Source organism: Alnus glutinosa, chromosome 6, assembly GCF_958979055.1.
Source record: "Alnus glutinosa chromosome 6, dhAlnGlut1.1, whole genome shotgun sequence".
Classification (NCBI taxonomy): domain Eukaryota; kingdom Viridiplantae; phylum Streptophyta; class Magnoliopsida; order Fagales; family Betulaceae; genus Alnus; species Alnus glutinosa.
Genome location: NC_084891.1, coordinates 12,748,747 through 12,820,835, shown reverse-complemented (window position 1 = coordinate 12,820,835; position 72,089 = coordinate 12,748,747). Strand labels below are relative to the sequence as shown.

General features: G+C 39.2%; 2 protein-coding genes across 2 annotated transcripts; one reads left to right on the top strand and one right to left on the bottom strand.

Moving 5' to 3' along the window:
• Positions 1 to 35,149: 35,149 nt before the first annotated feature.
• LOC133870186 (carotenoid cleavage dioxygenase 8 homolog B, chloroplastic) lies at positions 35,150 to 40,801 on the top strand. The gene is made up of 6 exons (XM_062307252.1): positions 35,150 to 35,564; positions 36,722 to 37,465; positions 37,600 to 37,793; positions 39,496 to 39,685; positions 39,771 to 39,873; positions 40,293 to 40,801. The coding sequence occupies exons 1-6, from the start codon at positions 35,292 to 35,294 to the stop codon at positions 40,436 to 40,438; spliced, it is 1,650 nt and encodes a 549-aa protein (XP_062163236.1). The 5' UTR covers positions 35,150 to 35,291; the 3' UTR covers positions 40,439 to 40,801.
• A 26,619-nt stretch (positions 40,802 to 67,420) lies between these two features.
• On the bottom strand, positions 67,421 to 68,353 carry LOC133871537 (uncharacterized). The gene has a single exon (XM_062308970.1). It carries the CDS (start codon positions 68,351 to 68,353, stop codon positions 67,421 to 67,423), a length of 933 nt encoding a protein of 310 aa, XP_062164954.1.
• Between the last annotated feature and the right edge of the window lie 3,736 nt (positions 68,354 to 72,089).

Here is a 72,089-nt window from a genome sequence, read left to right as displayed (position 1 = left end):
GGGCCAACCCCTAAGATAGACTTCAGATTTAGCACAGCAACAGTACACTTGTAATGGCTTGAGAGACAGATCAGCTCCAATAATCATACAAAATAACTCTCTAAGCTCTGAAGGAATTCAATACCGAATTCTTGCAGTTCTCAATGCCCAGGGGCCTATATTTATAGGCTGAGGGTTCAAATGGGCGACTGCAGTAATATGTACGGACGCCGTCCGGACGGTGAACCTGAGCTGTCTGGACGGACAACTGTGCGACTAGAATTTTTGAGATTTTCTCTGAAAATCTTTCCTATTTGAGAACCGCGTCCTGACGGTCGCCTGTCCGCTGCAAGTAATTTCCATATAAGGCTTTGGCACGTCCGGACCAAGTGGGATGGTCGTCCGGACGGTTGATCTTCAACACGCAATTTCCATATTTACTGTGCACGCGTCCGGACCATGATAGGCAGTCGTCCGGACGGTTGAAGTCGAATCGGTAATTTCCTTAACTGTTGAACGCACGTCCGGACCAAGGCTGACAGACGTCCGGACAGTGATATTTGAATTACGATTCTTGCCTTATGTATGAGCGCGTCCGGACTGGAATCCATGTCGTCCGGACGTTTGAAGCAATCTTCCCTTAAATTGAACTTGGAAAGAATCTGAAGCTGATCAATCACTGATAGGCGTCCGGACGGGTTGCTGAGACGCCCGGACGGATGCAATGTTGGAACAGTAGCTTCTTGAAATAGTGAAGGTCCGGACGGAAAACTACGTCATCCGGACCGATGATGCTTGGTTTGTCTGGGCGTTCGGACGGTTTGGTACATCGTTCGGACGGATGGAACAGTGGACAGATGAGCGTTTGGACAGGATGACACGTCATCCGGACGTCTGTCAGGGAACCGAATTCTTCTGACTTGTAAGTAGTGCATAATTTTCTGACATTACTCTGAATAGTGGAATCCCTGTTAAAAGCATCTTTACGCAGAAGTGATTTTGTCCTAAACAGAATGAAGCCAATTACAACCTAACAGTGGAATATATGTATGCTTGCATAACCAAGCTATGAAGTCATTGATTTATACTTAGAGATGCATGTATGCTTGTGTTCCCCGAAGCTGTGGAATGCTTGTGTATGATCATAGCTGAGTCAACTTCTATATATGTATATGTGTATAACGTAGTAGACTTTCTAGTTCATGGGTACAGGTGTTTATTCTTATCAGCTGAAAACGTTTTAAATTAAAGGCATCATGTTAAAAGTAACTATTATTGTAAACGTACGGTATAAGTAAAAGGATTGGCTCATTCCAAAAACTTATTGAGTATTATACTACTAAGGTGGTGAAAACTCATTCCTTCACCTGTACGGACGTGGCTAACACCACGACTGTATAGATGATAATGCTGTGCCAAACTACTTGGGATACTACGAATAAAGCTCCTCGCTCGGGTCATAGAAGTGTCAGACTCGGATGGTCCATTTTGTAGTTGTTTTGTTAATGGCTAGTGTCGCTTGTGATATGTGTATTTGTAAGCCATTTTTTTGAGATGTAATTAATATTTTGATAAGCCTTAAACAAATAGATGTTAAATGGCTCTTTTGTGTAATTAACAGTTGATGTTGTATAGATGTGATTTCCGGTGTTAAGGTTTATGTTTTCCGCTGCATAGATTATGTACTGAGCTACATAGACGTCGACTCTGAATATCAAGTACATAGTATGGTATATGTACCATGTGTTGGCTTTGTGACAAATAGTCATGACAATATGATGATCCATTTTGTGTGTTGAATAAAAAAAAATAAAAAATGGGTCGTCACATCACAATTTTCCTATTGTTATAGAAGGAAAGGCTCTACTTAGCAAAGTTAGCGGTGTTTAGCATGCTGGGCTTCGATATAATTTTGGGAATGGATTGGCTATCAAAGTATGGAGCGAACATAGATTGCCGCAAGAAGGAAGTGTTATTCCAACTCCATCGCATAGAATAGTTCAAGTTTTGCAGGTCTTGTATACGAGCTACTCCGCCACTTATCTCTACCATTCAAGCAATAAAAAGTGTTAGAGAGGATGTACAATTGTATTTATCTCATGTTCAAGCTAAGCCTGAAGTCAAGTCAAAGTTAAAGGACACTCCATTAGTATGCCACTATCCGGATGTTTTTGCAGAAGTCAAGTGATTGCCTCCGGATCATTGAGTCCACCATTTATCTGGTACCAGGGACTCATCCTACTCACAAGGCACCATACCATGTGGCTCCTACAGAATTAAGAGAGTTAAAGGAACAATTTCAAGAGTTTCTAGACAGACGTTTCATCCACCCAAGTGTCACCGTGGGGAGCGTTGGTTTTTTTTGTGAAAAAGAAAGACAGGTCTATACGGCTATGAATAGATTATTGTGAGTTGAACCAGGTAACCAACAAGAATAAGTATCCCTTACCATGAATCAACGACTTGTTCGATCAACTCAAGGGAGCTTCGATATTCTTAAAGATTGATCTACTTTCGAGATACCATCAACTAAAGGTGCGAGAAGAAGATCTGCCAAAGACAGTGATCCGAACACAGTATGGCCACCATGAATTTTTGGTGATGCCATTCAGATTGACTAATGCACCGTGAGTATTCATGGACGTGATGAATCGGGTATTAGATTAGTACTTTAACTCTTTTTTGGTTATATTTATTGATGACATATTAGTCTACTCGGCTAATCACGTCGAACACGAAGTGCATTTGAAGACAATGGTGGAAGTGCTAAGGGAAAAGAAGTTGTTCGCCAAACTCATGAAGTGTGAGTTTTGGTTAGAAGAAGTTTCCTTCTTGGGTCAAGTTGTGAATAATAATGGACTTGCAATTGACCCAACAAAGGTAAAGGTTGTTGTCGAGTGGGAACAACCAACAAGTGTTCTTGAGATATGAAGTTTCTTGGGTCTAGCAGGTTTCTACCGAGGATTCATTGAGGGATTCTCTGCATTGTCAGGGCCACTAACCGCCTTCAAAAGGAAGAAAGCCCAATATGAATGGAGTGAAGAATGCAAAGCAATCTTCCAAGAATTAAAGCGAAGACTTGTAACTGCACCTGTGCTTACACTACCCATGGAATCTGTTGGGTATGTGGTTTATACAGATGCATCATGGAAGGGACTGGGATGTGTGCTTATGTAGCAAGGCAAGGTTGTGGCCTATGCCTCAAGGCAACTTAAAGATCATGAGAAGAACTACCCTACTCATGATTTGGAATTAGTAACTATTGTGTATGCCTTGAAGATATGGAGGCACTACCTCTATGGTGAAGAGTACAAAATCCACACTGATCACCAGAGTCTCAACCACATTTTCACGTAAAGAGACTTAAACACGAGGTAGCGAAGATGGCTTGAAGTGTTGAAGGATTATGACAGCAAGATGGTCTATCATCCTGCTAAAGGCAATGTAGAAGCTGATGCACTAAGCAGAAAATCTCATGATGGCGAGACCGACCCTGAAATGCTCATGCAGCAACTGGCACAACAGTTTGTAATTGCACAAATTGATGAAGAACTAACTGGTGGGCCACGAATCATGGTAGCCCTTGTTGTACAACCACAAAGCCTGGACAGAATCAGACAAGCACAAGAAGATGATCTTGAACTGCAAGATCTTATTGATAGAACCAGATGTGGAGAAGCATCTGGGTTCTATCTAACTAAAGGGGGAACATAGAAGACTAGCAGTGGGAGAACTGTTATTCCCAATGATGCTGAGTTGAGAAGCAAAGTTTTTGATGAAGCTCACCTAACACTGTATATTGTTCATCTTGGCAACAGTAAAATGTACCAGGATCTGAAGAAGAAATTTTGGTGGTGTGGCATGAAGCGTAATGTAGCTGAGTATGTTGCACAATGCCCTTCTAACTTGTGAAAGTTGAACACCAAAGGCCAGCTAGGCAACTTCAGCCTCTCGAAGTGTCAATGTGGAAATGTGATCAAATCGCTATGGATTTTGTTGTTGGTCTACCAAGATTACATATTCCATGGAAAAACTTGTAGAAATGTATGTGCGTGAAATTGAAAGGCTACATGGATTCCCTATTTCCATTGTGTCCGACCGTGACTCACGGTTCACATCGAAGTTTTGGAGAAGATTGTAGGATGCCATGGGAACAAATTTGAATGTTAGCGCAGTGTACCATTCGCAAACCAACGGCCAATCTGAGAGAACCATTCAAACCCTAGAGGATATGCTTAGTTGAGTTTGCTTATAATAACAGTTTTCAAGCAACTATTGGCATAGGACCGTACGAAGTTTCTATTGGCATAAATGTAGATTGCCAATGTATTGGGATGAAGTTGGTGAAAGACAGTTATTAGCCTAGAAATGGTGCATGACACGAAAAAGAAGGATCCACTCATCCGGAAGATAATGCTCATTGCTCAAAGACGAGAAATGTTAAGCAGATAAGCATCGCCGCAAGCTTGAGTTAGAGGTTGGTGAGCTTGTGTACCCTCAAGGTGTCGCCAATATGGGGTGTGATGTGTATTGGCACTAAGGGCAAGCTGAGTCCGAGGTATCTTGGACCATTCCAAGTGTTGAAGTGTGTGAGCCCTCTAGCATACAAGGTCCAATTGCCTCCTAGCCTAGCTAGAAATCACGACATGGTCCATGTCTTAAAGTTGCCAAAGTGTATTCAGGATCCTTCAGATGTATAGGCTATGAGCCTCTTGATATTCAAGCAAACTTGACATAAGAAGAGCCTACCATGCAAGTGTTTGATCACAAAGAGAAGCTAATGAGGACCAAGACCATACCACTAGTGACAATCTTATGGCAAAACCACAGTGTAGAAGAAGACTCATGGGAGCTTGCAAGAAATGTGGGATCGATATCCCCATTTGTTTAAGTAAACCCAAGTATGATCACTTTATCATACCATTTTCATGTTTTGCTTTAGATAAAATACATGCATGTAAGCTTGTTTAACGATATGAAGCTTAAATTTAGAGGACAAAATTATTATAAGGAGGGAGGGATGTAATGGCCAAGATGTTAATTAAGTGTTAAAAACATGAATTAGACTAATTAAGTGAATAATTAGGTAAAATAAGGAAGAAAAACGCTTAAAATTGAGTTTCTCGGTTGTGCATCCAAACGGACCAATTCTATGTCTAGACGGGATAGTTAGTAGGTTCATGATGTGAAAATTTTGATACACGCAAGCGCACGAGTTGTATGTAGCATAGTACATGCAAGTGCGAGGTCGAATCCGCAAAGAAGTGTATGTAAAGAAAAGAAAATCAATTTTTATTTAAATCACTTTTGTTTTAACCTAGAGCCAAAAATTTTGATTTCTTTTAAGGACTAAGAAATAAAAAAAATAAAAAAAATAAAAATGATTGAATACGCAAAGAAGAAAAACACTAAGGTATCGGAATTCACCAAATCAAATCAAACACCCTACTCTTGCATTTTATTCATAAATTCAATTAATTCTTAAGTAACAAAGCGAGAAATCATTCGAAGAATTCAACTCAAACAAATCACAACAATTATCCCTTTAGAGTTGAAATCATCTATTGTATCTGGAAATCACAATAGATACCCCAATCTCAAAGAAATCAAACATCCAATAAAATTATCATTCAAAAGAATATAATTATATAAATTGACAAGGAACTTGAATATGCATAAGAACATTGAATCTATGAATATCATGACAAGAGTATAGGTGTTATCATTGATGAGGCTTCATCCTCAACTTTAGTTGAGGATTTTAGCATCTCAAGACTAAAAACACCAAAAACTCATGAAATGAAAAGAAAGTGAGAAATTAAAATAATGAGAAAAGAAGAAGAACAGAAAATTAAATAACAATAAATAAAAAGACAACAATAAATTAAATTGACGAAAAAAAAGAAAAAGAATATAAAATTAAATAGCTTTAAAGAAAATTAAAGCAATGAATTAAAATAGCAAAAAAAAAAAGAAGAAAGAAGAATGGAAAATAAAATAACTTTAAATTAAAAGAAATTTGAACGAAGTAACTACTTACAAAAGAAAAGACAAGAGCTAAAAGAAATTGCTCTGAAGGAAATTGGCGCTCTAAGTGGTGCCTAGTATGGGGTATTTATAACAAAAGATTAGGTTAAACCCAACTTTTACAAAATGGCCCCTCTACCCCTCTAAACCCTAATAGGAGAAAAGAACGTTAGGGTTTAGGCCATATTTTCAAAAATGGCGCCTCTACCCCTAGAAAACCCTAATAGGATTGTCAGCAGTTGTTAGAGAATTGGAATTCGCACATGCCACGTCAGCCCTGATTGTCTCTTGATCGATCGACAATGCGCTTGATCGAAAATCTTGATCGATCGATCGACATCGATGCTCGAGTCCTTGTCCGCCTTTCAGGTGCATGATTCTCCAAAGATACTGCCACGTCAGCCCTAACACCCATGCTTTGAATGGCTCTAACGACTTCTTCTCCTGTTTCTTTGCAAGTTCAACAAAAAATAATGCATTTTATCTCAAAGCCCTGGAAAACACTTAAACACCAAAACTAAACAAGGAATCAAAAAAATAACAAAGCTAAAGGTTTAACAAATGCAAATTAAAGGGTCCAAATATACAATATTTGGCACTCATTAGTTCACTTCTCAACACTTGTTCGGACGGGAAAATTTTATGTCCAGGCGGGCTTGGCTGAAAGTTGCTTTTTTAGTGCATGTCCGGACAGCCCACTAACATGTCCAAACAGGCCTCGATAGAAATTGCTGGAAGTAAATTTTTAGCTCATTTCTTCCCCATCTCTCTCCTCCTAAACGAATTCTCTCCATCCTCTCTCCTAGGGTTTGATAATAAACCCTAGATTTTGATATATTGAAGCTTCCATACTCAAATTTGACACCGAAAACGTGATCCTTGCTACAAGATATACATTTTCACCGATCGTTTTAAGGTAACTCCGAAAATCCTAACTTTGCTAGATTTTGAGTAAATCCTTAGATGTTTGAGCTTAATATCTCAAATCTCTTTAGGTATTTAGGGTTCTTGAACTATTCTAGCAATCTCCAATTATTGGGTTTCACTTTTATTTTTTTATTTTTTTTTTTCAGAAAAGACGAGATCACATGTCCAATAGTGATTCCGGCCTAAATTTATTAGATAAAAGCCTCACTTTTGGTGGAGGAATACCATGATAACATCCAAAATTCACAGGATTTACAAAGAACCACCATCCCATGAAAGACAGACCACAACATACTTCATTCTAAAGCAAGGTAAACCACAGTTATCTACCCGTAATATCCCTTTGAGTTCCTTAGGAATATTATTCAAATTATATTCATACGTAATCCCCGCACTACCACGTTTACTTAGCCAGTCCGCAGCTTGGTTACCCTCTCTAGAAATACGGTTAAACCGAGTATTCAGGCCATTGATGAGAAAGAAAATTTCCTCCCAAAAATCCTCCAAGTACCAAACCCGACAACTACCTTTCTCGAACCATGTCACAATCAGGGATGAGTCAAGTTCAACAACAATATTACGTAAACCCATCGCCTTGCATTTTCGCAAACCAATTAGAACCCCCAATAATTCAGCTTTATTATTATAACCAATACCAAAATACTCCGAAAATGCAACGATCAGGTTACCTTTATTGTCTCTAATCAGCACCCCCGCATCTGATTCCCCCGGATTCACCAAACTACTACCATCCGTATTTAATTTGAACCAACCCAGCTCTGGCTTCTCCCAAGATACTACAACGAAGTTGCTTTTCGAAAAAGAAACAACCGGTAAATTTAATTCTTTAAGAATTGCTTGATCACGATGATGCAAATTACCGGTATCCCTGAGCCTCAAACTAACCTAATGAATCCAGTATTTAACCTTCCGCCACAAAACATTAAAGCATACCTTTTGTCCCTCCATACGAGCCAAACACCTCCATATCCATAGATTCCAAATAATGATACAGGGAATCAACCCAATTAAATTACCAACCTTTGAGGATTTTTTGGTTCTTCGAAACCAAGCTTCAACAGTAACCAACCAAGACCGAGTAGCCACATAAGGAATACCCAGGAAACTAGAGCATATTTGCCAAAGCTTAGCTGCAATCTTGCCACTATAAAGCACATGATCCAGGGCCGACCCCTAAGATAGAATTCACAAGAACAAGCAGCACACACCGGCAACGGCTTGAGAGTTAGCGGATCTTCGATTCTCCCTAAACACCCTCTCAAAGCTAAGGGAATTCAATACCAAATTCGGTACATAATGAATGCCTAGAGCCCTCTTCATATAGGCTTTACAAATCCTATTTCAACTCAAATAAGGAGGCCTACACCAACAAAGATTCAGAATCTCGGCGCGCATCCAGACGTTTCTCTTGGCTCACAAGATAGTTAAATTGTATAATTTTTTGTTAGCTTTCCAATGATACCAATTTTATCCCAATCCGATATTTGAGCAGAAAGTTATGATCAAAATACTGAAGGGCGTCTGAACGGCTTGTCCGAGCGTCCGGACGGTCAACTGCAACCGCCTTTCCAAAATAGCGCAATTCTTCCCATAACAGATCCACGTCCTGACGGCTTGGCCAAGCGTCCGGACGGTCTTCGCTGTATCTCCTTTTCACGCTCGTAAAGGAAACCCAAAATATTCTAGAATGCTGGACATCGTCCGGACGTGTTGCCACGTCATCCAGACGTCTTGTAGAAACTTCCCAAACAGTGTCAACTAGTGAAATCCAACTTTGTGTAGAAATTGGAGAAGCTTGACCTAGCATCCGGACGGTGTTGCTCTGATGTCCGGCCGTCTTCAACGCTGAAGCTTCTAGACACTGCGGGGTGTCCGAACGCCTTCAAAGGCCCGTCCGGACGGTTGTACAAGAACCGGCTGTTCTAACTTAGAAATTGCATGGAATCTTCATGGACATCTTCTTAAAAACTTGTGACGATACATATGGCATGAAAAGCAACCGTTACATAAAGTGTTTTTGTCATCCAGAATGTAGCCAACATGAAATACTAACAAACTCCCCCTTTGGCCATTCTGGGACAAAAAATACTTGACTGGTTTGGAAATGCATTCCTGGTCCAAAAACAAAAAATACTCCCCCTTTCTATCAAAAAAGGACAAAGGGTAAATAGAGTATAAAGAAAAACCATAACCAAAACAAAAATAAGAGAAAATAACAAGGTTAGGTCTTCAACAAGAAATCAGCACACACATGTATCTAAACCTGAGAAAACAGTCAGATAGCTCTTCAAAAATACGCAAACATATAAGAAAGAGTCCAGTAATCAATGAGCATAAATTTGCTTGCAGACATAAATTTTTCAATAGTCAACCAAACTCATGCAATGCGTGTGTGTGTGAAGACTTTCTCAATAAGGCATGAAGTTCACTGATATGACTCAAATCACCCAGATTTTCTAAATAAGAGAGAAAATCAATGTTAGATCAGTCAAAGGACAAACCTTATTTTACTAGGGCCTAGCCACCCTCATCTGATACACTCCTCCTAAGCTGCAGCACTTTTCTTTTACTTCGTCCTTTAGTGACTATCTATTTCCGCAATGATTTGATCACTGACTGTTTCTATAGGGACAAGTTCAAGAATAGATTTATAGCACAAAAGCAGTGGATCTTTTTATTTATCCATATTTATTCAGATTTGAATAATTTTTATCACTCGGTGCTGCAACCTAGAAAGAATGCCAAAATTTATGGGTTCTAGGTTCAACTAGCGACTTGGTCAATTTGACCATCTTAGCAAAAAAAAAAAAAAAATCTCTCACTTTTAGAATTTCCAAAAGCTAAAAGTCAGAGAGAAAAAAAAATATACCTTAGGGTAGCCTTGGATAGTGTACATTTTTCATCGCATGAGAAAAACAACTATCTAGTAAAGATGCAACAGGAAAACTCAGTACATATTAGATTTAGAATCTTTACCATATGAATGTACACTCTATCAAGGCACAGAGAACTATCAAAACAGATAAATATACATGAGATAGCTGAAAACTTTAGAAGAAACCTTGCATCAAATCCCTTTTTTTTTTATTAAAAACAAATCAACATGCATAAAAGGAAAAGAAAAGACAATCAGTCCAAGCATGTAGGGTAAGGACAAACCTGACCTCAGGGAGAGAGGTTTACCTGTACCAAGACAGAAAAGCAGTTGCCCAACGTGCTTTGTCTGTCATCCCTATGAAATACCTTTAGAAATTTCTCAAGACAACAAGAGAAACTATATAGGGATAAAAAAAATGGTTCCATAGTATGCACAAGATATGACAACATAAAAGATGCAATGCAAGTGTACCTGACATGCACTAGGATTTAGAAACCTCATTCCTAGGCATGTGTGACCTCAACTACTAGGTGGGTCTGCTCCACCTAGGGAAGTGAGTGTCCCTATCCTATCCTCCATCCTTTGGCTGCAGATCCATATATCTGATCAAGCTCTGCATAAAGCTGCCAGCAATGGGTAATTCTTCATAGGATGGATCCTTTTTAGACTTCTGTGGCTTTTCCTCATGATGCTGAGATTTGTTCTTTTTTGGGAACCAGGCCTGTTTTACAGAAACAAACCTCTGCTGTTGTCGCTGATGCCTTGGAGCATGATATCTTGCATGAGGTCCAGACTTTCTAGGTGGGTATTTCTGAGGCTGAGGACCCCTGGGTCTGACATGACTATTAACTCCACATTGGTGACATATGGGAGTTTTGTGCAGTGATGGAGCATACCTTGATAATTTCCTTTGAGCCTGATGCTTCCTAGGAGGTCTGGTGCTAGCAGAATCTTTCTTTGGCAACTCCTTCTTCACTTTAGACCTTTGAACAAGTATTTGGGGGCACTTGGGTCGGATGTGACCGCTCAACCCACAGTGATAGCAAATAGGGACAGACTTTTGAGTGGGTTGTCTCCTATGTGGTGGAACATATTTTGTCTTGGAATGTTCTTCAACATCTTTCTCCTATGTGGTGGAACATATTTTGGCTTGGCCAAGCGTCCAGGTGGTTGCTGTTGTATCTCCTTTCCGAGCTCGTAAAGGAAACCCAAAATATTCTGGAATGCTGGACATCGTCAGGACGTGTTGCCACATCGTCTGGACGTCTTGCAAAACTTCCCAAACAGTGTCGACTGCTGAAATCCAACTTCATGTAGAAATTGGAGAAGCTTGACCTAGCGTCCGGACGGTGTTGCTCTGACGTCTAGACGTCTTCAACGCTGAAGTTTCTAGACACTGCTGGGTGTCCGAACGCCTTCAAAGGCCCGTCCAGACGGTTGCACAGGAACCCACTGTTCTGACTTTGAAATTGCATGGAATCTTTATGGACATCTTCCTAGAAACTTGTGACCATACATATGGCATGAAATGAGACACTGCCCATATTACTTGAAGACTCTAGATAGAACTGATAATCCTGTTAAAAAGCAACCGTTATATAAAGTTTTTTTGTCATCCAGAATGTGGCCAACATAAAATACTAACAAGTTGGTGTAAAGCCCCACAGTGTTAGCAACAGAAAAAAAAAAAAAAAAAAAAAAAAGACAACAAATGTATGGCAAGAATTACATGATGTGTGACATGATTTACGTTTTAAGATGTTTTCATAGATAGATGTACCAGTATGCCTATATGTTTGGATGGAACAAACCATATGTATACCGTTACAGCTAGATTGCATAGATGATTTAAACGGAATTTCATACTAGATTTACCGATATGCCTATGTGTTTGAATGGAACAGAGTGTAATATCAAATATATTAATTAGATATTTAAAATGGAAATTGGATTAAATAAATAATTAGAGTTAGTAAAATGGCAACAAAACGCCATGAAAACGCTTAGAAACGTGTAAAATCAAGTTTCAAGAGAAGCTAAATGTCCAAATGGACATTCTGGTTGGTGTGTCCTAACTTGTGTCTGGGCATGTTTCGGGACAAACTTGGCAGTAAGTCTGTGTCCGGACTTGTCTCCGGACATGTTTTGGGACACACTTGGCAGTAAGTCTGTGTCCGGACATTGTGCGATATAAAAGCGAAAATGAGTCTTTTCGGCTCATTTTATCCTGAAACATCCACTCCTCACACAATTTTCTCTTGGGTTTTCATCTAAAACCCTTGATCCATGAAGATCTAATCCTCCAACCTCAAATCTAATCTCGGAAACGTGTTGTACGAAGCCCAATATACATTTCTATCGATTGGTTTGAGGTAATTTCGTAAATCCTTGTCTTTCATATTTTGGGTTGATTCTTGGAAGATTGAGTTTAATCTTCCAATTTTCTTTAGGTTTTGCACATTTTGGAGCTTCCTAAACGTTCTCCATGCTCCGGGTTGCACTTGGGTGAATTTTGGTATGTTTCCAAAACCCTAGCTTTTTAAGTATTTGTTAAAATTATGATTCTAAGTGCCTAACCCTAAGATTATCTTTTGGGTTAGTATTTTGTGCTGTTGGGTAATTGATTGGAACTCTAGATATTCTATGTGTTTTCCATGGGTCAAGCTCTTGAGCAATTTAAGAGCTACATGAGAGTTTAATGTTAGAAAATACTAAATGTTGTACAATGTATTGATTTCAATGGTGCATAGCAAGGCATTGTCTAGGAATCCATAAGTTGAGCCTAATATCCGCGCAGCCAAGGTGATTAGTATTTTGCTCACTCAGAATGATACTATGTTTTACGTATTTTATAGAAATGAAATGATATGTTGATTTTATATTGAACCGGCAATATGTTGACTATGTGTTTTTGATATTTTCAATAATTTCAAGTATGTTGAGATATGACAATGATATTTACCTGATTTGAGATATGAACATGAAAGCATTATTTGAAGTGTGATTCGATGAAGTTTTATGTGCTTTTAAATGATGATTATGAAAGAATGATTTGAGTTATGTTTGATGTGTTTTAAATGTATGCTGGGGTTGAGATATAAATTATTTGAATTGATATTTGTGGGTGTGATAAGTGTTGAATATTTACATTCAAAGCCCCTTAAGTAACTTATGTTAACCTTAGTTTGTGTTGTAAATATAATGTTTTATTATGTTTTATTGTTTTATCTTATTTTTAGGCCCTAATTGAAAACAAGAGCAAAATCATCGAAATTAGGTCAAGGAATGAGGGAAATCGACTGAAGAAATTAAGATCAATCACTCCTAAGTGGAAGCCAATCGAGCAGATAAAGTGGTCGATCAAGCAACACCAATCCTTTCAGATTGTCAGAGATTTGCAAATGTGTTGTGCTGTGGAAATCAAAATCAAAATATCTGCCAATGATGACATTTGCCTGTGCGATGGAAATTGAAGGATGTCATCTTGATATTTTGAAACTAACCTGTGCAGTTGGAATCTCTATTGGAATTGAAATGATTGCATTTTGATATTTTTAAAGGATTTGTGTGGCCAAGAAAAAGAATGTCATTATTATTTGTTTGTGGGGCTAGAATTCAGGTGTTGATATTTTGTATTTTGCTTCTTCTATTTAAAGAGAGCCAGACTTGAGAGAGGAATGATGCATGAGTTTAGTGCATCTTTTATATTTTGTTTTCCAATGGGCTAGTTTCTTTGATGCAACTTGTCTTTTAATTTTTTTTTTTTTTTTTCCAAAGGCTTCCTTTCTTTGTTTTTGTAGTAGCTTTTAGTTTTATTTCATTAGTTTAGTTTTATTTTCTAGTAGCCTTAGTTTCATTTGATGCACCTTCTTAGTGTAATTTGCAAAAAATGTGTAACTTAATTTATTTTTATGTTCTTTCATTTATAAGACTATTTCCATATTACCCGTTGTTTTCCACTTTTCTGTAAGACATGGGCTTCTCTTCTTCTATAAGAGATTTCCACTTCATTAATAAGCAACTAAATTTTCGTAGGGTTTTGATGGAATTCTTTCCAAGTGCCATGGCTTGATTATGTTCTCTTGGGATTTTATGTGTATGTGTAATGATTATATAGCCTAGAGGATTGCAAAACCTTTTGTTAATTGATCTTAAATTTTATATTTATTCATGGAGAAAAAGTTTATCTTGTCTATGAGAAATCTTTTATTCTTGAATAAAATCAAATGTTTCCTTTTTCTATGATTGAGGGAATGATGGCTATATAATGATGCTTTTTGACATAAGTTCATGAATGCTTATTAGGGTCATTTTATAGGGCATGCTAGGGAACACAAATCACTCCACACCTTCGTAGTTTAAATGCATTTCATTGTAGTGTAGTTTTACGTGGTGAATGATTGGTGCGAAACTAAGATGCCATATCAATATTTCCTAACCAAAGTAATTTCATGTCGAGGTCGTCGTATGGTTGACAACCATTACGCACTCATATTACGCATATAAATGAAAATCCATGTGAGACACAATCAGCCATTGGTATGCGGTTGGGATGAAATCAAATCACTCTATTTTCCTTTATCTCCATTTTAATTACCATTAGTTTATGTTATTTTAGTTTTAAAATTAAAAAAAAAAAAAGAAAAAAAAAATTCTAAGTTGAATTGGATCAAATCTTGAGTATTTCATAAATCAAAACGACCACCACAGTCCTTGAGGTTCAACACCCTCTCTATAGTACAAGGATTCGTGCTATTGTGAGTGGTTGTAAATTTAAAATCCATGTGTTATCGGAACCAACAAGTTTCGGCCACATCAATTGATGCAGTTTTCCGGTTTGGTGATGTGTTGACTTGTGATTCGCTTCGTTCTTCGTAATCTGAATAAAGAACAAACATTGCGTTATGGGAAGCCCGACATTCCCACTTACGATGCCTAAGTCAGCAAGCTGTCTCAGAGAGTGCTAATAAAATTCTAGAGAGTATATCATACGTAGGAAAATCTTCCCTTTTTACCTGGGAATAGTTGCATATATATTGAGATATTGAGCCACGAACGTGTTTATGTCATTTAGGGGATCCCGAATTTCTCGGGATCTATAATCCTTGTAAGGAATTGATGTCCCGCAGTTTTTTCCCAGATTTCTTGGGGCCAGCAGTCTTCTCTCTTGATCTTTCGGGACCCATGATCCGCTCTGTAATTGATTGACAATTACTTGGGACTCTGGATCTTCAGAGAGAGTTGCGTAACTAGGAAGATAGCACCCTGTTGATCCTGGATCTTTCGGAATCCAAGATTGCCATAAATGTCAGCTGTAAATTCGTATTCGACTGGGCCTTTTCAGGTCAGTGAAACTGACTGGGTCCCGGGCTCAGTTTTAGAGGGTTGGTTTCGGCTCACTCGGGCATTGGGGAATAATAATTTCCCCAACAGTTACTCTCCAATTCTCTTATTTGAATTATGCATCTAAGAGAATTAATTACTAGTATTTCCGTTTGAAAATAGAATGACTTCTAATTTGTTCTGTGTGTGTACACAATGTGTAACAAAATTTTTTAAATGCAGAATTTAAAAACACAAATATTTTGTTAACGAAGTGGAAACTCAATAAAGAGAAAAACCACTCCAGGGCAGCCAAACCCAGGAAATTCACTATCATAAGACAAAGTTAGTAGATAGACAGTAACACTCGCATACCCGATGCAGCGATTGTATGTAGCACTCTGACACGTAACCCAATGTGGACGCCTCCCAACCAATCTCGTACTTGAAAGGGTCTTCTATGGATTTTTTTACCTTAGGGCTCCTCCCTAAGATAGATTTCAATAACGAGCACAACAATAGCACACAATAGCAATGACTTGAGAACTAGTGGATCTTCACAATTTTTTCCTAAAATACTCTCTAAGCTATAAAGAATTCAATACTGAATTCTATAAATAATACATGCCTAGAGGCCTCTAGATATAGGTTCAACAGACCTAAATTGAGTTTGGAAAGGATTTCCCTAGGTGGCGACCGGATGGTAGCTGAAAGCGTCAGGACGGACAACTTTGGAACCGGCTTTCCATAACGCGCTTCATTCAATACCATATCAGGGACGCGTCCGGAGGGTGTTGTCCTAGCGTCCGGACGATTGCACTTTTGTTGCACGTAATTTTCATAAAAAGGATTGGTGTCCGGACGGAGTTGCCTTGACATCAGGGCGGATGTAATTCTTCTCAACATCTTGCCTTATTAAGGATAGCGTTCGGATGGTGTAGACCTGGCGTCCGAATGATTGTAGCTGTCTTCCCATATCTGTATCTGGGAAGGAAATCTTTTTACTTGTTGAACACTAATGAGCATCCGGATGCGTTGCTGAGACGTCCAGACGAATACAATCTTGAATAGTTCGAAACTCCTAGACACTGATGGGATTCCAGACGCATGACGGGGCCATCCAGATGGAAACTTAGGATTCTACTTCTCTGAGTTGGAATCTGCCTAGACTCTTTTTCGAACTTCTTGGAACACATTATTGAAACGAAGACTCTGAAATAAACGGCATCCCTGATAAAATGGCAAGATTACATAAAAGTAATTTTGTCAAACAGAATGCAGCCAATCACATACAAATACCATTGATTTTGAATTCTTTTGATTCCAGATCAACATGACAGTTGCTTTCCCTGAGAATGGGGCATTTTTGAGTTTTAACCGTATACTAGGCTATTTTTTAGAAGAATAGTCAGTTACCTAAATTATTTTCGGGAGAATCCATAACCGGAAAAGCCACAACTTATCACACAATAATCAAGTGACCCCCCACTTGGATGAATATTTGGTTTGTCTAGGTGAATGTCGAGGAGGGTGACAGACAGACTATTTCGAGCTGGTCTCTTCCGAGCTACCCTCCTGAATAACTTAGATAAATACTTCGGATTTGAAAAATTAAAATGACTTCTAATATAAACAAGTGTGTGCAAAAATGTGTGCAACAAAATATCAAAATTCGGAGTTAAAGGAGACAGATATTTTGTTGACGAAGTGGAAACTAAGTTAAGAGAGAAACCACTTCGGGACAGCCAAACCTAGGATATCCACTATTCAGAATACAAGACTAGTTACAAAGTAGTAGCACTCACATACTCCTCATGCAGTGGTCGTACCTTGCACTCTAACGTGTAACCCAACAAAAACGCCTCCCAACCAAGTCTCCTACTTGAAGGGGTCTTCAATGGAATCCTTGACCCTAGGGCCAACCCCTAAGATAGACTTTAGATCAACGCAGCAACAGCACACACAGCACTGATTTAAGAGAGACTAACTCAGCATAATAACTCTAAAATATAACTCTCTAAGCACTAAGGAATTCAATACCGAATTCTTCCAGTTCTCAAGCCTAGGGACCTCTATTTATAGGTTACAGGTTCAAATGAGCGTCTGGCTTGATAAACCTAGGCCCCGTCCGGACGGTGGACGTAAGGCGTCCAAATGGACAACTGTGCGATAGGCTTTCCAAAATTTCGCTGAAATTCTTTCCTGATTTAAGCCGCGTTCGGATGGTGTTGCCCTGTCGTTCGGACGGTCTCACTTCAGCTGCACGCAATTTCCATATCAAGGCTTCCAGCGTCCGGACCAAGGGAATGGTCGTCTGGATAGTTGATCTGATGCACGCAATTTCCATATAAGTAGCTCTCTCACCCAGACCATGAAGGCTATCGTCCGGACGTCTGAATTTTGAATGCGTGACTTGCCTTATGGATGAGCGGGTTCGGACTGTTGCAGCGATCTTCCCATATCTGTGTTTCGGAAGGAAATCCCATAGCTGGTTAAACATTGAGTGTTGTCCGGACGTGCTGCTGAAACGTTCGGACGGATGCAGGCTAGAGCAATTCGAAGCTTCTCAACGCAGAGGAAGGTCCGGACGAAAATTTCTCGTCGTCCGGACGGATGATGCTTTGGACAGATGAGCTTCTGGACGACTGCAAGGGATCCGATTTCTCTAGCTTGTAGACGGTGCAGAATCTTCTAGAAGAACTCTAAATAGCTGAATCCCTATTTAAATAGCATCATTACATAGAAGTGATTTTGTCTAACAGAATGTAACCAATTACAAACTATCAAACTCCCCCTTTGGCCATTCTGAGACAAAAATCACTTGATTAGTTAAAAATACAATCCCGGTCCAAATAAAAATTACTCTCCCTTTTTGTCACAAAGGGACAAAGGGTAAAACAGAGAAGGACCAGGGTAAACAGAGTAATAAAGTCCAAGAGTTTTAAACAACAGAAGAACTGAATAAAAACATCTTGATGAAAAGAGGAGAGAAGAGCAACAAGATTAGTTCATTTACAAGTAGTAGCACACGTATGTATCCAAGTCTGAGAAATTAGTCACAGAGCAAGTTAGAATTAAGCAAACATAGAGTTGATAGACAAGTAGGAGATAGACAAAGATTTCCCTGCAAATATAATAATCAAAATAACTTGCCCAACTCATGCAATGTGTGTGTGTGTGTGAAGGCTTTCTCAACAGGTATGAATTTAATAGATATGACAAGCAACCAGATTTTGTAAACAAGAGAAAAAATCAGTGAAAGATCAGTCAAAAGTCAAACCTTATTAATTACTAGGGCCTAGCCACCCTCATCTGATACACTGCCCCTAAGATGCAGCACCTAATTGTTTTACTTGTACCATGAAGGACAAGATAAAGTTTTACTTCCACCATGAAGGACAAGGTATATTGCTAATTTAGCAGAAAAGCAGTGAAAATAAGCATATCGCACAAAACTTAGAAGAATAACTGCTTGATTCTTTTTTGTGCTGCAACCTAGAGAGAATGCTAGAATTTTTAGGCTCTAGGTTCAACTAGCATATTGGTCAATTTGGCCATCTTATTAAAAACATCTCTCTTATTTAGAATTTCCAGAAGCAAAAAGTCAGAGAGGAAAAGATGTACCATAGGGGAGCCTTGGATGGTGCATGAAGTCATCACATGAGAAAAGCAACTATCAATCATAAAAAGTGTGAGCAGGAAAACTTTGCATATGTTAGACTTATGTTCCCAACCACATGTAAGAATAATTCATCAAAGCAAAATGAACTAATAGACCAGAAAAGATACATGAGATAGCAGACAAACCTTTAAAAGAACCGTCCTGCTACAAAAACTCTCCAATTTTTTATTTTTTTTTAAACATCATGCTATTAGAGGACAAGACTTAAGAAACACAAAAAAAAAAAAAAAAAAAAAAAAAAAAAAAATCTTATCCTAGCATGGAAAAGCATGTCTAGGTCATGTCACAAACACCAATGGCTTTCCAAAGGGACTCAAACCTGCTACCATCTAGAGGTTTTGTAAGAATAACTGCCAATTGGTTTTCAGTGGGAATGAAAGAGAGAGAGACTACCTCAGATTCCACAAAATCACGCAAGAAGTGATGCCTGATGTCCATGTGCTTGGTCCGCGAGTGCTGAACGGGATTCTTGGAGATATTTATAGCACTAGTATTATCATAGTTGATAATCATGGTATCCTAAGAGAATCCATAGTCGCCTAGTAGCATCTTCATCCACAGTAATTGGGTACAACAGCTTCCCGCAGCAATATATTCAGCCTCAGCAGTGGAGAGAGAAATAGAGGCTTGTTTCTTACTCATCCAAGCTATGAGATTGTTTCCCACATAGAAGCAACCTCTCGAGGTGCTTTTCCTATCATCAGCATTTCCATCCCAGTTTGCATCAGTGTATCCTGCAACAACAAGATTTGTTTCCCTGGAATACCATATGCCATAAAAAAGAGTATCATTTACATACTTGATGATACGCTTGACTGTAGTGAGGTGAGATTCCTTAGGATTTGCCTGAAAGCGAGCACAAACTCCCACACTAAAGGCAATATCTGATCGGCTGGTTGTAAGATATAGCAGACTCCTTATCATACTCCTGTATAGAGATGGATCAACTGGTTTCCCTGCAAGGTCACTACTAATCTTGACACTGGTGCTCATGGGAGTTCGGGCACGACTCTTCCCATCTAGGCCAAAATGTTTAACCAGATCCTTAGCATACTTGGATTGGGAGATGAAAATGCCTTCAATAGTTTGTTTGACTTGAAGACCAAGAAATTAGTTCAGCTCACCAATCATGCTCATCTCGAATTCCAGCTTCATCTCCTCTGAAAATTCATGAGTACCTTGATTTCTGATGAATAAGGTTTGATCAGCCTGTCCCCTAGTAAATCCCTTGGCCAAAAGATATGTGGTGAGATGCTCGTACCATGCCCGAGGAGCCTGCTTAAGACCATATAGAGCTTTCTTCAGCTTTAACACATGATGGGGATGATCAGGATCTCGAAATCCTTTCAGCTATTCTACATAAACCACTTCTTGAAGAATACCGTTCGGAAACGCACTCTTTACATCCATTTGATACAACTTGAAACCAAGATGGCAAGCGATAGAGAGGAGGATTCTGATGGATTCTAACTTGGTAACTGGGGAAAAGGTTTCATCAAAGTCTATTCCCTTAATCTGAGTATATCCCTGGGCGACAAGACGTGCTTTATTCTGGACCACTGTACCATGCTCATTTGTCTTGTTCTAGAAAATCTGCTTGGTGCCAATGACATTATGTTCAGCAGGTCGGGGAACCAGAGTCCAAACATCATTTCTGGTAAACTGATGGAGCTCATTATGCATGGCCGACACCGAGCTTTCATCTTGTAGGGTTTCGTCAACTTTCTTCGGCTCTGTTTGAGCAAGGTAGCAGCTGTAGAAAACTTGATTAGCTACTTCACTGGTTGACTGAATGACTCTGTTTCTTAGCTGACGCCCTTCTTCAACGGTCCCAAGAATCTGCTGAGGACGATGATTCAGCTTCACCCACGACTATTTAGGTGGATTTTCAGGAGTATCCTCATCTTCAAAAGCACTGGCAATGGTATCCAAAGTTGTGGGAGCAGAAGGAGATTCAGTTGGAGACACACTTGAAGAAGTCTTGACAATGTCAACTGAAGTCACTGGAAGATCAGTTGAATTGAGCTGATTTTCCTCCCCATTGCTTGGTGCCTCAACTTCTTCATCATCAATAACAACATTGATAGATTCCCTCACAGTCTCTGTTCTTTTATTGAAAACCTTATAAGCACGACTGTTTGTGGAATACCCCAAGAATATGCCTTCATCACTTTTGGGATCAAACTTCCCAAGACTCTACCTGTCACGACGGATGTAGCATTTACTTCCAAAAGTTTTGAAATACTTAACTGTGGGCTTTTTACCTCGCCAAATCTCATAGGGAGTCTTGTTTTTATCAGGCCTTAGGTAGACTCTGTTGATAATATGGCATGCAATGTTAACAACTTCTCCCCAAAAATGTTGAGCGAGATTCTTTGAGTAGATCATCACACGAGCCATCTCCTTAATCACCCTGTTCTTTCGTTCTAGTACTCCATTCTGCTAAGGAGTGATAGGGGAAGAAAATTCCTGCTTGATTCCATATGAAAGGCATAATTCTTCAAATTTGGTATTTTTGAATTCCCTTCCACGATCACTGTAGATTCTCATAATCTGGCAGTTTTACTCAACCTGAATCTTCTTAAATAAATGTTGAGCTGCATCAAAAGCATCAGATTTTTCCCGAAGAGGAATAGCCCATGTATATCAAGAGAAATCATCCACAATTACCAGTATATACCTTCTCCCACCTAGACTAGCAGTTCTAGGGGGACCCATGAGATCCATATGCAGCAATTCTAAATTTATGGAAGCTAGAATACATGAGGTCTTTTTATAAGCTGCTCGAGTCTGTTTCCCTAGTTGGCAAGAACCGCAGATTCCTTTCCCAGACTTCTCCATTTTGGGCAGATCTTTGACAATATCTTTGCTAGCAAACTTCAACATATCTATGAAATTCAGATGCCCCAACCATTGATGCCACAATTCACTGTCGTCTATTGTTGTCTTATTGCAGAAAATTTGAGGATCTACAGTGAGACCAGGAAGACCATAACAGTTGTCAGCAGTTCTTTCTCCCCCCAAAAGCCACTTGCCACTGCTGTCAAAGACATTACATTCCTTTTTGGAGAATTGCACCACCAAATCATTGTCACAAAATTGCCTGATGCTGAGGAGATTTTCCTTGAGCCCCTCCACACACAAAGCTTCATAAGATATGCTCTAAGACCTGGAATGTCGATGATTCCCTTTCCAATAACCTTGGATTGGCTTCCATCTCCATAGGAGATCCTTCCTCCTTTGCCCATCTAAACTTCTTTCAGTAGGGTCTTATCACCTGTCATGTGTTTAGAACAGTCATTATCCAAATACCACAAACAAGTATCAAGAATTTTTAGGGCAGTATGAGCAACTAAACACAGATTATCATCCTTTTTAACCCAAACATGTTTGGAAGTTTCCTTTTTATGATTAACCAAGACAGATCTTTGTTCATTAGGGGTGAGGTATGCTAACTTCTCACTAATAAGCTTAACTTGATCTCTTAATTTCTTGACTTGTTCTTCAAAACCTGGTTCATCTTTTCTAGGCACATGTGATTTATTCCAAGGTTTTTGTCAACGAATCTGGAAGCAATTTGGGCGAATATGACCACTAATGCCACAATGATGGCATGTCGGTATAGAATGATTGCCCTTTTATCTCCATAATTAAACTGAGTATGATTATGAGACATGCTAGGTTTAACGAATATAGTTCTATGAACAAACATAGCATGAGAAATAGAAGCAACTTTATCAATACTCAAATCAGACATGATATAGGCAATAGAAGTCAAATAGAATAACACTCAAGAATTTAATCTTCTCAGAGTGTACCAAGCTCTAATACCAATTGAAAAATTAAAATGACTTCTAATATAAACAAGTGTGTGCAAAAATGTGTGTAACAAAATATTAAAATGCGAAATTAAAGAAGACATATATTTTGTTGACGAAGTGGAAACTCAGTTAAAAGAAAAACCACTCCAGGGCAGCCAAACCCAGGATATCCACTATTCAGAAGACATGACAAGTTACAAAGTAGTAGCACTCACATACCCCTCATGCAGTGGTCATACCTTGCACTCTAACGTGTAACCCAACACGAATGCCTCCCAACCTAGTCTCCTACTTGAAAGGGTCTTCAATGGAATCATTTACCCTTGGGCCAACCCCTAAGATAGACTTCAGGTCAGCGTAGTAACAGCACACACATCAACGGCTAAAGAGAGACTAACTCAGCACAATAACTTTAAAATATAACTCTTTAATCCCTAAGGAATTCAATAACCAATTCTTGCATTTCTCAAGCCTAGGGACCTCTATTTATAAGCTACAAGTTCAAATGAGCGTCTGACTTGATAAACCTAGGCCCCGTTAGGACGGTGCACATAAGGCGTCCAGACAGACAACTATACGATCGGCTTTCCAAAATTTCGCTGAAATTCTTTCCTGATTTAAGCCGCGTCCGGACGGTGTTACCCTGTCATCCGGATAGTCGTACTTCAGCTGTACGCAATTTCCATGTCAAGGCTTCGCGGGCCGGACCAAGGGAATGGTCGTCCGGACGGTTGATCTGATGCACGCAATTTCCATATAAGTAGCTCGCGTGTCTGGACCTTGAAGGCTATCGTCTAGACGTCTGAATTTTGAATGCGTGACTCACCTTATGGATGAGCGCGTCCGAACGGGAATCCACATCGTCCAGACGGTTGCAGCGATCTTCCCATTTCTGTGTTTTGGAAGAAAATCCCATAGCTGGTTGAACACTGAGTGTCATCCGGACATGTTGCTGAAACGTCCAGACAGATGCAAGCTGGAGCAGTTCAAAGCTTCTCGACATAAAGGAAGGTCCGGACGGAAAGTTCTCTTCGTCCTGACGGATGATGCTTTGGACAGATGAGCGTCCGGACGGTATATCATGACGTCCAGACGGCTGCAAGGGATCCAATTTCTCAGGCTTGTAGACACGCAGAATCTTCTAGAAGAACTCTGAATAGCTGAATCCCTGTTTAAATAGCATCATTACATAGAAGTGATTTTGTCCAACAGAATGTAGCCAATTACAAACTAATAGGATTTATCTGGGTATTCTCGGGGGAGGTGACAGGTCGAATTTCAACTTGTCTTTGAACTTCAAATTTTCAAATTCCAGGAATTAATGCCTGATAGCTATTGCCTTTTCATGAGTAATAATGACATTCGGTGCCTTGAATCTCGCTTGGCGATTGGTTTGATGGCGCTAATTTAGTTCTCGAGACACGTATTGAAAAGCTGGCAGCATGATGCTTGTCACTTTGTTTCCCAGGAGTGCATGTGATAACTGTCGTCAGTTGGGCTCCCAATCGCTTGTAACCAGCTGGCCTAGGTACTAACGTGCCTATATAAACCCCTTTTCTCTTCTTCATTCTTCACTTGTCACTTTCTTCTCTTGCACTTGTTCTTTTCTCTATTTTCTTTGTCCCCCAACTTTTACCGTAACCTCTCAAGAATGCCTTCCGATATCGAGTCCAATCACCACTCTAAGCATGGTGAGAAACCCAAGATCCAAGGAGATTAAATCCAGACTGAGGGGGCCCAACTAGAGGAAGCTCCATCTACGGATGTTCAGGCCGAAGGGGCTCCGACTCTGATACCTCGCGAGAATCTTCAGATTGCAGTTTTATTTGAGAGGAATGAGGGTGTGCTTCGCCACAATTACGAGATTGGCCCTTCTGTCCATCTCCACTTTCAAGATCTAGCCACACGAACAATTTTTTGGCAGGGATATTACTCTTTTTGAGAGAATGTTCATGGTCGAACTTCGGCTCCCATTCCTAAAAATCACCTGGGAACTCTATTATTTCTAATCATTGCACCAAACCAGGTTATGCCGAACGCTTGGAGGTACTTTTCACCTCCTACGTCATGTGGAAGATTGTGCATGGAACTCCGATGAGCATCCCTCATTTCTTCAACATCTGTTGATCGAAGATGAACCGAGATAGGATAGTGGAGCTTCAGGTTTGTCAAAACCCCCTCTTTATCTGGATGAAGGAGGGTTATTTCACAACAAGCAATGGAAGTAGCAGGTGTTCCGTGTCTCAGGGGAATTGGAGTGCCTTAGTTCCAAAGAGCTTCCTGAGGATTGGAGGATCCCTCAGGAATGGAGGCCTCTAGCTGATGATCTGAGGGATGCTCCGTAGTTGAATCATGCCAGCCGGGCGGAGGTGGTCAAGATCCTTACTTATTCTCGGCACAAACGAAACTGATGGCATCGATTTCAACAAGGTTGTTACAGATGCGGCTTTGAGGGAGCATTTCGATTATCAGATTCCAAAGAATAAAGTTTTGCTCAGTAGAAAGGGCAAACCCTTGAGGAAGAAGAATTATGTACCTGAGACTCCCACGCAAGGAGGCACCTAGAAGAAGTCTTCCAAAACAAATAGCACATTTCCCGAGGTAGTACCTGAGATTTAAGATAAAGACATTCCAGAATCTTCTCCAATTTGGACCCTATCCGACCTGAAACAGTGTTGCCCAGTTTTTGCTTGGCGGAAGAGAATGTACTTGAGGGGGAAAGAATTCCAACCCCTCCTCCAGAAGCCAGGGAAAACACCAATCTAAGGAGAACTATGACCCCTCATCATGAGATTGAGGGAGATGCTTCTGAGCCCGGTCAACCGTCTATCACCCCTAGTTGGATGAAGTCTCTAGCACAGAAGTGCAAGAATACTGAGACATCCGGAGGGATTGCTAAGAGACCTCGGATCGTGGATCTCATTGATCATATGCACAGTTGCCTTGAAGAGGTGTCCGAAGTGTTTAGCCACCTGGAATACGAACTCCAAGCCACTGTTGCTAGGGATTCCTAGGGGCCGAACATGTTTTGGGTGGAGAAGATGTGGGAGAAATGGACATCTATCCTTCTCAGAGGATCGAATACGGTTATGAGAGTGCCGAGAACAACTGCCCTCGAACTCGTAGTTTAGAGCGTGCTTCGACTCCTCTGCCTCCCACTATCGAGACAGAGTCAGTCCGGCTTGAAGACCCTTCAAGTTTTACGTCAGCTCGGCCATAGGCAAATAGTCAAGCCGAAGACCAAAGACCTTGCAAAGTCAGAGTGGAACAAACGACCCAAGATGAGGAGGAGAGGTCGGTTCAATCCGAGGAGCGGTATCTGGCCCAATCTGATTCGGTCGCCAGTGGGAATAGTGCTTCCCAAACTAGGCTCCCACTTCGATTTTACACGGAGGGCTTAATAGGATGCCCCATGGAAGCCGTTATGGCGGTAAATCCTAATGGCTTTATGCTGAATGTCGGGAGAAGTACCTTGGAGAAGTTTGCCGAACTTGTACTCCATTTCCAACTCTCGGTATGGATTTTACTTCTTTTCCTGCATTTGCGTGTTTGCCTTTTCTAACCTCCTTCTTCCTTTTTTCAACTTATGATAAAGCTAGCTGCGGCATGGCGAAACTTCCAAGATCATAGGAACAACAACAACCTTGACAAGATGTCCCAGATGCAAGCTCGAATAGGGGAGCTTAAAAATGGAATTAAGGCCTAGGATGAATCAATCGCGGCCCACAATCGGGAGATCGAGGTGAGCCAGAGACGGTGTGAGGTGTTGGGGACTTGCCAAGCAACAATGTAGTTGAGGTTTAGTTAGCTTTTCCTTGCCTAGATTGAGCTCCGTTGCAAGCTCGGATTGAGGAGCTTGAAAATGGAATTAAGGCCTGGGATGAATCAATTGCAGCCTGCGATAGGGAGATCTAGGTGAGCAGGAGATGGTGTTAGACGTTGGAAGCTCGGGCCTTCGAATCTAAAGTGACTCTAGATCAAGTCCTTGGTGAGCTCACTGATGTGAGTTTTAAATTACTTACAAGCACACGAGTCGTTTGCAATATAGTGTGTGCAAGTGTGAGGTCGAATCCGCAGGGAATTGCATTGCAAAAATCAATTTCTAATTCAATTAATCTTATTTTAACCTAGTGCCGAATTTTTGGGATTTTTATAAAGCAAAATAATAAACTAAATTAAAATTGAATAAAAACAATTAAAAAATAACACTAAGGTTTTAGAATCCACCACGCCATATCAAACAACACATTCTTGTATTTTATTCATACACCCGATAAACAATTATGCCTTATTGATTGTTCAAAGTCCCAAAAAAAAAAATGCATATTAAATCATTTAATGAATCGAACCATTAAATAAATCACAACGAATACCCAATTGAAAGTAAATCATCCAATGTATCTATTTTGACAAACAAATCACAATAGATATCCTCTTTTAATCAAATGATTTGATGTATCCATCAGTTGAAACACATCGAATATCCAATTTTAGATAAGTAATTATTCAATCAAAAGACACACATCAATCAATTGAATTTGGACTTGAACGATATTTTGATAAAAAGAAAAATGGGATTATATTAATAAAATAACTAGAACGTGTGTTATCAATGAAGAGGTTTCATCTTCAACCTTAGTTAAAGATTTTAGCCTCTCATGACTAAAAACAACACACTAGCTTCATTTGAAAACATAAAGAAACAAATTAAAATGACTAAGAAAGAAAGAAGAACAGAAACTAAATGACTTCAAATAAATTATAGTGATAAATTAAAATGACGAAGAAAGAAAGAAGAACAAAAGCTAAATAACTTTAAATAAATTAAAGAAATAAATTAAAATGACAAAGAAAGAAATAAGAATAGAAACTAAATAACTTTAAATTAAAGGAAATGTGAAAGAAGTATAAACTTACAAAAGAAAAGAACAAGACAAGAGCTAAAAAAATGCTCTGAAGAAAATTGATATGTACAATGATCAATGAAAAATTGAAATTGACTTCTAAGTGTGTGTGTGCACAAAGTGTTAACAAAATAATAACAGTGCAGAAATTAAATAACACAAGAACTTTTGTTAACAAAGTGGAAAACTCAATATGAGAAAAACTACTCCGGGGCATCCAAACCCAGGATATCCACTATTCATAAGACAAGACTAGATACAAAGTAGTAGCACTCACATACCCCTGATACAGTGGTCGTACCATGCTCTCTAACGTGTAACCCAACACGAACGCCTCTAAACCAAGTCTCCTACCTGAAGGGGTCTTCAATGGAATCCTTTACCTTAGGGCCAACCCTTAAGATAGACTTCAGATTAAGCGCAACAACAGCACACACAACAACGGCTTCAGAGAGATCAACTCAGCTCAATAATCTCACAATATAGCTCTCTAAGCACTACTGGAATTCAATACTGAATTCTTGCTGTTCTCAAGCCTAGGGACCTCTATTTATAGGATGACAGTTCAAATGAGCATCTGGCTTGATAAAACAGAGCGCCATCCGGACGGACAACTATGTGATCAATTGTCCAAGAGTTTTGCTGAAATTCTTTCCTGAAATTAGCCGCGTCCCGATGGTTGTGCCCTATCGTCCGGAAGGTCGCACATCAGCTGCAAGTAATTTCCATATAGAGGCTTCGCACATCCGAACTAGGAGGATGGTCTTCCGGACGGCTAATCTGATGCACGCAATTTCCATATCTGATGCTCGCACGTCTGGACCATGATGATTGGCATTCGGACCTCTGGATTTGAATTGTGATATGCCTTATGGATGAGCGCGTCCGGACTGGAATCCACGTGTCCGGACGGTTGCAGCGATCTTCCCATATCTGTGTTTTGGAAGGAAATCCTAAAGCTTTGGTCGAACACTGAGTGTCGTCTGGACGGGCTACTAAATCGTCCAGACGGATGCAAGCTGGATCAGTTCGAAGCTTTATGACACAGAGGAAGTTTCGGATGGGAATCCACGTCGTCCAAATGGATGATGCTTTGGATAGATGGGCGTCCGGACGGTATGACACGTCTTCTGAACGGCTGGCAGGGAACCGGTCTGACTAGTAAAATGTACAGAATCTTCTGGAAGCACTCTGAATAGCGGAATCCCTGTTAAAAAGCATCTTTACAAAGAAGTGATTTTGTCCAACAGAATATGGTCAATTACAAACTAACAATCAATATGAAAAAGTAATGCCTAGCATGGGATATTTATAGCAAAAAATTATGTTAAAACCCAATTTTTACAAAATGGCACCTCTACCCCTTAAAACCCTAATAGGAGAAAAGGATGCTAGGGTTTAAGGTGTTAGCAGTCGTCAGAGCATTGAAAATCGCGCCTGCCATGTCAGCCCTGATAGTCGCTCGAGCGACTATCTGGGTCGCTCGAGCAACATTGTACTCGAGCGACTAACTGGGTCACTCGAGCGACATCGTGCTCGAGCTCCCTGGTGCTTGATTCTCCAAAAGTGCTGCCATGTCAACCCTAACGCCCGTGCTTGAATGGCTCTAAAGACTTCTTCTCCTACTTCTTTGCAAAACCCACAAAAATCCTTCAATTTTATCTCAAAGTCCTGCAAAATACTGAAAGATCAAAACTAACCAAAAATGTTAGAAAATAACAAAGCTAAAGGTTTAACAAGTTTAAATTAAGGGATCCAAATATACAATATTTGGCACTCATCACTCACTAAGGCCGACCAAGCAAGAGGTCTCTTGGATGCCGAGCTCAATGCTTCTCGGGCCAAGAAGGCAACACTTTTCGAAAGTCTGACCCTGGCAAAAAGGGAAAAAGGAAAAGCCATAGCCAAAAAGGATCTGGCCCTAGCAGAGAAAGTGGCTGCTTTTGAGCTGCAAAAGGGTGTTGAGGACCGGTATGAGAAGCTCTACAAGAAGAACCACCATTATAAGTCCAAGGCGAAAAGGTTGCTGAAGCAAGTTTCCTTCTTTCCGTCGATTCGAGACATAGGTTGGGCCTTGGGTTTCAACTGGGTTTCAACAATTTCAGGACTTTGAATCTTAATCCCAACCGGTTCGACATCAATCCCAAGATTGTGACTTCCACCCTTCTGATGGCTTTTGACCAAGCACTTCTGGAGCTCAATGGTTTGGGAGTTCCAGATTTCTCGAATATCTCCACTTGGACTAACGCTCTGAGACCCCATGGTGGTCCAAATATTCTTTCGGATACCGAATCTGAGCACTCTTCAGATGTTGCAGAGTCAGACTACGGCCGAGAGTCAAGATGCCACTAAGGACGGAGATTCGGTCGGGAGCGCACTTCTGTAATTTTTGTTTATGAATTTTTGAGAAATTTCAGAACTTTTTTATTCGATCACTTTGTCTATTTTGTCAATGAAATGACCCTTGGTTTAAATATTTTGTTATTTTCTATAATTTTTTGAGCTACCCCAGAATGACCCAGACAAATAGTTGAATTCATCTGAGTTATTTTTCAAGGGAGGTAAGTATCTTGTTTCCAAGCTACCCTCCAAATAGCTTACGCAAATTCGGTTGCCTAGGTTGTTACCGGGGAGGATAACTATCGATTTTTTGAGCTACACTCCTAATAACTTAGGCAAATCCGATTGCCTAAGTTATTACCAAGGAGGATAACTACCCAGCTTCTTGATCCGAGGTTACTGAGCACATTTTGGGCAATCCACTTGCGTTGGGGAAGAAGACTATGCATTTGCAACATTCAATAAAAAAGCCATTTGTTATGATAACTTCGGTCTACATGGATGTCACATCATAGTGTGAGTAAATCTCTTATTCAGCCGTTGAACTGCAACTAGCTCTCTTTTATTCAATCTTTATTTTTCACGCGTCTTACTTGCCTTCTCACGGTTGAGCTACTCAAGAAGTCCCACAGGCAAGTGTTGTAGGAATGTCGGGTTGCCGTTTGGTCGCCCTTCACCATGCTGACCCCTTCATTAGTCAGAAACTTCATACATAGGTGGGGTGTTGAAGTAATAGCCTTCAATTCATTCAACACTTTTCATCTGATTATAGCATTGTAGTCTGAGGGTCGATCCACCACTAGGAACTTTACCATCACGGTCCGCTATTTTGGGAATGTTCCTGCCATGACCAGTAGCTCGATGGAACCAACCAGCAACACCTGTTGACCTAGAAAACCTACTAGAGGGTACCTAGCCAGGATCATCATTCCCCAATCTATCTTCATTAGCTTGAAAGCTAACATGTACAAGATATCAGCTGAGCTTCCAGTATTGACCAAGATCCGCTGTTTCTTATGGTTGGCAATGGGCAACATTGCCACTAGTGCATCGGTATGTTGGAGAGATACTCCAGCATAATCGTCATCCGAAAACCCAATCACCAGGGGCTCGCATTTTATTGACTTAGAAGGTTTTTGTATCGAATGTACCTCGAAGTCCTTCGTATGCCTTGCATAGGCCTTCCGGGCCGAGCTAGACTCTCATCTCTGCCGAATCCTCCTGCTATTGTCTGAATTACTGGGAGTGGATTCTCTTCATGACCATGCCATGCTAGGCTTCTGCTCCCTTCGCGTCTTTCACGACCGTCACCTTGGGGAGTTGGCTCATGTGTTCTATTGCAACACCTCTCTTGGCCATCATCTCGGTGCCTGTGATCTTGGTCTTGATCCTTTCTCTCTCGAGGTTGACGATCCTGAGGTGGGTCCGGCTGGTTCCTCTGATCCGCGAGGAACCAGACAAGATTTCCTTTTTTCGATGAATATCTCAATGAGAGCCCTCAAGGCTATGCAAGTTTCTGTGTGTTGGCCATTGGAGTCATGGAATGCACAGTATCTATCCATAAATCAGGGGTCAGGGATTCCAGTTACTGGTCTCAGCTTTTGTATGCCAGATCTCTTTTCCCTTCCATTAGTACTTCCATAATCGAGGCGTTAAGGGGAGTCCAATTATAATCTTTAAATGACCTTTTGGGCAGTTTAAGGGCCCTAAAGCTTTCGTCCTCCCAATCTCCTTCTTCTTGGGCTCGGGAGCAAATGCTTGGAACTAGGTTAAGATTTAATTAGTTTAGACATATATTTTGTTTTCAAAAATACAATTTCCTGTAGGATCGACCTCGCACTTGCAATCCATTAACTGCAAACGATTCATGCACTTGCGAGTACAATTAAATTCACATCAAGTTTTTGGTGAATAAAAGAAAACATAAATAAAATAAAATAAAATAAAACAAAAGAAAAAAGGTACTGAGGTTTTGGAAACCACACCCACCAAATCACAACAACATGCTCTCCATGTTCATCAATATTAATCCGAAGTTCTCACAATTAAAATCTTAAGTATGTTTTACTATGCTTCAAATATTTAATCAAAATCATCCAATGTATCCATTCTTTACACAAATCACAAAAGAAATCCAATTTAAATTAAATCATCAAGTGTATCCGTAAATCACAACAAGATATCCGATTTAAATCAAAACATCAATTGTATCCGCAGAATAAATCACAAGGGATATCCAATTGTTTTATAAATAAAATCCAAGCAATCAACTATGTAAAATTATTTCAAATCATCAAATGTATCCTTGAATCACAAAAGATATCCAAGAATCATTCCACACATTGAAAAGAAGTAAAACATTGGAAAAATTAAACCAAATAAAATTGGATAATAAAGACTTACATGGAAGTATTCTTGTTCTTCATTTATGAGGCTTCATCCTCAACCTTAGTTGAGAAATTAGCTACACATGATTATGAAAAATATAACCCAACCTAAAGAAAAACTAAACTAAAAAGAAGAAAAATATATTTGGTCTCTAGCTTCCCTCTTCCTTTTCTTGAGGCTTAGCAATCTATTTATAGGGAGATAAAAAACCCTAGAAGCCCTAAAAATCCCAAAAAAATCATACTTCAATCTCCTAGTCAAATTTGGAAGCAATCCTAGTACGTATCGGAATATGATTCATCCAGATTTGCGTTCTTAAATTGTAGGATACTTTTCGCATAGCAGACCTTTGAATTAGGAAAATCCTATTTCACAAGGATTTGTAATACTTTGAGTTAGCTTTTCAACGCCACTAGTTTCACCCTAATTCGATACTTGAACAGAAAGTTATAATCAAAATACTATGAAATGTGCAAAATCTGAAATTTAATCCAATCCGATTTTGACTCCAATTAGAGAAATTTCGATTTAATCCTTTCATTGATTTGGTTAATCATAACCACATCATCTAGGTCATCTCAAAGTGTGCTTTCTTCCAAATTTTGCATTTTTCACCTTAAAGCTGCTGTTTTCCATTAACAACCTACAAAACACTAAAAACACAAAACGTTAGATTAAGACACAACTAAAGAATTAACTAATATAAACTAAGGGGTTTAAATATACAATATTTTGCACTCATCATACCACTTCCCAGAAGTGCCCGGAGTGTCTCCTCCTGGTTTATGTACTCCTCTACTTTGTCCATAAATTCGTCTAGACTTTTCGGGGGTTTATGAGCCAAGTCCGCCATTAGGGGTCTTTCTTTCCTGATTCCTTGGTACAGGGCACCATATATGAAGTCTTCTAATGCGGCTTCTATGCTGACCTTTTCCTGGTTGAACCGATAGAGATAGTCCTTTAATGACTCGTCATAGCCCTGATGTAGGGACATCAGAGATCCAGTAGGCTTCTTCCTAATTCTTCCGGCCAATAATTGTGTCAAGAACATTCTTCCTAAAGTTTTAAAGTTGGTGACAGACTTTGGGCGGGGCTTCCTGAACCAGTCCCGGGAGTTGCCTGTCAAAGTGAGGGGAAAGGCTCGGCATGCCACTGCGTCGGGAGTCCGGTGAAGATCAGTGTGAGCTTGAAAATTCTCCAAATGCTTGGTTAGATCTTCAAGTCCTGTTTAGATTTGAATGTCAGGGACTTTGAACTTCACAGGTAGGAGGAAGTTGGCGACCTCTTCGATGAAGGGATAGGCTATTTTCTACTTGAGGTTGTCCACCAGGGAGGCCTTTCCCTTCTCATTTCGCTAAGCCGTCTCAGTTAAGAGGTCACATGTTTGCTTTAGCTTGAGGATCACGGACTTCATTGTTTTTTCTGCCTCGGTCTGGGGAGGATTCTTGGGCATGTCCTCTCGCTCCTCTCTCTCACCGTATCCTTCTTCTCGCTTGCTCTCCTCATGTCGCCCAATCTGGCCGTTACGCAACTCTCTAATCTCAGGGCCAACAGTCGTTGCCCGAGATTGCTCATGGATGCGGGCCTGTAGAATGGCGTTCATGTTCGCCAGTTCTTCAATATTTTTCGCCATCTAGGCAATCTTCTCATTCTAGAGGGCAATTTGTGAATCAGTTGAGATACCCTCATTTTGAACGCTTTTGTCCCGGCCATTTCAGGACCTTCTCTTGTTCTCTGTTCTCGTGGTCACCATTGCAGATTTGTGTGTACGAAACGATGAAGTCGTTCCCACAACCAGTGCTAAACTGTTAATGCAGTTTTATGGTTTGTTGACTTGTTGACTTGTGATTCACTTCGTTCTTTGTAATCAGGAAAAGTAACAAACATTACGTCTGGGGAAGCCCGACAATCCTAGTCCAATACCTAAGTTAGTAGGCGTTCTCAGAGAGTGCCTTTCTTTTTTATTTTATTTTATTTTTTTATAGCTGGGATTAGCCGCATATATATATATATATATATATATATATATATATAGAGAGAGAGAGAGAGAGAGAGAGAGAGAGAGAGAGAGATTGAGCCACAAACGTGTTTATGTCATTTAGGGGATCCTAGATTTCTAGGATCCATAATCCTTCTAAGGAATTGATCTCCCGCCATTCCTTCCTGGATTTCTCAGGGTTAGCTATCTTCTCTCCAGATCTTTCGAGACCCGTGATCCGCTCTGTAATCAATCGCTAATTACTCAGGACTCTGAATCTTCCAAGAGAATTTCCTAATTAGGGAGATAGCGCCTTGTCGATCCTGGATCTTCCGGAATCGTAGATTGCCATAAATATCGGCTGTAATTTTATATTCGACCGGGCCTTTTTGGGTCAATCAAACCGACTGGGTTCGGGGCTCAGTTCCGGAGGCTCGGTTTTGGCTCACTCGGGCTTAGGGGAATAATAATTTCCCCCACAACTGTAGTTAAATGAAAAGAAAAAAAAAGGGGGGCGCGGGGGGGGGGGGGGGGGGTAAAAATTTGGACCAAGTTGAACCCAACTTCAATATTAAGCAAGTCAGGTATGAGCGGTTCTGAGTAAACTCCCAATCAAAAGTGGAAACCCGTTAATTTATATGAAAAAGGTTAACTTGGTTGGAACCGATGCGAAATAAACGATGTGTACAGAAATGATGTTAACCTACACCAGGTGTGAGGTACGTGTGTGTATATATATATCTATATGTGTGTGTGTATAAAAGTATTTCATGTCTAGCTCTGACGCAAAATATCCGTCCAATTGGGATGGAGTTACCAACACATTCCCTAAAATCTTCTTACGACTTTGATAACGTAAGCTACGTCCACTAGTGAAATTGAATTCTAACCATCAAGATTCCGACATGTTAGCATACTTCATTCCAAGTTCTCTGTTAACACCTTTTGGCTCGTCCTATAAATATATCCTTTAAACCCTCTCTTGTTACTTGTCCTCGACAAAACAAAACCCTCTGAACATCTGATGGCTTCCATGGGGTGTTTGGGTATACGAAACTCCATTTTGCCAGCCGCTGTGGCGCTTACGGATATGTCTGGTCGAATAAACCAAAGGGTTACTCTGAAGCGCAATGTTCGGGGCTTGACAGTCACGAATGTTGCAACTCCGTCGCCGGCAATCGCTCCATCACGGGAAACAGAAAGTGTGGTCAATCGGAATCATGTTGCATGGACAAGTGTGAGGCAGGAGAGCTGGGAAGGAGAGTTGATTGTAGAAGGAGAAATACCATTGTGGCTGGTATGTGAATATATAATAATTAATTTCTTTATAGTCATCATCATCATGTGCATCTACAGGACATTGAAATTTCTTTATCAAACCCTTGGGCTATGCCGAGTGGTGGAATTCAATCGAAAGGCTTACTTTCAATACATGCACATGTATGACACCATTGGCCTACCTTCACATGCAATCCTTCAAGCATGACATCTCCGCATACAACTGGAGTTATTTTTTTGATTTTTTTATACCTGTTTTCTTCTTTTCTATTTCTTTCTTTGGGTTTTTTTTTTTTTTTTTTTTTTTTTTTTTTTTAAAGTATACCAGCTGTGTTCTTCAATCGGCATAATATATATGAAATATGCGGCGGCACATGTCAACAGGCTAAGTACGGTGCTTCGACAATGATAAAAAGTTTAATATATATATTCAATTTTTTAGTGTCAAAAATATTTTTATGCGGATTGATGTGCGGAACTGCAATTTGAGAAAAAAAAAAAAAAAAACAAAAAAATCTCTTTGTTTGGTTAATCGGCGTCAGATTCCTAGCTTCCAAACGAAAAAGGACACAAGAACGTGATAGGTAGGTTTGTCCTTGAACGGAGCTACCAATTCGATGACAGTACCTTCCCCATATATAACATCAGAAACGGGAGGAGATCATATATACTACGTACCTATATTCTATATTTGATTCATATATGCCATAGAATCTTCCACAAATGAAAATTATTATTGGGCGCCATGCTCATTCTCCTCTATTTTCATTTATTAATTAATGGAGATGTCAGGAGGATGACCTGTTTAAGTATTCGTGCCATTCCGAATTTATTTTTTAATATGGCACTTAAATATATATTTTATTTATATAAATGCCTAAATATGATAAAAATTAAACTTTACATAACAGACTTGACAATAATAAGTTAGGAGTAATTGTAGAAGTTGCAGTTTTATCTTACAATACTGACGTGTCAATTCTATTCATTTATTAAAATTTACTTTTTATTTTTGAACAAAAACTGATAAAAGAGATTATTGAAATTGCCAAATTAACATTGTGGGATAGTTATACAATAGGGATGTGCATGATATGTAGTATCACTCATAATTTATGATTATTTTCCCTCAGTTAACGGATGAATTAAAAATAATAGCCCCCAATTCACATGCAGAGGGGAACGTACCTAAGAAATGGTCCAGGCTTGTGGGGCATTGGGAACTACGAGTTCCGTCACCTCTTTGACGGTTACGCCACCCTAGTGAAGCTCCGCTTTGAGAATGGCCGATTAGTGGCTGGGCACCGTCAAATCGAATCAGAAGCGTACAAGGCGGCAAAGAAGAACAAAAGATTATGTTACCGTGAGTTCTCTGAGGTTCCTAAGGCGGAAAATTTCCTAGCATATGTTGGAGAGCTTGCAAGCTTGTTCTCCGGTGCGTCACTAACCGATAATGCTAACACTGGGGTGGTCAAGCTGGGTGATGGCCGTGTGGTTTGCCTAACGGAGACACAAAAAGGCTCAATAGTGATCGATCCGGACACATTGGACACAAAAGGGAAATTTGAGTATAGTGACACATTAGGTGGTCTAATACACTCTGCGCACCCTATTGTGACGGATAAGGAGTTCTTGACTTTGTTGCCGGACTTGGTGAATCCGGGATACTTGGCGGTGAGGATGAAGCCGGGGACGAATGAGCGGAAGGTTATCGGGCGGGTGAATTGCCGGAATGGCCCAGCACCGGGCTGGGTCCATTCTTTTCCAGTGACTGAGCACTATATTGTTGTGCCTGAGATGCCCCTAAGGTATTGTGCCCAAAATTTGCTCAAGGCTGAGCCCACACCCCTATACAAGTTTGAATGGCACCCTGATTCTAAAGCGTTCGTGCATGTCATGTGTAAGGCCAGTGGCAAAATTGTAAGTTCACCGCTCCTTTCCACTAAGTTAAGAAGAACTGATAGCAAATTAATACAAATACATTACAATATATATATATGTGTGTGTGTGTGTATAAAATATGACTTTTAATACATGCCCATGAGGTTTTGAAGGTGGCCAGCGTGGAAGTGCCTTTATTCGTTACATTCCACTTCATCAATGCTTACGAAGCGGAAGACAAAGATGGGAGAGTCACAGCAATTGTTGCCGATTGTTGTGAACACAATGCAGACACAACGATTCTGGAGAAGCTCAGATTGCAAAATCTCCGATCATTCAGTGGGGAAGATGTATTACCAGATGCTAGGTATGTCATACTATACGTATACACCCATTTTTTATTCTTCGTCGATGAATCCATAATCTACATGTACATCTGAAAATATGCATGCACTTTCTAATATATCACTACAAAAATACATTTTTTTTTTATTTTATTTACTAACATTTAGTGACGTGTAAGACAGTCTGACACGTCACTAAACTTTAATGACGTTTCATTAGTGATGTGCCTCCAACGTAACCTTACTGATCACTGCATCACTAATAGGAATTTAGTAACGTGTTAACGTTTGACAAGTCACTAAATTCAGTGACGTGCAAATATTTGCTTTGTTCTATCAGCTCTAAGTCCTTACATATCCTCACATGGCATCATTTTAAGAAATAATAATCATAAGTTTTCTATTTTTTTTTTTTTTAAAAAAAAAAAGAGAAACAAAACGAAAAACAAAAAAGCAAAGAAAAGAAAAGGAACAAGAAAAAAAGAAAGAAATGCCCTCTTAATGAAAAGGCGTGTATCATGCAGGAACGGGTCAATAAAAATTGAGGCCTAAAAAAATTAAAATGGAGCCTTTTTTTAATTATCAAATGTTAATATAATATTTTTTTAATGAAATATTAAAATATTAATTTAAATTATTAAATAAATAATATGAATAATCTATTTTATGTTTATTGTAAGATAAACAATTATACGGAAAATTTAATTAGTTGTATACTAAAATCAATTACACAATATCAGAATTTATAACAACAACCAACTAAAATTAAATCAGCGACCACTGATAATAAGTATAACATATAAAATATTAAAAAAAGTAAAGAATCGTAAAATGAAAAAACAAAAGACTATAAGTGATCAAAGAAAATAAAAGAAAAAATAAATATAAAAAAAAATTGGGTCGTCCGTTAATTTTAATTTCTTAAAGATTTTAATTAAACATGTTACACTAACTTTTTTTTTTTTTTCTTTTTTTGTACTTTTTAAACAAATTTAATATAAAGAGCTTTTTAAGAGCCTTAATATGGTCCAGTCCCTAAGCAACTAGCTATAGTACACGAAACTTTTGCCTTTGTCGCACGCTGGTACAAAACATTCCTGTCGGCCATTTATACGATGCCAATTATAATTAGATGATGATATTAACCTAGATGATATGTGTCATGACAGAACAATCATGACTATGCGATATTAGATGAACGATGATAATATAATCAAGTGACGCGGTCAAAATTGGTCTTAAGTTCCTCCAAAGTGCTTGACAGCATCGATCATATATATATATATATATATATTGGACATGGACTTAAATAAGTATGTTAAACTTGAAAAAAAAAATAGTTTAGTTTATATTTTCCTTTTGGTCATCGTTCAAACTATATAATTATTTGGCTTCCCAAAAACACATGGACCTAAAAAAACAAATCAATAAAAGAAATACAAATTGGACCTTCCTGGACACCCATAGATGTGTCCCACATTGAGTAATTTTATAAGTTACTTTTTTTTTTTTTTTTTTTTTTTTTTTTTTTTTTGTGTCTTTTAAGAATGGTACGATTTTTAAAATTATTATTTAATTAAAACTTAATAGTAATTAATCACAAATTCAATAATAATTTTAAAAATTACATAACTTTTTAGAGCGACAAAAAAAAGACTTCCTACCCTTTCTCGTCCCGCACCTCATCTTGGCTTTTAAATAAATCTTACAAGTTTATGATCACAGGGTCGGACGGTTCATTATACCCTTGAATGGGAGTCCGTATGGGAAGTTAGAGGCAGCACTGGACCCGGATGAACATGGGAGGGGCCTGGACATGTGTAGCATAAACCCTAACTATCTGGGCCTCAAATACAGATATGCTTTTGCTTGCGGAGCCCATCGTCCATGCAATTTCCCCAACACCCTCAGTAAGGTATAGTAAAGTTTATCCCAATGAATTGGTTGGAGTTGAATATATATGTTAATGGATCTTTCAACAAGCAATGCTTTTGTTGCAGCTTGATTTAGTAGAGAAGAAGGCGAAGAACTGGTACGAGGAGGGTGCTGTGCCCTCAGAACCCTTCTTTGTGCCTCGGCCAGGGGCAACACAGGAAGACGATGGTAAGTCAGTTTTAGGTCTTGTTGCTTATTGTCAGATACTTAGCTTCACTATTAAGATGGAGACTCATATTCTGATAAAAGTATTTAATTCTCGTTTGAAGCGGGGCTTTTTGAGTACTGATAAGTGTTTAACAGACTTTTTGGAAGCATGGCTTTTTTACTGTTTAGTATTGCTTTGAAAAATAGAACTTTTGCCTATAGAAAGAGCAAGGTTCTTAGAAAAAATCTCATTTTTAAGAAAAAGTTTTTTAACAAAAAAAAAAAAAAAGGCTTTCTAAGTTTTCACTAAACGAACCTATTTTTGCTTGGCACGGTTTTTTTATGTACTAAAATGACATTTTAAGCATCCTAAAGCAATCTACACTAATTCTCGATCCCTTTTGTCGTACTTTAATCCTGATGTTCTTATGTAATTGCAGGTGTTGTGATCTCCATGATTAGTCAGAAAACTGGAAGCGGATATGCATTATTGTTAGATGGATCTAGCTTCAAAGAAATTGCCAGAGCAGAGTTCCCATATGGCCTTCCCTATGGGTTGCATGGATGCTGGGTGCCAAAAAAGTGAAAATGTTAAGAGCTCCAGGATCATTCCTTCATCCTAGTTACTATAAGTGTTGTCTCCATTTAAACTACTCCAAAAATGAATCTATGTGGTCCATTCTGGCTCACGGATGCATAATATTATAACTAGTGTCCCGATTGTATGCTTATAGCTAGTGGTTACCGGTTAGGTTGGTGTCCTAATTATAGTATTTGAAGGATGCTTGAAATCTCAGGGATCAAGCCTTGTATTACTTGAAGTAATTTAATCATGTAAATTGTGTTTTGTTTGTAAAACTAGATCTTGGTTAGGATTTTAAACTTGTGTAAATAGTAAAGTTGTTATCTACCAGCCAAACTTTTGGCAAAAGCATGGTTTGTAAGGAAATATACCTAGTACCCTATTCAAGCGTTTGGATATCTTGTTTAATTTGGTTGCAGTTCAGAGGAGGGAATCCACATACTCAAGGTAATGTGGATTTCCTCCTAATCTCCTTTTCCTAATGTTGGGAATAATCACACTCAAGCACACCGATCTGAAAAGGATCGATCCTCAAGGCCATCACCTACCCATGTAGAATTGCGGGCTTCAAGAAAGACAACAAGACTCCCGATAGGCCTATCCTGAGAGATAGATACCCAAACTAATCGTCCCTGAAAAAGGCTAGTACTGAGAATACGCAACAGGCAGTACATCTAGATTTAAGTCCACAGAATGTAGACATCCTAGGACCAAGATTCAACCCATCCAGCCAAGGCTTGGGGCAAGAATGTCCCGAGAACATAGGTATCAATCTCATCCCTGGAAATATGAATTAGAACCTTTCTCCAAGTTAAATTGGGGTAGGAGTCACAATCCGAGTCCGATTAGAACATCTTAAAGAATCTAGTAAACATTTCTACTCCCAGTTGAAGTGGATTGGACTCCCAATCCAAATCTAAACCTTAAAGATCTAGGACCAAATCGAATCCCTAAAGATCTGGGACCAAATTGAATCCTTTAAGATACGGGACCAAATCCTACTCCAAGATGAATTAAGAACAAAATCCAATCCATGTCTGATAAGGAATTCGAGTCCAAATCAAACTCTGACATCACTCCTAGGTTAAGTTGGAGCAGAAGACCTAATTCAATTTTGCCTCCACCTCTTAGCCTATAAATAGGCCATTATAGAAGGTATGAAAGACAGCATGACCATTTTATGCATTGAGCATACTTTTCTCTCAAAGTTTGACTTAGGCATCAAAGTGAGATCCTCGGCAAGGTCTCTTAATTTTATTTGTTTTGCAGTGATCATGAGAGCGTGAAGAACATCGAAGAACGTGCCATTTACACTGTACCGGAAACTATTTTAACAACTAGCAGTGTGAATTTCTCTTTTAGTGTGGTGGCCTCAAGAATGTTTACTTTCTTTTAAATGACAAGAATGCACACATTTCATGTGTTTAATTAATTAATAAGGCGTTTAGATCACACTTTAAGAAGAACGGGTAAAGAACTATTCTATTTTAAATTAAACAGGAAAACAAAATTGCTTGCTTAAAGATCATGGCCACTTCTTGGATTTGGCTTTAGGGCAAAACTTTTCTTCTTGCTCCTTAATAAAAAAAACGTGTGATCTAAGAGATTATGAGACCTTTAGATCTTATCACTAATGACTAATAATAATCGAGAGTGTTGGCTCTTAACTTGCTCTTCAAACTTAAACTTTTTATCGAGAGTTAACTCATGAATATTAGTTCTTACTTAAAACTAAAGAACTTTTATGATTAGTTATTTTTCAAGAGCTACATGCTTATCTATTTATAGGGTTTGAATACTAGGAGAGGTGAGAAATATAAACAATGTGGGATAAGTAGTAGTAGAATAACTAGTCTTAATAGGACTAGTGATGGTGGATGGATAGGGTTGGATAAATCCTATCATCCACCTCCACCAAAAATGGCGCATAGGGCCAGGGAATAAGTCCTTGGCCAATGCGTCCACTACATGTCTCTTGGGCTTGGGTTATATCCCAAGCCGAGTCTCACTCTCTTGCATCTTTTGCACAGTTTCTCTCTAGCCAGGTTAATAATTAATAAAAACAATGAGCCCAATAAATAAATAGCATGACCTAATGGAATTACATCATCTTGGTGAGGGACCCAAAAGGAAGAACAAAACTAGCTTAATAGGCTTGGGACCTAGTTATCTCTGTAATTGTCACTAAGCTCATATTTTATTACATTTAATTCCACTAAAGAAATGTAATTTAACTCTAGTATTTATTTTTTCCTAAATCAATTAATCCCTTAGACTTACTTTATATTCACTTTTGATTCCTACATGAAATTTTTCATAGCAGAATTAAAGCTAAAGATACTGGCACTTAATTCTCTACCTCTTTATCCTTGAGTCACATATTTTATCTGTTGGTGTATAATTTGCTTCATTCTATTGGACAAAATTACTTTTATGTAATGATACTTTTATACAGGGAAGCTGCTTTTTCCAGAGTCTACACTTCTGTTTTGTTCTTCAAAAAGACTTTGTGCAGTTTCCAAGGCAGTTAAATTTGGTTTCCTTGCAACCTTCCGGACGACTTGATATTCTGTCCGGACGCTCAAATGTACAAGCATCATCCGTCCGAATGACGAGAACTTTCCGTCCGGACCTTCCTCTGTGTCAAGAAGCTCCGAACTATTCTGGCTTGCATCCGTCCGGACATTTCAGCAGCATGTTCGGACTCCACTTAGTGTTCGATCAGCTATGGGATTTCTTTCCAAAACACGAATGTGGGAAGACAGCTGCAACCGTCCGGACGATATGGATTCCGGTCTGGACGCGCTCATTCATAGGGCTAGTTGTGCATTCAAAATCTAGACGTCCGAATGTTAGTCTTCGTGGTCCGGACGCTCAAGCTTCATGTATGGAAATTGCGTGCATCAGATCAACTGTCCGGATGATAGATGCTATGGTTCGGACGCGCCAAGCCTTGATATGGAAATTGCGTGCAACTAAAGTGTGACCGTCCGGAAGCAGCTCAATTCAGGAAAGAATTTCAGCGAAATTTGGAAAGCCGATCGCATAGTTGTTCGTCCATCTGGACTGTGCCTAGGTATTTCAATCCAGACGCTCATTTAAACCTGTAGCCTATACAGAGAGGCTCTTAGGCTTGAGAATTGTAAGAATTCGGTATTGAATTCCGTAGTACTTAGACAGTTATATTTTAGAGTTATTGTCATGAGTTAGTCTTTCTCAAGTTGTTGCCGTTGTGTACTGTTGTTGCGCTAAACTGAAGTCTATCTTAGGGGTTGGCCCTAAGGTAAATGATTCCATTGAAGACCCTTTCAAGTAGGAGACTTGGATGTGAGGCGTTCGTGTTGGAATACACGTCAGAGTTCAAGGTATGACCACTGCATCAGGTTATGTGAGTGCTACTGCTTTGTAACTAGTTTTGTCTTCTGAATAGTGGATATCCTGGGTTTGGCTACTCCGGAGTGGTTTTTCTCTTAATTGAGTTTCCACTTCATCAGCAAAATATGTCTCTTTTAATTCTGCATTTTGATATTTTGTTGCACACTTTTGCACACACTTGTTAAAATTAGAAGTCTATTTAAATTTTCAATTGGTATCAGAGCTTGGTACACTCTGTTTAGATTCAATTCTTGAGTGTTATCTTTCTTGTTGACTTCTAGTTGTATTTCAATGTCTCAAAATCTTAATACCGTTCCTGCCTTTGATGGTACAAACTATGGCTATTGGAAAGCTCGTATGCGGTTCTTTTTAAAATCTATTGACTGTCGGAATATTGTTGAAACTGGTTGGACTAAGCCAGCGGATGCAACTCTCGAACTAGTCACTGAGAAAAATGCACGACTTTCTAATGATAAAGCCCTCCACGCTCTATATCAAGTGCTTTCACCATCTGAATTCACAAGAATCTCAAACAGTGAATCCACTAAAGAAGCGTGGCAAATCTTAGAAACAACATATGTAGGCACTAAACTTGTTAAATCTGCCAAACTTCAAATGTTGATTTCTAGATTTGAAGAAATTAAGATGTTGGAAGATGAGACATTCAGAGAGTTTTACTCCAAAATGAGCGACCTAAGAAACTCAATGGTGAGTCTTGGGAAAACTGTCTCGGATGTAAAACTCATCCATAAGATTCTTAGATTATTGTGTGAGCGTTTTAGAATCAACGTAACTACAATCGAAGAAAGCAAAGACTTGGAAGAAATGAAGATTGAAGAGTTGGTGGGATCTCTTCAAACTTATGAGCTGTCCCTGCCCCCTGTCAAAAAGTTAAAGACCATTGCCCTGAAAGCTTCCAAGAAGAAGGTCGAAGTCTCATCTGGAGACGACTCTGAGGATGGAGAAAAAGTTGTGGCTATGCTAGCCAAAAACTTCGGAAGATTAATGAGAAATGAGCAGTTCAAGAAGAAGTTTTCTGAAAAAATGAAGAAGGCCCCCAAAGAATCTGAACTTGAGGAAACTGAGAAGAAAGATTGAAAAATAGAAATTGACTTCTAATATAAAGCAAGTGTGTGCACAAAGTGTTAACAAAATAAAAATGCGAAAAATAAATAACACAAGAATTTTCGTTAAGGAAGCGGAAACTCAATATGAGAAAAACCACTCCGGTGCAGCCAAACCCAGGATATCCACTATTCAAAAGACAAGACTAGATACAAGGTAGTAACACTCACATACCCCTGATGTAGTGGTCATACCTTGCTCTCTAACGTGTAACCCAACACGAACACCTCCCAACCAGGTCTCCTACCTGAAGGGGTCCTCAATGGAATCCTTTACCTTAGGGCCAACCCCTAAGATAGACTTCAGTTTAAGCGCAGCAATAGCACACGCAACAACGACTTCAGAGAGATCAACTCAGCTCAATAAACTCACAATATAGCTCTCTAAGCACTAGTGGAATTCAATACCGAATTCTTGCTGTTCTCAAGCCTAGGGGCCACTATTTATAGGCTGACAGTTCAAATGAGTGTCTAGCTTGATAAAACTGGGTGTCGTCCAGACGGTGGTCATAGGCCATCAGGACGCACAACTATGCGACCGAAATTTCGAAAATTTTGCTTAAGATCTTTCCTGTTGAGAGCCGCGTCTGGACGGTGATGCATTGTCGTCCGGATTGTCGCATGTCCGCTGCAAGTAATTTCCATATAGAGGCTTTGCTCGTCCGGACCAGGAGGATGGGCGTCCGGACGACTGATGCATGCAATTTCCATATCTAATGCTTGAGCGTCCGGACCATGCTGACTAGCCTCCGGACGTCTGCATTTGAATTGCGATACTTGCCTTATGGATGAGAGCGTCCGGACTGGGATCCACGTTGTCCAGACGGTTTCAGCAATCTTCCCATATCTGTGTTTTGGAAAGAAATCCTGAGGCTTGGTCGGCAACTGAGGATCGCCTGGACGGGCTACTGAATCGTTCGGACGGATGCAAACTGGAGCAGTTTGAAGCTTCTCGACACAGAGGAAGGTCGGGACGGGAATCTACGTCGTCCGGACGGCTGATGCTTTGGACAGCTGGGTGTCCGGACGGTATGACACGTCGTCCGGACGGTTGGTAGGGAACCAAAATATTTGACTTGCAAACTATGCAGAATCTTCTGGGGACACTTCTGAATAGCGGAATCCCTGATAAAAAGGATCTTTACAAAGAAGTGATTTTGTCCAACAGAATGTGGCCAATTACAAACTAACAAACTCCCCCTTTGGCCATTCTGGGACAAAAATCACTTGACCGGTTAAAAATACAGTCCCGATCCAAATCAAAAATTACTCCCCCTTTTTGTCATAAAGGGACAAAGGGTAAAATAGAGTAATGAGAAAAACGACACAACAATTACTCCCCCTCAATGTCTCAGAAGTACAAGGGTAAACAGAGTAATAATATCCACAGACGAAAACGTTCTAAAATCCTAATCAATAGGAAAATAGAGAAGAGTCTGCAAGTGGCCCAAAAGAGAGAAACAAAAATCCTCCAAGTACCAAATCCCGCTGATCCACTAAAATCAAGTAGCGGAGAGAAATCCGTATAAAAAGCTGGATTTGTACTACTTCGCCTTCTAGCTCAGGAAGCTGAGAACCATGGACTAAAAACCTTAAATCTCTTGATTTTGCAAAGCCTGAAACTCATTATCCACAGATTGACATCTCTAAGCAACTGGTCTTCTAGATAAATGAGGAGATTCACCACTGAACCTCTAACTGATAAAGATCCGAGGAAGTGCTACTGAAGGCTCCGCATGAGCTAAGGGAAAAAGTTCATCTTAAATCCTGACACCCTTGGAAATTTTGACAACATGACCTCAAACAAAATTAATTTTCCGAAGGATGCATCTGTCAAACACTATGTTGGGAGCTGTTGGATGTCGTATTCTTGAACCAAAACCAACCAGAAATATCTCCAAAAATGCCATTAGATCCTGTTAGTTCCAAAAATAATGTGGTACTTAAGACGGTTATCAAATGAATGCCAAAGAAAAATATAAGAAATGCAGCTATTTATAAGGTATAAATATACCAAGATCAGCCCAGCACACAGACATAAAAGGATTTTCATGCATATTATCTCAAGAAAATATCCCAACAAATATTCCAATATTTTAAAAGCACACAAACTTAAAAGAATAACGGAAGACACAATGAAGATCATGGGATGAGAAAAGATGTGCAAAGAATGCCAAAATCTCGGGAGAAATCCATAAGAAAAACACACAACATGCCATGATAAATCAATAAAAATGCAAAGATGTGTGTATGGTAGAAAAAGAGACGCAAGTCTTAAAACTGAAGAGATCCCGTTCGGGCATGTCACTTAACCGTCCGAACAGCTACTGCTAGGACAGCGTACGGCAAGACTGCGCTCGTCCGGACGTAAGAATAGGTTCATCCGGATGCTTCACTCTAAAAATCTGAAATTGGAGAAAAATTTACAGAAAAATATTTTTCCCTAAAGTTAGCTTCAGAACACACATGTATAATCAACTGATAAAACAGTCATATAGCATTGCAAAAATATGCAAAGATATAAATGAGAGTTAAGTATTCAATAAGCACAAATTTCCCTGCAGATAGAAATTTTGAATAGATTACTCAACTCATGCAATGCGTGTTTGTGTGAAGACTTTCCCAATAAGGTATGAAATTCACTGATATGATAAAAAGCAACCAGATTTTCCAAACAAGAGAGAAAATCAATGAAAGATCAGCCAAAAGTCAAACCATATCTTACTAGGGCCACCCTCATCTGATACACTCCCCTTAAGATTCAGCACCTAATTGTTTTACTTGTACCATGAAGGATAAGGTAAAATTTTACTTGCACCATGAAGGACAAGGCTTATTTCAGCACAGAAGCAGTGAATGTAAGCATATAGCACAGAAAACTAAAGAATTACTGCTTGATTCTAATGATGCTGCAACCTAAAAAGTGCCAGAATTTTTAGGCTCTAGGTTCAACTAGCATGTGGTCAATTTGACCATCTTAATCAAAGACATCTCTCTCATTAGAATTTCTAGAAGCAAGAAGTCAGAGAGGAAAATGATGTACCTTAGGGGAGCCTTGGATAATGCACATTTTCATCGCCTGAGGAAAGTAACTATCTATCATTAAGATGCCACAGGAAAACTTAGCAGATATCATGCATAAACTCTCAATCATGTATAAGCATATTTAATCAATGCACAATGAACTGAGATATTAGGCAAAAACACATGCAATATCTGAAAAGTTATCAAAAGAAAAAAAAAAAAAAAAAAAAAAAAAAAAAAAAAAAAGTTCTGCACCTTCTTCCCCAATTTTTTTTTTTTTTTTTTTTTTTTTGTTGAAAACCAATACACAGAAAAACAACAAAGACATGCTTATGAAAAAGAATATGACATCTAGTCCCAGCATGTAAGGTAAAACCAAACTTGTCCTCATGGAGAGAGGTTTAGAAATATCAAGACAGAAAAGCAACCGCTTGACGTACTTTTAACTGTCATCCCCAAAAAAAATATCTGCAGAAGTTTCTCAAGATAACAAGAGAAAATATGGGGGATAAAATAAACGGTTCCTTAAACAGAATGCAAGGCATGAATAAGATATGACATGCACTAGGATTTAGGAACCAAAATCCTATGCATGGTAAGACTTCACCTTTACTAGGTGAGTCCACTCCCCCTCAAGGGTGAATCGTCTCATCATTCTTGACCCATACTTGCTTGACCCGTGGAGAAGGTTTGCGGGTCATGTCCATGTTGGCCATTCTTCTTAGCATACCCTGCATCAGGCCCAACAAACCTTCATAGCCGTGGTTTCTAGTGGGCTTCTACGGCTTTCTCTTGTAGCGCCTTGATTTGTTCTTCTTTGATTTGCCACTCTGATAGGCAGGAACAAACTGCTGCTGATGTCGTGGAGCCTGAAGTGCCGTAGGAGGTAGAGTGCCTGATGTAGCTCCTGTTGGCAACTCCCTCTGAACCTTTGACTTCTGAGCCTGGAGCTATGGATATTTGGGTCGAATGTGACTGGTGATGCCGCAGTGATGATAGGTGGGCAGGCTTCTTTTGTTAGAATGCTGCTTGACTTTTTCTGCAGAAATATGGTTAGCATTCTTACACCCAATATTGCCCTTACATTTTATATGTCTCCTATGAGTAGGGACATATTTGGATGAGGAAGAATTTTCAACTTTACTTTTCCTCAGAGCATCCGGCTTAATCCAAGGCCTGTCGGATTTCAACAAATAACAGTTTGGCCTAATATAACCAATTTTCCTCAATTATGACACGTAGGAACAAACTTACCTCGTGTTCTTGACTCCTTAGACTTTGGCATTACATGATTATTTAAGCAAGAATTATCTAAACAAGTTGTATCTTCTATCATAGGCTTAATATCTAATTCAAAATTAGAAGCATGTGAAGTAGAAGTACTTAAATCATCAACAGTTAAATAAGGCTTTTTAGAAACATCTGAGTGAATACAAAGCATGCTTTTCAAATTATCACTAAAGAATTTTATCAATTTGTTCTCAAGTTCATCAATAATATTAAGCAACATGGTATTCTCATATTTCAGAGAGTCAATCAAAATATGTGATTCAGACAATTGTATAATCAAAGACTCTTTTTCTTGCTTCACCTTTTTGAACTCTTTTGGAGAAACCATTTTATCCAATTTAGCTAAAACTTTAGAGAGCTCAATATCATAATTTTCTTCAGATAATTGAGAGAAATCCATGATAAAAGGTGTAATAAAAAATATAAGTCACAAGAGATGAGGATCACACTAAGGAAATAAATCGTAAACAGAGTGTACCTGCTCTGATACCAATTGAAAAATTGAAATTGACTTATAATATAAAGCAAGTGTGTGCACAAAGTGTTAACAAAATGACAATGCGGAAAATAAATAACACAAGAATTTTTATTAATGAAATGGAAATTCAAGATTAGAAAAACCACTCTGGGGCAGCCAAACCCAGGATATCCACTATTCAGAAGACAAGACTAGATACAAAGTAGTAGCACTCACATACCCCTGATGTAGTGATCAAACATTGCTCTCTAATGTCTAACCCAACACGAACGCCTCCCAACCAGGTCTCCTACCTGAAGGGGTCTTCAATAGAATCCTTTACCTTAGGGCCAACCCCTAAGATAGACTTCAGTTTAAGCGCAGCAACAGCACACACAGCAACGACTTCAGAGAGATCAACTCAGCTCAATAAACTTACAATATAGCTCTCTAAGCACTAGTGGAATTCAATACTGAATTCTTGTTGTTCTCAAGCCTAGGGACCTCTATTTGTAGGCTGACAGTTCAAATGAGCGTTTGGCTTGATAAAACTGGGCGCCGTCCGGACGGACAATTATACGATTGAAATTCCAAAAATATGCCGTCCGAATGTTTTTTTTTTAGTCCTCATTTATTTTAGACTTGTGGACTTTATTACTCTGTTTACCCTGGTCCTTCCGAGACCTTTAAGGGGAGTACTTTTTGTGTGTTTTGTTATTACTTTATTCTACCCTTTGTCCCTTTGTGACAAAAATGGGGAGTAATTTTTATTTGGACCGGGATTGTATTTTTAACTGGTCAAGTGATTTTTGTCCCAGAATGGCCAAAGGGGGAGTTTGTTAGTTTTTAATTGGTTACATTCTATAGATAAAATCACTATTATGTAATGTTGCTGATTTCATAGGGATACCGTATGATGAGTGTCAAATATTGCAAATGTGAACCCGTTAATTTGCATTTACTAAACTTTTAGTTTTGTTATTTTCTAATTTTTTTGTTAGTTTGGTATTTTAGTATTTTGCAGGTCATTCAGAGAAAACAATAGCTTTAAGGTGAAAGAAAGCATACTTTGAGAAGACGTAGATGATGTGATTATGTTCAACCAAATCAAGCAGAGGACTAAATTGGATTTTCTCTGATTGGAGTCAAAATCGGATTGGATTAGAATTCAGATTCTGCATATGTCATAGTATTTTAGCCATAACTTTTAGTTCAAGTATCGGATTAAGATGATTAAAGTGGCATTGGAAAGCTAACTCCATGTACTACATATCATTGTGAAATACGATTTCCCTAATTCAGACGTGTGCTTTGCCAAAATCGCCCCAAAATAAAAGACCGCAAATCTGGACGAATTTAGAATCCTTTTCCTTGTTGGATTGAGTTTTGAGTCTCTTACAAACTAGAAGACTAACCTATGATCTTACTAGAAATTCTTGGGCTTCTAGGATTTGTTTTCTCCCTATAAATAGACCTCTAAGCATCAATAAAAAGTATGAAACCTAGAGACGAAATATATTTTCTTCTTTTTAGTTTAGTTTTTCTTTAGTTTAGGATTTATTTTTTATAGTCATGTGTAGCTAATTTTTCAATTAAGGTTGAGGATGAAGCATCATCAATGAATAACAACAATACTTCCATGTAAGTTTTTATTGTCCGATTTTATTGGGTTTAACATTTCAATTGTTTTACTTCTTTTCAAAGTGTGGAATGATTCTTGGATATCTTTTGTGATTCAATGATACATTTGAAGATTTGAGATAATTTCACATAATTGATTGCATGGTTTTTATTTAAAAAACAATTGGATATCTCTTGTGATTTATTCTACGGATACATTTGATGATTTGGTTTAAACCGGATATCTTTTGTGATTTGTGAAATAATGGATACATGGGATGTTTTGATTAACTGTTTGAAGTATAGAAAAACATACCTAAGATTTTAATTGTGAGAACTTCGGATTAATATTGATGAACATGGAGTATGTTGTTATGATTCGGTAAGTGTGGATTCCAAAACCTTAGTATTTTTCTTTTGTTTTATTTTGTCTTATTTTATTTATCAAAATCAAACCTTTTTTGGAACTAGGTTAGGATTTGATTAATTTAGTCATAAATTTGTTTTTAAAAACACAATTCCCTGTGGGATCGACCTCGCACTTGCAATCCATTACCTGTAAATGATTCATGCACCTGCGAGTACATTTAAAATTCACATCACCGTATATTTGAGTCTTCAGATATTCAGAGTTTATTTCTCTGATGTGGAAAGCGCCTTATTATGACAAGTTCCAATGTCGCAAGCTGTAAGAAGTCTATTTCATTGTTGAAGGAAGATTCTGCACTGATTCCAACTTAGAGAAGTTGGATCCCAAACTTCTGCCCAGATGGCTCCGAAAAGCTTCCAGACTCTCATCAGTCAGCAACATCCGTCCGGAGGATGTGGTAATACCGTTCAGACCGCCATCTGTGTCCAGAAGCTTCGTACTGTTCAAGGTTGCATCCGTCCGGAAGCTATTTAGAGTTCGAGAAGATTTTAGCGTTCCAGTGAATCCGTCCGGACGATGTAGTTATTCTGTCCAGACGCCAGTCAGAGTTCGAGGAGAATTAGGTTTTCCTTCACCGAAACTGATATGGGAAGACAACTGTAACTGTCTGTACGATGTGTGTTCCCATCCGGGCCCTCTCCTTCATAAGGCAAGTCGTGCATTCAAAGTTAAACTATTTGGACGACAGACTTCATGATCCGGACGGCCAAGCTTCATGTATGGAAATTGTGTTCATCAGATCAACCGTCCAGATGACAGCTGTTATGGTTCAAACGTGCCAAGCCTTGATATGGAAATTGCGTGCAGCTAAAGTGCAATCGTTCAGACACTAGGGCAACACCGTTCGGACGTGGCTCAATTCAGGAAAGAATTTCAGCGAATTTAGAAAGCCGATCGCACAGTTGTCCGTCCGGACGTCCTCTGCTACCGTACAGACGCACCTAGGGAAAATCGTATCTGATACGACATAGATTTTCTTTAGCCTATAAATAGAGTCCCTTAGGCATGTGAATTGTAGGAATTCGGTAGTGATTTCTTTGTAAGCTTAAAGAGGGTGTTTATGGAGATATTGAAGATCTGCTAGCTCTCTAGTTGTTGCTAGTGTGTAATTTGATCAGCTGTGAAGTCTATCTAAGGGGTCGGCCCTAAGGTAAAGGATTCAATTGAAGATCCCTTCTAGTAGGAGACCTGGTTGGGAGGAGTTCGTGTTGGGTTACACGTCAGAGTTTAAGGTACGACCACTGCATCAGGGGTATGTGAATGCTACTGCTTTGTAACTAGCTTTGTCTTCTGAATAGTGGATATCCTGGGTTTGGTTGCCCTAGAGTGGTTTTTCTCTACATTGAGTTTCCACTTCATCAGCAAAATATTTGTCTCCTCTAAATTCTGCACTTAATATTTTGTTGCACACTATTCACACACACAGTTAATTAGAAGTCCAATAATTTTTAGTAGTTTCCTTGATTCAAAAACGCCCAGGCAAATATTTTAGAATTTTACGGATGAGTTTCACATCCGAGACGGTTTTGCCAAGTCTCACCATTGAGTTTCTTTGGTCGCTCATTTTGGAGTAAAATTCTCCGAATGTCTCATTCTCCATCATCTTAATTTCTTCAAATCTAGACATCGACATATGAAGTTTTACAGATTTAACAAGTTTTGTGCCTTCATATGTTGTTTCTAAGATTTCTCATGCTTCTTTAGCAGATTCACTATATGAGATTCTTGTGAATTGAAATGGTGAAAGTGCTTGACATAGAGCATGAAGGGCTTGAACATTGAAAAGTCATGCGTTTTTCTAAGGGATTGTTTCGAGAGTTTCATCATCTGGTTTAGTCCAACCAGTTTCAACAATTTTCCATCAGTCAATGGATTTTAAAAAGAATCACATACGAGCTTTCTAATAGCCATAGTTTGTACCATCAAAGGTAGGAACATTATTGAGATTTAGAGACATTTGAAAATAAAACTAGAAGTCAAAAGGAAAGATAAAACTCGAGAATTGAATCTTAAACAAAGTGTACCAAGCTATGATACCAAATGAAAATTATTGGACTTCTAATTTATCAAGTGTGTGCAATAGTATGTAACAAAATATCATAATGCAAAAAATAAAGAGACAGATATTTTGTTGACAAAGTGGAAACTCAATTAAAAGAAAAACCACTCCGAGGCAGCCAAACTCAAGATATCCACTATTCAGAACACAAAGCTAGTACATAGACAATAACACTCACATACCCAATGAAGTGATCGTATCTAGCACTTTGATGTGTAACCCAGTACGATTGCTTCCTCACCAAGTCACCAACTTGAAGGGGTCTTCAATGGAATCATTTACCTTAGGGCCAACTCCTAAGATAGACTTCAGTTCAGCATAGCAATTGCACTTGTTAACGGCTTTGAGAGAGAACAGTTCAGCACATTCACTCTCTAAGCTTCTACGGAATTCACTACCGAATTCTAACAAACAACATGCCTAGGGGTCTCTATTTATAGGCTATAGGAATCCAAATTCGCGTCTGACTTGAATTACTTAGCCGGCATCCAGACGGTAGCTGAGGGCATTCAGACGGACAACTGTGTGATTGGCTTTCCAAATTCACATGAAATTCTTTCCTTAATAGGGCCGCGTTTGAACGGTATTGCCCTAGCATCTGGACGGTTGCACTTTAGCTGCACATAATTTCCATATCAAGGTTTGGTGCGTCTGGACCATGAAGGCTAACGCCCGGACGGTTGAACTGGTACACACAATTTGTATATATGAAGCTTGAGCATTTGGACCATGAAGACTGACATCTGGACGGTTGAATTTTGTGTGCATGACTTGCCTTATGAAGGAGAGCATCCGGACAGGAACACACATCGTCCAAAAGGTTGTCGCTGTCTTCCCATATCTAGGTTTTGGAAAGAAATCTTTCAACCTATCGAACATTGAAAGGCGTCCCGACGTGTTCCTAAGAATTCTAGACGGATGCAAGCTGGAACAGTTCGAAGGTTTCGGACGGATGATGCTTGGATGAATGAGCTTTCGAACGGAATATCACATAGTCTGGATGGATGCAAGGGATCCAATTTTTCTGACTTGAAATCTGTGCAGAATCTTCTAGAAACATTTCTTTGAATATGAAAGCTCTAAAAATAGTGAACCCCTGATAAAAAGCATCATTACATGAAAGTGATTTTGTCCAACATAATGTAGCCAATTACAAACCAATAGAAAGAACCTTATTATGAGAAGTATAGTGTCACAAGCATCAGTTCCCTAGCTATTGTCGGTGTGTGGTTACTTAGTTCGTGTGAAGTCTAGCTTAGGGTGGAGGCCTAAGCTAAAGGAATCCATTGAAGAACCCTTCAAGTAGGAGACTTGGTTGGGAGGCGTTCACGTTGGGTTACATGTCAGAGTGGAAGATACGATCGCTGCATAAGGGTATGTGAGTGTTACTGTCTTGTTACTTGCTTTGTCTTCTAAACACTGGAATTCCTAGGTTTGGCTGCTCTGGAGTGATTATTCTTTTAACTGAGTTTCCACTTCGTAAACAAAAATATCAATGCAGAATTTAAAAGACACAAGAATTTTTGTTAAAGAAGTGGAAATTCAATATGAAACCACTCCGGGGCAGCCAAACCCAGGACATCCATTATTCAGAAGACAAGATTAGTTACAAAGTAGTAGCACTCACATACTCCTGATGCAGTGGTCGTACCTTGCACTCTAACGTGTAGCCTAACACGAACGTCTCCGAACCAAGTCTCCTACCTGAAGGGGTCTTCAATGGAATCCTTTACCTTAGGGCCAACCCCTAAGATAGACTTCAGATAAGCGCAGCAACAGCACACACAATAATGGCTTCAAAGAGACCAACTCAACTCAATAATCTCACAGTATAACTCTCTAAGCACTAACGGAATTCAATACTGAATTCTTGATGTTCTCAAGCCTAGGGACCTCTATTTATAGGCTGAGGGTTCAAATGAGCGTTTGGCTTGATAAAACCCAGGCGTCGTTCGGACAGTAGTCGTAGCGCGTCCAGACAGACAACTATGCAATCGGCCTTTCAAAAATTTTGCTGAAATTCTTTCCTAATTTAAGCTACGTTCGGACGGTGGTGCCCTATCGTTCAGATGGTCGCACTTTCGCTTTAAGTAATTTTCATACCAAGGCGTCGCGCATCCGGACCAAGGGGATGGTCGTCCGGACGGTTGATCTGATGCACACAATTTCCATATCTGACGCTCATGCGTCTGGATTTTGAATGCGATACTTACCTTATGGATGAGCGCGTCTGGAAGGGAATCCACGTTGTTCAGACGGTTGCTGCGATCTTCCCATTTCTGTGTTTTAGAAGGAAATCCCATAGCTGTGCAGAATCTTCTAGAAGCACTCTGAATAGCGGAATCCCTGTTAAAAAGCATCATTACAAATAAGTGATTTTGTCCAACAGAATATGGCCAATTACAAACTAACAAACTCCCCCTTTGGCCATTCTGGGACAAAAATCACTTGACCGGTTAAAAATACAATCCCGGTCCAAATAAAAAATTACTCCCCCTTTTTGTCACGAAGGGACAAAGGGTAAAACAGAGTAATGATAAAAACCACACAAAAATTACTCCCCCTAAAGGTCTCAGAAGGACTAGGGTAAACAGAGTAATAAAATATCCAGGAGTTTAAAACAAGTGTAGCAAATTATCAAAAAGATAACAAAAATGTTTCAAAATACATCAAAAACTACAACGAGAAAGAAAATCAGGATGCATCTGCCATCGGTGCATCGTCCTCGTCATCACTGCTGGATGGGTGATGGAACTTGAGACACTCCCAGAGATCTAGCTGATTTTGCTCCACACGGAGGTTAATAGAGTGAACCTCCTGCTGCATAGATGACATGGAGAGCTGTATGGAACCCATGCCCCCTGAATAGTAGCCAATGCCTCCATAATCTGAGAATAGCTAGCATCCTGCTGTGGTGGTGGAACAGTTTGAGAAGAGGAGGCCACATCTAGTATGCCTACAGGAATAGGAGGAGGCAGGGGCACATCATCATCCTGATCATCTCTCCGCAGCTGAGCATTGGACTTCATCAGAGTCTACTTGCTGAAAAGATCCTGGATCTTCATCTTCGACTCTCCAGCAATACTAATGCCTGACTGTAGAATAATTTGTGTAAGCAGGCAGCCAAATGGAAGACCGGTATTGTCCTCATCATGGGCCTCTAGAATAACACCCAAAATATGCTTGCATAAGCATAAAGGCAAGCGAAGACCGATAGCATAGACAAACTGGGCCCTCTTCAAAATCAGGTCACTGCGCCTAATGATGGGCCAAAGGTTGTCCTGGACAATCTTCCCTAGCATGCGGTGGGGGCAGATAAGGCACCGATTCTGATGGTGGTGGCGCGCTCATCTCCTTGGGGAACAGCATGAAAGAATTCTTTGAGATCATCCAAAGAGGGAGGGATTACCACCTCATTATAAGGGCTGCCAAGAATCTGGAGAACAGGTACTCCTATGAACTGACTGATGATCTGGGGATCAACAGTGATAGTATGCTCGCCTACAGTGGACTGAAGCACCAGCCAGCAGTCATCATCCTGAACCACCTTGAGGTTCGCGTAGAATAGTCTGACCAGCCTAGTGTACACAACACAGGCACATGTGTGTAGATACCCCCACTGATAGGTCTGGATAGTGTCGTGGATACTGGCTAGAGGAGCCACCGTGATGTCTTACAGGACAACATTCCTCTCAGCAATAACTGGTCAGTCCATAATCTTAGCTCTAAGAGCTGCCCTATATCCCTCTGTCCTCTGTCGAACTCTGTGCTGTGGACTGCCTGCAGACATGATTCTACAAAAGAAACCAACAAGATTTGCCAATAATAACCCAAAAGAAATATTCTTGTTAGTGCACATAGAAAATCCGGCATTATAACGACAATAATAGGGACTTTTCCCAAAAAAAAAAAAAAATACAAACAAGAATTAGCACAATACAGTCCACAATAATACCGAACTAGATAATCCCAACACAACATATATCTCAAATATGCATAAAAGAATATTCTAACATTCCCAAAATAAACTCAATAACATTCCCAAAATAATCACTATTCTAACAGTTTAAAAAAAAAACTGAAAAGAATAAAGTTAACTAGAGAAAGTACCTGGAACGTGGAGTAATGCACAAAAGTACAAAAGAGGGCGAGAAAATGCAAAAGCTCTCGAAAAGACACTTAATAAAAGCCAAAAAAGGAAGAGAAATTGTGGGGTAGCTTCAGAAATGCGGCGGCCAGGATTTATAAGACTGGTGGGGTCCCCGTTCGGACGGCTCATTAACCTGTCTAGACTCGCGTTGCCTCGTAAACATGCAGACAGGCCGCGCTCATCCGGACGTTTAACCTTACCGTCCGGCCGTCAGAGTCACACGCGTTTGGATTTCTAACATAATCATCCGGCTGACTGAGCGATACCCGTCCGGATGCAAAGAGAGGCCGTTCGAACGCTTCACACTGAAAAGGTAGAAACTGAGAAAAAATTGAAATGACTTCTAACATAAAGTAAGTGTGTGTGTGCACAAAGTGTTAACAAAATATCAATACGAAATTTAGAAGACACAAGAATTTTTGTTAACGAAGTGAAGACTCAATATGAGAAAAACCACTCCGGGGCAGCCAAACCTAGGATATCCACTATTCAGAAGACAAGACTAGTTACAAAGTAGTAGCACTCACATACCCTTGATGCAGTGGTCGTACCTTACACTCTAAAGAATAGCCTAACACGAATGTCTCCCAACCAGGTCTCCAACCTGAAGGGGTCTTCAATGGAATCCTTTACCTTAAGGCCAACCCCTAAGATAGACTTCAGATAAGCGCAGCAATAGCACACACAATAATGTCTTCAGAGAGACCAACTCAGAACAATAATCTCACAATATAACTCTCTAAGCACTAATGGAATTCAATACTAAACTCTTATTGTTCTCAAGACTAGGGACCCCTATTTATAGGCTGAGGGTTTAAATGAGCGTCTGGCTTGATAAAACCTAGGCCCCGTTATGAAGGTAGTCGTAGGGCGTCCGGACGAACAACTGTGAGATCGGCTTTCCGAAAATTTTGCTGAAATTCTTTCCTGATTTGAGCCGTGTCTAGACGGTGGTGCCTTATCGTCCGGACAATGGCACTTCCGCTTTAAGTAATTTCCATACCAAGGCTTCGCGTATCCGGACCAAGGGGATGGTCGTCCGGACGGTTGATCTGATGCATGCAATTTCCATACATGTTGCTTGCACATCTGGACCTAGAGGACTGACGTCTGAACATCTGTATTTTGAATGCGATGCTTTCCTTATGGATGAGCACGTTTGGAAGGGAATCCACGTCGTCCAGACGATTGCAGCGATCTTCCCATAACTGTGTTTTGGAAGGAAATCCCATAGCTTCGAACACTAAGTGGCATCCAGACTTGCTGCTGAAACATTCAGACGGATGCAAGCTGGAACAGTTCGAAGCTTCTCAACATAGAGGAAAGTCTGGACTGAAAGTTCTCGTCGTCCGGACGGATGATTCTTTGGACAATTGGTGATCCGGACGGTATATCAAGGCGTCCAAACGGCTGGCAGGGAACCGAATTTTCTAACTTGTAAACTGTGCAGAATCTTCTTGAAGCACTTTGAATAGCGGAATCCCTGTTAAAAAGCATTATTACGAAGAAGTGATTTTGTCCAACAGAATGTGGCCAATTACAAACTAACAGTATCAGAGCTTGGTACACTCGGTATAGATTAAATTCTTGAGTGTGATTCTCTTTGACTTCAAATTATTTTCTGTCATGTCTATCAATGTTGATTTGATGGAAAAAGGTGAACTCCCAAATCGTTCAAACAATTTGAAGATTTTAAAATTTCTAGGATTGATCATCTACAAAGAATAAAAAATTTTGAAATAGAGAAAGATGTGCTTATTGAAAAAATTAAGTCTTTGGAAGATGATCTAATGAAATCAAAACTGCCTTTGGAAAAACCTTTTGATTCTGTTTTGAGTATTGATAGTTTTGCCTCTTCTTCACATGCTATGCCTGCATATAGAACTATGTTTGTTAAACCTAGCATGTCTAAACATCATACTCATTCTACTTGTGGGGGCAAGGGTAAAAATGCTAAAGGGATTGGGTATAAAAATTTCAATTCTATCCTTACCTGTCATCACTGTAGGGTTAGTGGTCATATCTGCCCTAATTTCTTTCTGATTCATTCTCAGAAACCTTGTGATAAACAGCATGTGCCTAGGAAAGATGCACTTGGTATTGAGAACCGAGTCAAGACCTTAAGTGATCAAGTCAAACTCATTAGTGAAAAGCTAGGTAGCCTTACCCCTAATGAGAAGAAATCTATCATGCTAAATAAAATGAAGAATACCACCAATAAACAAGTCTGGATTATGAAAGAAGATAACCTATGTTTGATTTCCCATACTGCCTTGAAAATACTTGATACTTGCCTGTAGTATTTGGATAGTGGATGCACTAAACATATGACAGGTGACAAGACACTTCTAAAGGATGTTCAGATGGGCAGATTAGGAAGAATCACCTATGGAAATGGAAGTCAATCCAAGGTTATCGGAGAAGGGCTTATTGATATTCCAAGACTGGGAGCATCTCTACAAGCCTTATATGTGGAAGGACTCAAGGCAAATCTCCTCATCATCAGCCAATTTTGTGACAATGAGTTGGTGGTTCAATTCCCCAAAAAGGAATGCAATATCTTTGACAGCAGTGGCAACTGGCTAATGTGAGGAGAAAGGACTTTTGACAACTGCTATGGCTTCCCAAGCCTCACTTCAGAGCCTCAGATAGTCTGCAACAAGGCAACCATTGATGACAGTGAGTTATGGCATCAAAGGTTGGGACATTTAAACTTCACAAATATGCTCAAGATTGCCAGCAAGAAAATAGTCAAAGATCTACCCAAGATAGAGAAAACTGGGAAAGGAATTTGTGGTCCATGCCAGCTGTGAAAGTAGACTCAAGTAGCTAACAAGAAAACTTTAGCTATTCTCACTTCCAGAAACTTAGAAGTACTGCATATGGATCTCATTGGTCCTACTAGAACTGCTAGTCTAGGTGGAAGAAAGTAGGTATTGGTGGTTGTGGATGACTAGTTCCAATTCACATAGGCTCTTCTTCTTCGGGAAAATTCTGATGCTTTTGATGCAACTCAACAATTATTCAAGAAAATTCAAATTGAGCAAATGTGTGCCATCACGAGAATCCGTAGTGATCATGGAAGAGAATTTGAGAATGCCAGATTTAAAGAATTCTGCCAATCACATGGCATTTAGGAAGAGTTTTCATCCCCCATTACTCCTCAACTGAATAGGGTTGTGGAGTAGAAAAATAGGGTCATTCAATAGATGGCTCGAGTAATGATCCATTCAAAGAATCTAGCTCAACACTTTTTGGAGGAAGCTGTCAACACTGCTTGCCACATCATCAATAGAGGCTACTTGTGGCCAGAAACAAACAAGACTCCTTATGAGAAATGGCGAGGAAAGAAGCCCATAGTCAAGTACTTCCGGATCTTTGGAAGTAAATGCTCCATTCTTCGAGACAGAGAAAATCTAAGAAAATTTGATCCCAAAAGTGATGAAGGAATATTCTTGGGATACTCCACCAACAGTCATGCTTACAGGGTTTTCAACAAATGAACAAAAATTGTGATGGAATCAATCAATGTTGTAATTGATGATGATGAAGTTGGGTCACCTAGCAAGGGGGAGAAAACTCAGTCCTTCCCAGACCTTTGGATCACAATATCATTGGAACCAAGTGGATCTTCTAGAACAAATTAGATGAGCATGGTACAGTGATCAGAAACAAGGCTTGTCTCGTTGCTCAAGGGTACACTCAAATTGAAGGGATTGATTTTGATGAAACCTTTGCTCCACTTGCTTGTTTAGAGTCCATCCGAATTTTGCTTTCCATTGCTTGTCATCTTGGATTCAAGCTATATCAGATGAATGTTAAAAGTGCCTTTCTAAATGGCATACTTTAGGAAGAGGTGTATGTAGAACAACCAAAATGGTTTCTAGATTCTCGTCATCCTCAACATGTCTACAAGCTAAAGAAAGCATTGTATGGCCTCAAGCAAGCTCCCAGAGCATGGTACGAGCATCCGACTACTTACCTGCAAGCTAAAGGGTTCACAAGTGGGTAGGCTGATCTGACTCTATTCATCTGGAGTCAAGGTAATCAACAGCTCATTGCTTAAATTTATGTTGACGAAATCATATTTGGAGCAACTCTGGATTCCCAAGCTCATGATTTTTTCAGAGGAGAGCAAGAGTTTCAGATGAGCATGATTGGTGAGTTGATTTACTTTCTGGGGCATAAAGTCAAGCAAACTTCTAAAGGGATATTTATCTCTCACTCCAAGTATGCCACAGATTTGGTCAAGCGGTTTGGTTTAGAAGGGAAGAACCATGCTCGTACTCCCACGAGCACAAGTGTCAAGATCAGTGCTGATCTTACAGGTAAGTAAATTGATCCTACTCTCTACAAAAGTATGATCGGGAGTCTTCTCCACCTTACAGCTAGCCGACTAGATATTTCCTTCAGCGTTGGAGCCTGTGCTCGATTTCAAGCAAATCCTAAAGAATCTCACCACATTGCAGTCAAGCATATTATCAGGTATGTTAATGATACTATTCTTCATGGCATTTGGTATTCAAGAGAAACAAATCTAGTGGTTGCAAGTTACTCTCATGCAGATTGTGCTTGCAATGCAGATTAAAAAAATAGTACTTCTGGAGGGTGTTTTTATGTAGGGACAAATCTTGTGGCTTGGATGAGTGGGAAACAAATTTGAACTAGCAAATTCATAAGCGGAAACCTCCAGTTTCCACGTGACATTACTACATTAGAGATAACTTACTCAGCAGAATATATTTTATTTTCTTTAAAAAGATACATCAGAATTTACTAAAAGACATATGTAATTAAAATATTACATTCCAAACTGATACAAAGAAATCATTGTAATCATTAGCTACATTAATAAACAGTTCTAACTCTTCAGTGCTAACAAAATCCAATCCTTGAGCTTTATACTCTTTCGTACCTGCATAATGGGCTATACCATAATGATAAGATTACTGATTTAATTAAATATATGTGATGCAACAATATGCAATGCAACAATATGATGACAGTTATAAACACTTATGCCAATGACTCAAACCGAAGAATCTATAATCTTTTGCCTTGGGCCTTTAACCCAAAGACCTCTATTCTTTTGCCTTGGGCCTCTAACCCAAGGTCCTCTATTCTTTTGCCAAGGGCCTTTAACCAAGGGACCTCTATTCTTTTACCTTGGGCCTCTAACCTAAGGACCTTTATTCTTTACTCAGGGCCTCAATCTTGGACTGTCTATCCCTCTCAGGGCCTCAAACCCGGGGATGTCTTGTCCCTTCCTCAGGGCCTCAATCCTGGGCTGTCTATCCCTCCCAGGGCCTCAAACCCGGGGATGTCTATCCCTTTGCCTTGTTTCTAACTTATAACTAACACATGCAATGTTACAAACAACATGCTCCAAACAAGTTGCATACTATTAAATAAAGCAGAAATCAAAACATTAAAGAAAGCTCTATGTGTATCACTCTGAGTGAGTAAGGAATACTCACAGTCCTTTGTTGTACAGTCTCTTAGTTCATCATCTTCGAGAAATTTTGCTTAAAGATGAGGAAAAACCAATAGAAATCGCACCCCTGGCTCACCAGAAAACCGGCACTAGAAACTGCCAGAAAAACGAGCCTCCGGGAGGATCGGGTTTCAAACTGCGGGTCTCCACAGTTCGCGGGTCATGGGCGTCGACGGTTTCGGCTCGGGTCCACTGGGATCTCTCTCATCTCTCTCAAGTCTCCTTCTCTCTGTCTCTTTCCTTTCTCAATCCTTCGATGTCTCTCTCTTGGTCTCTTCTCTGTCACGATCTCTCCCTCTTATTTCTCTCAAACCCACGGTCTTTCACTCTCTTGATTGGTCTCTCTGCATCTCTTGGTTAGAAGAGAGGAAAGGAAGGACAAAAAAGGAGGAGAAGGGAGAAGAAAGACCGAAGGAAGAAGCGTGTGGTTTTCAGAGGGGTGAGGGTGCGTTTTATAAATGTGAGAGTAATGAGTGTAGGAGCTGATAAAACGTGAGAGTAATGAGTGTAGGAGCTGGAGAGCAGGCTGTACAGTACTGTGTTGGTTTATTAAAAAGACTAGTGGAATACAATGCAAGGGATGACGCAGAGATAATTGATAGTTCTATAATTTATCAGCTGTTAGAGTATACACCGGGTCTTTTTAATACAATCTGTCTCATAAAATCTATTACTCTAAATCTATTTTTAGTCTAGTTTGTTTCATAATTAAAGGTATTTTATTACGAACATTATTACACATATTATTATTACACTAAAATATAAAAGTGTCAAATAATATTTTGTACAAATTATATACTAACTGAAATAATAATGAAGTTAATTAATCTAATGATTAATTATCTTGTCTATTTATTAACTCAGTAATTTTATGGTATAAAATAAATATATGTTTTATTAAAACAAGGTTCATAAATCAATTGAATATTTTTATAAAACAATTTATAAAACGAGTGATTATTTATTCACATAAATATTCATTTTTATTCTTTAACCTTATTATTAGATCTAAATTCTAATTTAAAAACATTAAATTATGTCTTAAAATCTGGGGCACTACATTCCTCCCCCCTTAACAGAATTTCGTCCCCGAAATTTGTAAACTATGATGCACATAAAGTTTACATTAAGAGAAGATTTAAAATCCTAAATCTTAAGTCTAGTTACAAATTTTGTGTGAAGTGTTTTAACCAAAGGCTACTCAAATAAAAATTTTCTGAGAAGAAAAACGATGTTAGAAAAAATGTAGATTTTCTTTCAATCAAATACTTCGTCAAAGCCCTTTTCACTAATAACCAAAAGAGTATAAGAAATAACATTTTATATAGTACCATGATCTATTTTGTGGGTCCGATTTATCGAGTACGAGGCGTACGAGTACTAACCCTTACATGGTTACTTTATTGTAACGCCCCAAATTTGAACCAGCAAATTCGTAAGTAGAAACCTCCAGTTCCCACGTGACGTTACTACATCAGAGATAACTGACGCAGCGGAATATAAATTTATTTACTTTAAAAAAATACATCAGAGTTTACTGAGTGACAAATGTAATTAAAGTATTACATTCCAAGTTGATACAAAGAAATTACTACAATCATTAACTATATTAATAAACAGTTCTAATTCTTCAATGCTAACAAAATCCAATCCTTGAGCTTTATACTCTTTCGTACCTGCATCATGGGCTAAACCGCCCATACATAAATATATGGGTCAGTCAACTGCTTTCAATAATGATAAGATTACTGATTTAATTAAATATATGCGATGCAACAACATGTAGTGCAGCAATATGATGACTATTATAAACACTTAAACCAAGGACTCAAACTCCAGAATCACTATCCTTTCTACGGCTTTTCACTGAGGGTCCTTTCTTAAGGCCTCAGTCCTGGGTTGTCTATCCCTCTCAGAGTACCAAACCCACATACTAGGGTTGTCTATCTCTCACAGGGCCTCAAATCCCACAAAAATCCATGGATGTCTATCTCTCTCAGAGCCTCAAACCCACCAACTGGGTTGTCTATCTCTCTCAGAGCTTCAAAACCGAGGATGTGTATCTTTCCTAAATCCATGGATGTCTATCTCTCTCAGAGCCTCAAACCCACCAACTGGGTTGTCTATCTCTCTCAGAGCTTCAAAACCGAGGATGTCTATCTTTCTTAAATCTAAGAATGTCTATCCCTCAGAGCTTCAAACCCACCAACTGGGTTGTCTATCCCTCTCAGAGCTTCCTATCTGTCTCTATGCCTTAATACTAAAACATGTCATATTACAAACAATATGCTCCAAACAAGTTGCATACTATTAAATAAAGCAGATATCAAAACATTAAAGAAAGCTCTACGTGTATCACTCTGAGTGAGTAAGGAATACTCACAATCTTTTCGTACATTCTCTCAGTTCATCACCTGTATAATTATAATTATACACATATAAAGTGTTAACATCATCTACCACAAATCCTAATTCTATTTTTGAAACCTCTTTACCTAATATTATTATTATTATAGAATTAACACATAAACCCATCTTCTGTAAAAAGCTAATATTTCTAATAAAACTATTTTATTAATATCCATTACTTCATTATTAGAGATAATTATTTATAATAATCTTAAATCCTAAGAACACGTAAAATTCAACTCAAATATCTTTAGATTTAATCAAAAATCTCAAAGACCAAGAGTTTGTGAAAATACCTCAAACTAATCGGTAGAAACGTAGATCGGGTTTCGTAGATCACGTTACCGAAGTCGGATTTGATATTCAACGGTTAGATCTTCATAGATCATGATTTTTGTACAAAAAATCAAAAGAGGAAAAACTGAGAAGGAGAAGCTCTCCCTCCAAAGGAAGAAAAACAGACGCACTCCTCAACAAGACGCAGTGCGTCTCATTTTATTGAAGGCCACTTGACCTTCCGTTTTCTTCTTCTCTTTTCTTTTCTTGTTTTCTTCTTCTTTTTCTTTCTTGTTTTCTTCTTCTTTTTCTTTCTTTCGTCTTTTCTTCTCTTCTTCCTTTTCACTTCTACGCTTCTTCCTTTCTTCTTTGTTTCTTCTTTTGTTTTCTTTTCTTTTCTTTTAGCATGTGGGGCGCAGGTCGCCCCACATGTTATATATATATATATCAATTTATTATTTTATTATATTATATATTTGCATAAATAGTTGGTGTTGGACCATTCTACGCACTTGTTGTCTTTCATAATTGCAAGCACAACTTGCAATTATATAAATATATATATATATATATAATATGTTATCATTATAAAAGGAATGGGATATTACAACAAGTGTATGGTGAGTAGTAGGAGCTGAAAATTATGTTGTCTGGATAAGGGTCTAATTAAAACGTAGTGGAGGACGGCTGAATTGTTTAGAAGACAATAAAGCATCAATCTCCTGCAGATTAAGTTAATCTGCAGGTATTTTTATACTAGATTTTTATCAATTTAATAAATCACTAGAGTGTAATTTTAAACCCGTTTTGAGTTCAGTTCGTTTCATAAATAAAGTAATTTTATTACGAACATTAATACACATATTATTATTACACTAGATAATAAAGTGTCAAATAATATTTTGTACAATTATAAGATAAAGCTAATTAATCTAATGATTAATTATTTTGTCTATTTTAACTCAGTAATTTTCGGATATAAAAATAATTATCCATTTTATTCAAACAAAGTTTCATTAAATCAATTGAAAATATTGATAAAACAATTTATAAGACGAATGATTATTTACTCACATAAATATTCATCTTTATCCTTTAACTTTATTATTCTATAAAAATGTGTTTTAAAATCTGGGGCGCTACATTTATCACATCTATAATTTCTTCAGCATCATCAAGGACAGAGAGTACGTTCGTGCTTGTGCAAGCTTTTGTGGTTAATAACTGCCTCCTTGCGACTTCGATCCTCCGGTAAGATTTGTAGGGCAACTTCTCTTTTAATGACCAAACTTACCACACTTAAAACAAATTGAGCTAGTCATCCTACATTCTCTCGCATGTAAATTACCACACGTATTACAGTGAGGTTTTTGATTAGCGGAAGCAGGCAGAAAGTTTCTGTTAATGGTTGGTTTGGAATCTTTTCCTATCGTTGGCCGTTTTGCCGGAGGTGACATCTGCTGTTCTTCTTGTCTTTCTAGGTTGTAAGCTGCTGCTGATTCGCGAATTCCTCTCTCTGCAAGAGATGCCACTTCTACTAACCTGGCGAGGTCCTTAATTTCGTGGCATATGACCCTTTCCTTGATTCGAGGATTGAGAGCGTCTTCGAAGCGCTCAGCCTTTGATTCTTCGTCTAGAATTAGGTTAACAGCGAACCTAGCGAGTTCCATGAATCGGACAGAGTATTGTTCCACTGTCATGTCGCCTTGGACTAGATTCTGAAATTCAATGGCTCTCAGTTGTCTTTGAGCTCTAGGGAAAAATCTTCTGATGTATTTGATTTTGAAGAGTTCCCATGTGATTATTGTCTCGTTTGGGGGTTCTTTCAGCAATACTTTCCTCGAGGTCCACCATCTTCCAGCTTCGCCCGTCAACCTCAATACAACATAACAAACCTTTTGTTCATCAGTACAACCAAGAGTATCGTATAGTACCTTGATGTCTGTGAGCCACGCCTCAGCTACGTTTGGCCCTTCAATACCTTCGAATGATCGAAAATTATGACTAGCGAAGTCACGAAGTGAGCAACCTAAGGGTTCAGCTTGCTCATTGGGTCGTGAGATTTGCGCTATTGCCTCGGCGAATTGCCTTGAGGTGTCAGCCATGAACTGGATCAAGGCTGGATGCACCCCATCGTAGAATGGTGGAGGTGGAGGTGGAGATGGAGATGGATGTTTACCCTGGTTCTTATGATGTCGATGTGGTGGCATCTTTTCTGCGTCAAGCTATTATGTCAACAATAGATAATATAACTTATTCGGACCTAATGAAGATCATGTAGGTAAATCATATCCAAATTATTTAAACAGAAAGGGATTTTCAAGTGCTACGATATCTAGTGTTATCAAACCATTCAATCTATTCTAAATGATAATCTTATCATTCCTTTAATAAAAAAAGAGGCGAACAAACACAATCATCGATAATCATAACACTAAGCACATAATCTAAAATAGTGTTATGTGCTAAGTGTACCTACATATGCATAACACACATACTCAAAAGTTTTTCATAAAAATTTTCTTGTTTTAAGATCTTTTGAAAACGTATCATAGTACATGAATGGATATTAATTTCCCACTTCGGAACATGAGTTTCACTCCCTCATATTCATTGGATTGTTGTACATGAATGAGTTGTCTCATCTGGGAACAAGAGTTTAACTCCCTCATATTCATTGTGTTAGATTTTGTGTTGGCTGCATTCTGTTGGACAAAATCACTTCTATGTTATTTTTCTGCTTTCACAGGGATGCTGCTTTATCCAGAGTCTACTCTTTAGCTATGTTCTTCGAGAAGATTCTGTGAAGTTTTCAAGGATTTATTTATGTTCCCTGTCAGCCATCTGGATGACGTGGTATTCCGTCCGGACGCTAATCAGTTAGCAACATCCGTCCGGACGACGAGATCTTTCTGTCCGGACGCCCATCAATGTCTAGACGCTTCGAACAGTTCAAGTTTGCATCCGTCCGGACGTAATGGCAAATCGTCTAGATGCTCTTCAGAGTTCGAGAAGATCCCAGTGTTTTAGTGCATCCGTCCAGACGATGTGGCTATACCGTTCAGACGCCATTCAGTGTTTGACAAGTATTAGGGTTTCTGCCTCAAGACATATTTATGGGAATATGAATGCTACCGTCCGGCCGATGTGTGATCCCGTTCGGACGATGTCCTCCATAAGGCAAGTCGTGCACTCTAAGTTCAACCGTCCGGACGTCAGTCTTCATGGTCAGGACGATCAAGCTTCAAATATTGAAATTACGTGCACCAGTTCAACCGTCCGGACATTAGCCTTCAGGGTCCCGACGCTCCAAGCCTTATTATGGTAATTATGTACAGCCAAAGTGCAACCGTCCGGACGCTCGGGAATTACCGTTCGGATGCGGCCTTGTATGGAAGCTTTCATTGCTACTTTGGAAGGCGGTTGCAGTTGACCGTCCGGACTGTCGGTCAAGCCGTCAGGACACCCTCGGGTATTTTGGTCATAACGTTTTACTCAAATATTGGATTGGGACGAAATCGGCGTGGTTGGAAAGCTAAGAAAAAGTTCTGTAAATTGAGCATATGGATGGCCTTCGTCCGGACGGAAAGATTTGCACGTCCGGACAGCCCTGCAGAAAATTCCAGAATTACTTTTCGGACAAGAAAAACTTGGCCCGTCCGGACGGCCCTGGCTCCCGTCCGGACGCATGTCCCATAGAATTCGTTTTTGAACTAATTTAGAGCTTCCTAAGCCAATAAATAAAAGGCTCTAAGTATGCTTTCAACATAGAATTCGGCGGTGAATTCTCTACAGCTTAGAGAGGGTGTTTATGGAGATATTGAAGATCTGCTAGCTCTCTAGCTCTTGCCAAGTGTGTGAATTATTCAGCTGTGAAGTCTATCTTAGGGGTTGTCCCTAAGGTAAAGGATTCCATTGAAGACCCCTTCAGGTAGGAGACCGAGTTGGGAGGCGTTCGTGTTGGGTTACACGTTCGAGAGCAAGGTACGACCACTGCATCAGGGGTATGTGAGTGTTACTATCTTGTATCTAGTCTTGTCTTCTGAATAGTGGATATCCTGGGTTTGGCTGCCCCTGAGTGGTTTTTCTCTTAATTGAGTTTCCACTTCATCAACAAAATATTTGTCTCCTTTAAATTTCGCATTTAATATTTTGTTGCACACTGTTCACACACACTTGTATAAATTAGAAGTCCATTTATTTTTCAATTGGTATCAGTGCAGGCACACTCCGTTGAAAGGATTTATTTCCTGAGTGTGATCTCATCTCTTGTGACTTCTATTTTTTTTATTACACCTTTTATCATGGATTTCTCTTAGTTATCTGAAGAAAATCATGACATTGAGCTCTCTAAAGTTTTTGCTAAAATAAATAAAATTGTTTCTCCAAAAGAGCTCAAAAAGGTGAAGCAAGAAAAAGAGTCTTTGATTATTCAGTTATCTGAATCACATGCTTTGATTGACTCTTTGAGATCTGAGAATACCATGCTATTTAACATTATTGATACACTTGAGAATAAATTAAAAGAATCTGAGGGTCTCTTGAAAAAATTCTCAAGTGATAATTTGAAAAGCATGCTTTGTATTCATTCAGATATTTCTAACAAGCCTGCTTCAATTGTTGATGATATGAGTACTTCTACTTCACATGCTTCTGATTATGAACTAGATTCTATTGATATAAACCTGTGATAGTAGATACAGCTTGTTTAGAAAATTCTTGCTTAACTAATCATGTGATGCCAAAATCCAAAGATACAGGTACACAAGCTCATGGTAAGTTTGTCCCTACTTGTCATAATTGTGGGAAGATTGGTCATATTAGGCCAAATTGTTATTTGTTGAAATCCCACAGGCCTTGGATTAAGCAGGATGCTCTGAGAAAAAGTGAAGTTAAAGATTCTTACTCAGCAAAATATGTCCCTCCGCATAGGAGACATATAAAAGGTAAAGGCAATGTTATTTGTAGGAATGCTAACTATAATTCTGCAGAGAATGTCAAGAAGCATTCAAGCAAAAGAAGCTTTCCCACCTTCCATTACTGCAGCATCATCAATCACATCCGACTCAAGTGTCCACAGCCCCAGGCTCAAAAGCCAAAGAAACTGCCAACAAGAGCTACATCAGGCACTCTACCTCCTACGGTACATCAGGCTTCACGGCATCAGCAGCAGTTTGTTCCTGCCTATCAAAGTGGCAAACCAAAGAAGAACAAACCGAGGCGCTACAAGAGAAAGCCGCAGAAGCCCACTAGCAACCATGGCTATGAAGGGTTGCTGAGCCTGATGTAAGATATGCTAAGGAGTATGGCTAATATGGACATGACCCGCAAACCATCTCCACGGGTTAAGCAAGTATGGGTCAAGAAGGATGAGACCATTCACCCCATGAGGGGGAATGAACGCATCTAGCAAGAGAAGGTGCTCATGCCTAGGATTCGGTTCCTAATCCTAAGGCATCAGGTTTGATTGCTTGCACTTTTACTTGTTATATTTGTGTGCTTACTATGAAATCGAGAGAGCATTGCAGGTACTTGTTGGGGAGGACAGAAAAAGCAGGTCGAGCGACTCTTTTTCTGTATTTGCATCATCGGGTTTGATCTTGCCTTGCATATGATGTCATTTCCATATTGCATTAATTTTTTAATAAAAATAAATAAATAAATAAATTTGGGGAGAATTTGCAAGATATTTTTTTCTCTAGGCATATCAGATATTGCATGTATTTTCGCCCGATATCTCAATTCTTTGGGTATTAATTTACTTTGCTTAGATATAATTGAGAGTCTCTGACTATAATTTGCCAAGTGTTTTCCTTTATATGCAAAAGTAGGATAGCTTCTTTTCTCATGCAATGAAAAATGTGCACTATCCACGACTCCCCTAAAAGGTACATCTTTCCTTCTCTGACTTTGTGTTTCTAGAAATTTTGGATAAGAGAAGAGGTA

Excerpts from the sequence above, each read along its gene's own strand:
- LOC133871537 (XM_062308970.1), bottom strand. The coding sequence starts at position 68,353 with ATGCCACCACATCGACATCATAAGAACCAGGGTAAACATCCATCTCCA.
- LOC133870186 (XM_062307252.1), top strand. The coding sequence starts at position 35,292 with ATGGCTTCCATGGGGTGTTTGGGTATACGAAACTCCATTTTGCCAGCC. Across the intron at positions 37,794-39,495 it reads GATGTATTACCAGATGCTAG|GGTCGGACGGTTCATTATAC; the intron begins GTATGTCATACT and ends TTATGATCACAG. Across the intron at positions 39,686-39,770 it reads TCCCCAACACCCTCAGTAAG|CTTGATTTAGTAGAGAAGAA; the intron begins GTATAGTAAAGT and ends CTTTTGTTGCAG.